Below are 72,089 nucleotides of genomic sequence, written 5' to 3' on the forward strand. Positions count from 1 at the left end.
GCCTCTTGTGTGTCCTGACTTGGGTTGCTTAACTCAAAATGGGTGTGGTACTTGAAGAAAGCTTTCTCAGATTTGTTTTGGGTGAGGTAAAGTGCTTTGGGACCTGTTCCTTGTTAGGCAAAAAAAAAAAAAAAAAAAAAAAATCCCTGCAATGTGTGCTGTCCAGTTCCCAGAAATGGAAACAAAGCTAAATTAACCCATACTGGTCCAGAGGTTGGTTCCTGGAGGTTATGTGAGCTCTGCTCTTCTTAACCACCACCACAAAAATCAAACTGAGATTTTTCTATTCTTTCCCAATGGTCCTAGAAGATAAACAGAGATGAAGCCAACGGTTTTAATAATATTTGGCCAGTAAAGCAGCCAATTTTAATTTTAGTGTACTGATAAAATGGTTGGACAGTTTAGAAAGCTATGGAAATACCAACCTCAAGTCAACTTCTGAGTTGTGACTTCAGACTAAACCCAACTCTCAGTCAAATCACTTAAGGTTGTCTAGTTTCCTTTGTAGCCTGGGAAAAATCACAGGTTTTGACCAATTGCCGTGCAAAACTATAAATCAGACTGTGGTCATTGAAAGTTAGACTCAGGTTCACCATATGGTTTGTAAACCTGGGGAATCACTGATGCGTTTTGAGTTTCTACTGAAATCTGAAACGTTAGCTGGTTTCACATGGTTTCATATTCCCTTGCAAATATTTCAAACTCCCCATTCTCTTAAAGCATAAATTCTTTCATTCATCCTAGAACGTATTAGGAGATCACAAAGGGAATTTAAGATTAAAAAGAAGAAAAAAGTAGAAACATACAGTTTTCACAACTGTGTATACAACCAGCTTAATGACCCGGACAAATGCATTTAATTAAGCGTTTGTGCGCACAATTACCCAGTTTGTGAGTGAAGTCTTTACAATTGCGTGTACTAACCGGATGTCAAATGTGCCTAGATCGTACATACCCCATCGTAAAACTGACCTTACTGAAATGTGGCCTTCAACTTAATCAATTATTTTATCTATTTCAAGGCATGTATAAAACGTCAGATATATTCAGTACATCAGCTTGGTGTAAAACTCAACAGCCAACCTGGGAGGTTAGGTTTTTGTTTTGCAAGATTGTCAGTTGTAACTTGCCCTAGGTATTTGGAAGCTGAGAGAGGTTTTCTTTTTTATAGCAAAGTATGGGAACTGTTTAAAAAAAATAACTGCATACTTTTTCCATTTTGGTGAGAAATAGTTAATGTTCCATAGTCTTTGATTTATTTATTAAAAGTATTTTACCAGGAAACACAACAGAGACAGGCCTTCTCATTTACAGTGAGACCCCAGAGAGCAGTAAATTTACATACACAAAGGACTAGCATCAACCCCTGAACCTTTAATGTTTATTTTGATAGCCCACCCTGCTGGTAAGGCCTTTTGTTAAGAAGCCAGGTACAACAAGGCAAGGATCCAAACAAACAACACTGGTAGCTTTGTTGACCAGGTCATATGATGTCCTGCCCTTGAACAGTACCCCTTGTCTTTTACCCTTTGCCCCTAGAAAATGAAGTTAGTTAGAGTCCCTGTGGCAGATTTAGCATTTCCTTTCAGTGTCTGCCAATCTATCAAAATTCAGCTACCGCTGTGAACCCATCAACTCAGTGCAAAAAAGAACAAGGCTTACCACGGACCCCCTCAAAGTAGCAATCATTTATCCCTTCCTGAACTTTAGCTGACCTTTGTAAGCATGCTAGAAGTTGAAGCATGTAGCACCTTGTCGCGTACGATCTAGGCTGTGGGTTTTTCTCTCTCCCCACACAGCCCCAAACCAAAGCTTTTATTTCATTTCATTAATAAAAGTGTTGCATTTAGGAATAACCACTTGAAGGAAAATAGTGTCTTCAACAAGAGGATGTAATTGCTTTAGCACCATGCAAAAGAATAGAAACAAATACAAATATTCTGCATTTACTGAGCCAGTTAGCATCACTTTGTAGAGGAAATAAACAAAACAAGTGGATTCCATTCACAAAGATTTATCGGAGGGAGGAGGGGAGATATTGTTCGCAGAACACAATGATGCATTTATATACAAATAATTGCAAAGTAAAATGAATCATATAGAACACTCAGCTCCAAAACTGAGAATACCACATAACTACAATATATTGGCTAAATATTGCAGTGGTTTTGTTTTATTTTTTAAAGCAGGAGGAAAATCTAGATTGCAGTAAGGGTTATACACAGTGTAACTCCCTCTGTAAATTTAAACTGACCTAAGGGACATAATTACATACATCTCATCATGAGACAATATACTTTTTATTTGTTTGAATTTTATTTGTATTGGTGAAACTGACCTGAAACTGACACAAGTTTATTAGAAAAAGGACTCTCAAAAACAGAGTGGGCTGGTCTTCTTACTTAAGATGGATGTGCCAACTTCTAGTATGATTAGAGAAATGGATAACTCACTAACATCTGTGCAAACTACAATAAAAAGGGATTTAGTGTTACCCCAAGGAAGGTAAAAGAGGCTGTCTGTCCATTAAACGCTTTATTACAGTGCCAGCAGCTTTTTTCTAACTCAGTTATTCCTGCACAGAGCTCAGCACTGTGACTGCCTGTCATCCTTACCAGACAGTGCTTGGGGCTTCGTAGTTTTTTTGTGCAAGGTAGATGACAATCAAATGACTCATTGAGCAGGGAAAGCGCCTGACCCCTAGTGAAGGATTAACTACGGAAAGTGAGTGTGATCATGTCACACCATTACTTAGAATTTTCACAGTCAATTTCTGAAAATATGAGATAACTCCTTAAAGAGACAGCTCTTTCGGGAAGCGCTATGAGCCAGCAGAAATTCCCTTCCAGTACAAAGGCAGACAGTGCCATCACGGAGACATCTGCTTAGCTGCTCACTGCAAACCAAACACTATTCTTCTCATGATAGCAGACAAGGTTAAGAGAGAGCAAGACAGAAATCAGACGGCTTAGACCATTCAGGTGGTCTAGGCACAAAGCAAAGCGATATGGGAAGACTATTAAATCCTATGTAGTGGCACACTCTCCATTTAGGTTAATACAAGGACTTTTAAAATATGAATGTTAAAAACTGTGCAAATATAGGTGGACATTTCATGTGATCCCTCTTTTATATTAACAGAAAAAACCTCTCAGCATATCACATGAAGGCAACTGTCCAGCAACTGCCCAACAAAACCATTGAAAACAGCAAATGTTTTACCACACTTGCAAACACATGAAGACTGTGTCACGTACGGGAATGCCTGTTCCTCCATGGCACAGCTGGACTACTGTAAGGAAATCTCAGGAAAAAACACAGAAATACTGTTGGGTTCACCAGCAGCATTAAGCCCCAGCTTGTTGTCTCTGTGAACCTATTATCACTTTCTCACATTAAAACCCCCTCGTGGTATAAGAAGAGAGGCTTGACCCATTAATCAGCAAATGAAGGGCCCATTTGCTCTGTTTTTACATAACACATTTTTTTCATGCACAGTTCTAAATGTGAGATTCATCAAGTTTCCACCAAAAAAAAAAAAAGTAATTCAGCCTAAGAACCTCAAAGCTTGGGCGTGCCAAAATGAGTTAACATCTGCTGCTGCCTGAATCTAATTGAAATGATTCATTATAAAATTTACGGATCTGCTTAATGATTTTGTATTTCTTTTTCAGAATCACCTTGTTCATTATCTCACCTTAGGTAAGCTAAATTCAGCAGAGCTGTAGTTTCCCTAACCAGCTGGAGTTTGTATACAACAGTTCCTAATAAAAGGAGGCTGATTTTTCCTTTGACATTGTGTTTGTGATTTTTTTTTTTTGGTGAATGTACTCCGTCAGAGAAAAGCTCCATTATCATCGAACAGAGACCCATTAGGGGCACCTTGGAAATTTGGACCCTTTTACTAGAATCGGGGCTTAAATAGCAGTTTAATTTATGGCAGTTTTCTGGCTGGTGGCATTTTTGCTTTCAGGTAAGGTCATCTCAATATATATCCCTTTAGAGAAAGCCAACACAAGAATCTTTTTATGCTTTTTTATTTTCAAGTAGCCAACTATTCAGCTGCTAAAATGTAAGTCACATACAGAATGTATGCACATTTGATTCTACACTTTTTTTTTAAAGGGAAGATCCTTTATATGTGTAAAAAAGAGAAAAGTGAAAGAAAAAAACGAATAAGCATGTGAATAATTAGATCAGAGATAGATGCCACCTTTTCTCAGTGTTGAAACTGTGAGGGGAAAAAAAGTGCTACCATATAATTGACATAATTGATCTATTTTTTTCCCTTTTTTGCTGCAGTAATTTTTTATGCATGCCATTGTTGCTGTTATTATCCAAGATGTGATCTTGTGTGGTTGATAATACTGACTAGATATGAATACTGGTAAGTACCAGCCAATCACAAATCTATAGTGTCTATTTCTGCATCACCAGGTGCTATCTCATGGGAAATATCCTCTTTTTTGGCAGGCACACAGCGCTCTGCATTATCTGTCATTTTCATTAGAGTCAAGCTACAGCTGAGCCAAAAAGACTTAGTTCTAGCATATGTGCTCAAAATGGCCAAGATGAGATTGTCCAAATTCACCCTTTCAGGATTGTATTAGAAAACAACTGGAGCTAAAGCTAAAAATTAGAGCTAGCAAAGTATCTGAATTACATTTGGGAAACTGCAAACACCATAAGCTCAAAAGATTTCCAGCTTATCACAGTCATCACCTCCAAAAGCTCCAAGGAGCCTAAGTCAGCAATTTCTATGTTTTTCAACACTTCTTTTGTGCAGACTAAATGTGATGATGTCAACAAAGAAGAACAAGGACATCACAAGAAGACAAAATCCTTCTGTTTTCCAGTGGCTCAGAAAACTACAGCAAGAAGCCACTGATTACATGCAAATGCCATATTTAATAGGTCAATGTTATTGTATTCTGAGTCAGCACTAATATATTAGTTGGGACTGTTGTTTATTAATAATTCTGTAGCTAAACTATATGAAATGGGACCATGAGCCTTTCTTCAATTACAATAAAATAGTAATACTGTATCCTCCATCTAATGAGGACAGGCTTAATTGGGATGGTTGCTTTATTAAGATACCTCCCAGGAAACTAATTTGGTATAATGTTAGTGAATAGCTGTGACTGCTGTTTAATTGGGATGGTACTAACAAAAACTCTGCTTAATGGGGATGCATTTGGTCAGTACCAAGGGGTTAAGTGATACTTAACTTGGTGTTAAATGGGTGTGAAATTCTGAGTTTTGTTCTTTTAATGAAGACATAGCTAACTAGGGGTCAGGCAGGTAAAACAGGGGGGAAAATGGAATTCTATAACTATCATTTTTGTCCTCTCATTTCATTGCAAGAACTTTAAAAATGGCGAGTGACTCCATGGTCATTCAGTTCCTTGGGTATAACCTCTTTTATCCATTTTCTGTTAAAATTTATTAGTATCTGACTTTTAATATGATATGTTTTCACTGAAAAAGATTTCACATGACTGATTTCATATGATTTCATCTTGCATTTAGGAAGCATTTCTAAGTGGTCACTTAGCCAAGGGCTATGAAGAAGCCTTTACTCCACTTAAATCTCTTAATTTCATGAGCTGAAGCACGAGCCTTCTGTTACTTCTATACAAAAGGATGAAGCTAGCAGGAATGCGCAAAATGAAAATCAAAAGCCATACCCGTGTCAGTTCTCCTGCAAGCCATCCATATGCATGAGAAAATGTATTTGTAGTAAAGTTCAATCTCCTGTAACAAGCAAATAGCTTACACAGACCTTCCTCCTGCATGTAAGTCTTTTACTCAAGGAACTAGGGAACCAGAAACAGTAACTTGATCTAAGTGATCAACACATATATAGGAAGTTACCAATAGCAGTACACCTACCAGCAGTTGTGGTACATATTAGCTAATAAAAGTTTTCTGTTAAGAAGTTTTGGTCTATGGAATGTAAACCCTTATTTATGAGCACTACACCACATCTAAAACATTTATCAACCAATATTGAATAGCAAACATCTGTAAAAATCAATCTCTTTTTGTGGCTCTTTTGCAAACCAAGGAAGAACTAAATTGTGCATAATAAGCACAAGAATGATCAGAAGATCTGCAGAACTGGCATAAAAAGATAAAAAGATATGCTATTACGGTACTACTGCATATCTTTGCCTACAACTAGAAGTCAAGGTTTATTGGTGACAGGAAGTGTACCTGTTGGCATTTAATAAAAATATTTACAAGAAATCAAGTTAAAGTCTATGTTTTAAAATCAAACTTGAAGTACGAGTCCAAAATGGATCTTTAGTGATTATTAAAATGTAATGTTGCTTTGAGTATTGTTTACTCCTACCAAGTATTAAATTACACTGTCTTGATCACTCTTCTTGTACATTCAGTCTATTTAGATCGCTGGGGGGGCGGGAATCACATGATGCTTTCTTAGGGCCAAAAGCCATCAAAATCAATGACAAAATACCTTTAAGCTCCTGAAGTTCAAATCAAGACCTTCACTGTAATCTACCTGCTAAATAAGAAAAATACAGAAACTGCCTTATATTTTGATTTAACTTATTGGCATATTAATAGAAACAAGATGAGAGAATCTCAAAACATTTGAGTGAAAGAACATACAAATAAACTTTCAAACTGTCTTTCAGCAAGCAAGTCTGAAGTTATTGAATATGTAAATTGCCTTATTAAAAAAAGAATTATGTCTTTTTCAGCAATCGGTTTAATTACACAGAAATCTTTCAATAGAGAAATCTAGTAGTTCTGCACAGGAAAAGTCTTTTAGAAAAGGGACTCAGGTGTGACATACAAAAACTGGAAAAACATTCATGAGTTGAGAAACTATTGAAATGCATAGGATTTATTAGCTGTTACAATGCTGCAATAAATTGACATCTTCACCAGTGTATGCTGACACCGTTCTATGGAGGCATCGCTGCTCTATGTTGCGTTTGGCATTTTTGCTATATCACTGATCTTCCATTCTCATAACTGGTACATTGAAAAAGAAGAGTTTTATGAAACATAGCTTTTGAAAGGAGGCGGAGATTCTGATGAGAAACACTCGTAAGCCATCCTGACAAGAACAATATAGGAAGTTTTTTCAACATTTCTGTTATGACTTTCTTAAAATAGTCATTTATATTTTACATTTCATTGCAGTAAGGTGAACCCAATTTTGACCAGGAAAATCATCATACAAAATTATACCTCAGGATAAGGACTGAGGCTTCTCTGGAACTTAAGGAGTACAACTTTGCCTTAAAAACATCTGTGCTTAGATCTTCTCCACGATTTTTTGTAGAAACTTTTGAAATTGAAGGGCCTTCTATTTGGCAACAGTGCTAAGATACAATGGCGAAGGACATGAAATCCTTCAGCAGGCCAGGTCAGATGATGCACAGGCTAATGATGATTCCTAGAGATGAGCTAACCTAATGTTTATATCATACAACAACTAAAGGATTAATGGTCAAATGACCATCAGGACTAATGCTCAGCTAGCTCAGCAGACGTCACTGATTGTAGTCCAAATGTGGCTTTGAGGGCACAAGGAAGATAATGGACCATACTTTGAGAAATCAATCTGTATTTTTCCTGTGGGGACAAACGAGGCTTTTGCTGCAGCAAATCTGGAATGCTAATGGAGGCTCAGAAAGGCCCTGGTAGAGGTAAAATACCGCCTTGATTTTGAATGAGGGAGAATATGATTTGTAATTGGCCTGGGTCTTTGAAATTTGCTTACGGTCATTGTCTGCTAAATACTTTTTTCCTAGCTTTGTTAGCCAGGATTCTCAGTGTCCTATGATCTGTGGCTGATGAAGGTAGTTAAGGGAAAACGTTAAAATGGCAATTTGAGTCTGAACAATTGCTGCAAAAATTAACGAAATACTAAAACACTATACAGTAAGATCTTTGCAAACTTCCCACATTAAACTGGGGATGTTAGCTACACTGCAACTTCAACTTTGAAGAGTTTTGTATCTTTGGGATATCATACTTTTATACCAAGTATCCCTCATATTTTTAAACAAAATATGCAAAATGAAACTACATATAAAGTCAAAATAATCAAGCAAAATTAACAGGCAATTTCTTTAAAGCTTATATTATATGTCAGCTAAATATCAAGTGTTGAATGTGACTGGGTTTTGCACAGTATGTAGAGAACCAATAACACCTTCTTTTTTTCCTTTGTTTTTAGTAGTGTCTGTAATCCCAAGAAAACCTACCAACAGCTAATGTAAAAAAAAAAGCACCCTGTAGACCTGTGTACTTGTCTCTACTTTGAAACAAAACAAATTCTCAGTTTTGTTAGGGTTAAGGATTGGTGGTCTCATTTGAGTCCACAGTGGACAGTCATCTGCATGACATGGCTGGTATGCCTTTTGGCACAATTCAGTGTGATTGACAGTATTTGCTCAGGAGAGGCCCAAGGCTGGATGATGAAGTAACTTCCATTATAGAATACAGACAAGGTCAGCTTCATGCAGAGAGTAGCAACAAGAAGTCCTGGTCCCCAAAGCCTTTGTCCTACTGGATGTACGCTTTTGTATTTTGCTGATACGCTTTAATGAAAAAAATGTTTTTCAGCTGTTAACTGCTATGTGCATGAAGGTTATCAAAACTGTGGAAAAAACTACATCCCATGTACAAGTTAAAAAACAACTGTGCTTATCTACTGCATCTAAAATAATCTAAGGCTGTCATAGATGTTTTTGCAATACTTTAGATAGAATGATTGATTTTAGAGAAGTTGTTTAGACTGTGCCTCTCAGGAAAGCTGACCGTAGAGCAGTAACTAAGAATAACAGTTGTGTTTTAAGAGTTATGCCCAGATTTGAGAGGCCCACCTGCAGAGCGTCTCGAAGTCCGCAAGCTTGCCTACAGAAATGGGATTGCTTAGAGCTGGAATGGAGCATTTGACATTGCTGTCTGAGCTGAATTTTTCTAATGAAAATCAGAGTTACAGTAAAGCAAACCCCACAGTAAAGCAAATCATTCAAACCCAATGAACTTACAAAATTCAGTATGAAGTTAGAGTTAATAGGAATGTTAATAGGAGCAATTCAAGTGTGAGAGACATACTTGTGCTACAGCCTGTTTTTTACTATCCAATAGTTCACGAGACAAAGACATTTAATAAACTGAAATTCAGCTTATGCAAGTGGGCAAGTAACACTTCTCAATCCTTGCTTTAACCTTAGTGCTTTGGTACCTTCGCTCCCCATGAGCCTATCCAAGACCAAAACCTCTGCTAAGATAAAGCAGCAGCCGACAGCCTGTAGGAAAGCTCATGGAAGAGAAGTCAGCTTTTGCAACATGCCCCTTAACGGAATTTTCTTCACGTTTTTCTTTAATAGAAAGTAAAGAGTTTGCTTCTCTTACTTGGAAAAACAAGGGCTAATGTATATGCAAAGATTGATACAAATCCAAACTCTGCTTCACGGACACATAAGCTTGGGGACTGCTCCTCCCCATCCCATGCCTTTTGCAATCTAACCCGGTTGACTGGAACTTTTTGAGTTATTAATTACAGTCTATTTTCTTCTTGGTCACTAGGGAACATTGACAATATTCCACACTGTGTATTAAGTAGTCCACCTAATCCCTTTCTTCCTTTCCCCCCCATATGTAAAGCCACCTCTCATTTGCATGCTGCCAGACAGTACAGCTTGCAGGGGTGAAAGCAAAATGTACAGTAGATAACGTATCAAATTTCTTTTAAATCACAGACAACAAAAAATCCCAAACTACCATAATTTAAGAAAGAATGCACCTTGCTGGAGCCTCATGATGCTACTGACAGATTATTCCCATTATATACATCTATTTACTTTGCTAATCAATTAAAACACTGAAGTTAACATATGCCATATTAAGTGGTGCATATGCTATGAAACAGTTTGTTAAAAAAAAAAAAGCAGAAATACTTTTTGTGAACTTCTGTTCCCATCTGATGTTTTAAAACAGTCTTGAAATATTATCATTTTCTAGCCCCAACACAAAAGCAATTCTCCCACCCTCTTCTGAAGCAGCTGAAGTTAATGAAGGAGACCTTAGGGGACAACAGAAGCAAATGAAAATACCCCCTCTTTGGCATGAGATTGGCCTTCAAGTCTTGCAGAAAGGTCTTAAAAATGTTTAGGGTTAAGTGAAAGACAAACGGGCTCAGAAATGAAACATCTTGTCTTTGGGCAATAAAATTTGGCTGAAAAAAATCACCTGATAACAGACTAATTTCTGCAGTTCCTATGTGACACTATTTCCAGCAAGACTGGACATCTAAGGAGAGGGCATTCCTAGGCTATCGTGCCTAGCATGCTAGCCCTATACCACTGGAGTGGCTTAGGATTGCTGTCACATAGATGAAAACAAGGGAAAAACAGATTTTTTTTTTTTTCCCCCTGCTTGAAAAGAAGTGGTAAAAAGGAAAAAAAGACATTAAAAGAACACTGGTTGTTAGGTTCAGACTTCCAGGCCTTCCCAGATGGGACTGACAAGTAAACTGAGTGTGAATGCACACTATCACTTGCCCATCAATCCTGAGCATCCAGAGAATGGGTGAACATGTACAAAATGTACCTTTCTTGGGGCTCCTTCCTGCCTCATTTAAAATATCCATACAGCAATCCTCCTGTTTCGTGGACTGGATTCTTCACCATTACCTGTTTAGTAAACAGCTACATGCTGGTCTTGGACTAGACCAGGGGTACTGAAAACTAAAAAATTAAAAAAGCATTTTGAGACTAAATGTTCTACTGTGGTTAAACAGCACTCCTGAAGTGCCCCAGGCTTCACACATCATTCTGATGAGGACATGTCATATTCTGATACTGACATGTCAAGCTTAGGAGGTTTAGACAGGTACAGTTAAATCACATCACAGCATTGAACTTCCATGTCTAAAATTTTTATCTTGCTTGTACAGCAAGTCAGGATAGCTGGCTTTACAAAGTTGACTGGCCACAAAAATAAAAGAGGGGGAGGGTGGCTTACTAGGTCAAACAAAAATAAATGGGGAGGAGGGAGGAGTGGAGAAGACCTATATTGCTTTCTACTCCCTATGTAGACTTGTGCACGACCAACAAAATGACTATGTGGAGAAAAAGAGAGGCAGCAGAAGTAGAATTAGCTGCTCTGAGGATTCAGCTGCTCGCCCGTTGCCAGCACACCCATTTCAATTTCGAGTTCCAGGCTGTCAGAGACCACTAGGCTCACAGGCTGTTCCTTTCATTGGTGGAGACAGTTCCCATGGCAGGATAAATCCAACTTCAAACCACCTATGGAGCGCATAGCCATGCTGACCAGATCAAATTTGAAGTTTTAGTGCACGGTAGGCACCAGCAGACTCAATTAAGGTGAGTTGCTAAGCTAAATTTGCCCTGCCACCCCTTGGCAGCAGAAAGTTCTCCCTCTCACAAATTTCCCCTGTCAAAAAGCAGCGCAAAAAGCCTTTCAAAGACCCTTGGATGCCAGGCAGGAGTAATCAGTGAGGAGAGCTGCAGGGGATTCATGCAGTGCTATTAGCTTCAGCAGTAAACCAAGACACCCAATAATAAAATCAGTTATTCTGCTGTGAGAAGTAGAGAGGAATGTATGTGATGCCCCTTCTTCCTTGTCCTCCTGAGGGAGAAGAAAGATCTATTTCCACCAGTAGTCCTCAAAATACCACTAGAAAGAAGAGCAAGCCAAGGCCTTGAGACAAGCATGGGGATGTTAGCTAAGGATGCATCTGGAATATGGTAGCAAGAATCACGCATCAGCACTGTCCAGATGAGCGCTTTACATCCTACTATGTAGCATATAATTTTGCGCTGATGGATTTTGCTCTAACCAGCAACAGCCCAGTGCAGTTAAAAACAGAACTGGATGCTCTGGCCAAGACTGATGTCAGATACTCCTGTATCTTTGTTTCCCATCTCCAGTGGACTCCTATTACAAAATCTGCTGGAAATATTTCCTGGCAGCATAAGGATCTGTAGTTATTGGGAAACAAGACATAGTCTACTGTGTTAGAGGGAAGTGCTAACAGTACTGGACTTCTTTTTCAAGAACTTTTAACCTAAACACTGACAACTGCTCCAAAAAGCTTGAAGAAACTCCAAGTGAATTAAAGCAATGCAGCTTGTAGAACAAGCTATTTGAAACAGCCAAAATTTCTTTCAATCTGCAAAAATTACGTATTGCTAATTCTTTAAATCAAGTCTTGGGCAATAATGCCTAGGTGTTTCTCAAACGGAGGGAACATTTAAGCAACAAAAACATACAATGCTGTTTTCTAAATCATAGGAATTTTCACCATTGGTGTAAGTGAGAGCAGAGTATAGACGCTACTGAGTTTTGGCGGTTGCGCTAGAAGAGGGTGGGAGCATCCCAACCACACAGGTCAGCTGATTCCTGTGATAGAAAACCACACCAGCCAAGAGCTCTCTAGCCCAAAATTTTATCAGTGGGAACTAACTCACTTCTTGGTTGAGGTTCTTTCTGGGAAGATTTTTCTATTTTTGCTGTTCAAAGGTTCCTCTGAACATGCATTCTTTAACCCCTAAATTTTTGGTCTCTGCCTCTGTATCACTTTCCCAGCTCTCCTTCCTAGAACCAACAGGAGTTCACCAAAGGTGCTGATGGCCGAGACTCCTCTCCACACAATTGTCCACCAGAGTAAATTAAATAACTGTTAATTAAGAATTCCTTTTCCAAATGTGCATCTTTGTGAAAGGGAAGTTGCGGGGGGGGGGGGGGGGGGGGGGGGAGGCGGAAATCACACTGTGGATTTAAACAAGTTTCTTGCAAGGTAAGAAAAATGTCACTTTAGAAGTTATGGTCATGATTCTAAAGTATTTTAGAAGAGGATGGCTGAACCTGAGCCTTCTTCCTTATGATTTATTTATTTCATATTCTCTTTTCAGCTATGGTTCCAAAAACAAGAGATTGTTAAACTCCACATAAAATGCAAACACACAAATATCTTTGCGCTAAAGAAATTTCCGATTCTTAAGATGTTTTTTTTTTTTGCTGGAATCATGCTCTCGAGTCAGGGCTGGACAGATGAAGATACAACTTCCCCATTCTTTCAGGGTTGGAGTCAAAGTCTTGGAAGCCAAAAGTCCTAGAGTCAAAGTCCTAGAACTTTCAATTGGACTGTTTCCCATTAATTTAAATCCCTTTGTCCTTTTAAACCAAAATTTAAACTCTATATATTTCAGGAACATGACACCTTCAGGGTGGCAAGATCCTTGGCTTAGGACTTCAGCAACTGTAATTCCTCTAAGGTTTACAGCTTTTACCAAAAGGTCATCACACTGAAACTCAACAACATGCTAATAAACCACAATGGAGAGTAACAAAGTTCTTGGTCTTATAACATAGCTTGCTTTTTTCTTTTTTTTCTTTTCTTTCTAAAGTTTCAGTCAAAACACATTTCGGTCCCAGCACCCAATTTCCTTAAAGAATTAAAAAAGGCAATTTTGTGGTTCAAGCCTCAGTCTCTGGTTGTTTGATGGCAATCAGAGGTCAACTCAATTTAAACTGCTTGATCATGTCATTTTACTTGACCATTTTTGCCTTAATTGCAGATCACATTGGCTGTAGCACAGTATTCTATAAATACTTGAACAATCTGTTCAATAGAGTGATAAAGCTAAGCAATTTAAAAAATAAGTTGAGCTATGTCACCTTCTTGTCAACTAAGCTACTAATTTGACTATATGTAGAACTTATATAATGAACTGCTATGCTGAGCACTGAGTAGAATTTCTAGTTATTTGCTTTCAGTGCTCATTAAGGTGAGAGATGACAGGACTGGCCACGTGTTCCTCTACAGCTGGATATCACCGAGCTTATAACTAACCTGGCTAGAACAGAATTAAAAACACTTATCAGCATTTAAGGAATGGAGTATTTCAGCAGTAGGTTAGTCCTGCTTGCCTAAGCCCTCATGTTTTACTGTTACTACTGTGGATGATAGTAGAGTTTTAATTATTACAACCATTTACATATATAGTTGCTAAAAATGCCTCCCTGTTCTCTTTAAGTCACCTCGCTGACCTCTCCTCACCCTTATCCTTACATTCCAGTTTTTGGCAGCCACTTCCACCTCCTACACTATGTCCTCATCGCAAAGGCTATTTTCGAAAGACCTGAACCATCTTCAGCTGCCCTTTCCCGTCTGCCACTCTCACTCATGAGCTGTCAGAGAGGAGGTTTTTCTTCAAAGGCTGAATTCCCCTTGGTGGTGCAAACGGACCACGAGGAAGCATGTTGCATCTCTGAATCCAAGAACCCTGGCAGCCAGTTTGCAACGGTTAGCAGGTGGCTGAAACCGCACTTTGCTAGCAATTCAGCCCTCTGCTTCAAAAACACCTTTCTTTTCTTAGGATCCCTTCCTGTAAACACCTGCTGTAGCAGGTAACTTCAGAAATAAAACCTTTCCCACTTGGGAAAATGCTGATTTAGACATCAGAGAAAGAAGAATATCACATTATGAAACTCACACACAGAAACATGTGATGTCAACTATTTTTCCAGAAGCATTCACTGGGCAGTTCATGGAAAACCATAATTTCACAATTCAAAGCAAATAAGTAGTTCCAGAACATTGTCTCCAGTAGATTTGTGTCTTGGAGTCTTAACTATGAAATCTATGGAGATGCAAGCTCCATCCAAGGCTTTTCCTCTTCTGGGATATTTAGAAGGGCTCCCCGCAGTGTAAATGCTCTGCTGTCTAATAAGTTATGAATACCATTCTCTCGGATGAGGACTATTAGACTCTTCCTCTACCTGTCTGATTGCCTGGAGTTCATAGGAAATGAATATCCTAAAAGCAGTATCCATCTGTTAATTTTTGAACCCCAGTTTCAAAGAAATTTATGCATGGGAGGGACCTACAAAACCAAATAGGCTGTGTGACTGCATATGTTTTGTTTCCATAGGAAACTAGGCTAAAAGATGACCAGTTTTAGTTTAGCTTGATTATACTGCAAAAAGAAAAGTCTTAATGGACAAATGTGTTACTTGATAGAAGTCATTGTACACTTTTGGAGACCTGTCCTTGTTGAGTTCTGTTTGCTCAAAGAAATGACAAGGCTTAAGTTTTGATATATACCTCTTCTTTAAGGCATGTTATTGCTGAGAGAATACTTATGAGCATTAAAAGGTACTTCTCACATGGATTTCAAATTATTATATTGGGACTGAGGAACCTTTTACCTGCTGAGAGCAAAACAGACCTTCCCAAAACATTTGGCAGGCCACACCAACACATATCCCAGTGCTAACCCGTACTAACATGAAAAGAGGAATATGACAATACAGGGCACAAGAAACAAAATCAGGGTCTGTAGCAAGCCTGAAGGCTTCAAGTTGCCCAACACAATGCTATTGAAAAAAAAGGATTAAATAACCTTCTCAAGCCTTGTTCTCACAGATTTTCCTCTTAAAGGATTCCCTATCACTAAATAACACCTTGCAAGCAGGAGTTTACATTGCAGGAGTCACAGTACACAGAAAGTATACAGGAGTCAAAGTATGCAGATTTATAATTCCTATTGAAATCTTACCATCTATAAAGTCAGTGCAAACTATGGACCAGGATACCTTTAAGAGTCTAAGCCTTTCTGCCTTCTGCTTCCTTAGTAATACAGGGCCAAAACTGTTACTGTGTAAGAATGAATATCTTCAGGATTTAGCTGTCTTCTTAGCACACTTTTAAAAGCTTGAAAAAAACATGCTAATACAAATAAGAGAACAACTTACTGGTTTGTGTTTAAGTTCTAAAAATGCAGACTTCTTCCTAAGACACAGACATGGATTTTTCTATTAGAGGCAGCTAGGAACTCCCCTTCGGTTTCTACCTTTCATTTTAAAAGACTCTTTTGCCCTTACATTTGAGAAATTCTTACGAACCTCTTGTTTCCATCCAGCTTTCAAAGTATGACATGAAGAAATTGCTGGAGCTAAGGAAGTTCTTCCACTATTTCTTCAGTACGGGGGGGAAAGAAATGGTTGCAGCTTACCCTTAACTCCTTTCCTCCCACAAATACAGTTTCCTTTCTGCTCTCAGACTGTCTGCTGGGTTTTCACAGAATTCCCAAGTACTGATTGAAAATGAACGTTTTAAAAGGCCGAGTCACCCTGCAGCCAACACAGCAGTAGTACACGCATGTCCTGCGGGGGAGCAAAGCCTTTATTTAATAGGACTTTCTCACATCCTCCACCTCTGTGTCACCACACAACAGAAGAGTTTCCTCCAGTGTTAGGATGCACGTGCAGCCAAGAGAGCATGAGCTTGCATACACAATCTGGTCTGGGTTCCCTGGCTCAGTGCATAGCTGCAACAGCCCACCCTTTCCGAGACAAGAACCTTTTCCTGCTGCCAGTAACTTAAAAAGTCATGTCATTCAAATAGTTTAAATCTGTCCTGAGGAATCAGAGTCAAATCACATGCCTGATGGGAGCTGTTAAGACTGCACAAAATAGATTTTTTTCATTTCCTTCATTTGAAAAAAAAAATTCCCAGGAAATTATGTTAAGACTATTGAGAGATTATGATTTATTTTATAAAAGTTAAGCATTACAAGATAGGGAATACTAAAATTAGGTGGTCCATATGACTTCAAATCTGCTTTCTACTTAAGTGTAGCGTAAACTGCCTTCAATTATATTATTACTTTTCTCCACACAAGCCCTGCATCATGCAGTGTATGGGGGGGGCACCGCAACTCGGGGAAAGAAGCAGCTATTCCAAGAATACCTTTTCAGCTCTCCATTTGGGTTTCTGCCTCTGATGCATTTGCTGCAAGGAATGCTGAATTGCTTTGACATCTATTACCAGAGTATATGCATGGCCCCAAATTACTAATGATGTCTCTCCACAGGGAGACGGACAATACTATTTTTCCCATTTTACAGGCAGCAGAGTCCCTGAGTAAGTCTGGGTCATAAGTTAAAGCCTCTTCTCTCCTGGTCACATGCTCCAGCTTCCAGATCCACATATGTAATTACTGCTTGGTTGCCTTTATCCACTACTGTAAGAGCTTAGGAAGTCTGCTATTCAGGCCTTATACATCCAATGTTGAGCAGCCGGATTTGTGATTGAATTTTCTCGTATATTACTTATTCTTATGTTTTAGCCATGTCTTTTCTCTTCTTGCAGTAACTAGCGTTATTGTTAACTTTCAACTGCTAGAGCTACTAAGGCAAGGAACTTGCAGATAATTACCTGATACTGTGCCTTATTTTGTTTCCAGAAAACAGTTCATCCTGTGCTCTGGAAGGAGAGGATGGGGGTACGGGGGGGGAAATCCCACAGAAAAAAAAAGTATTACATGATCAGGGAGCTAAAAAAAATGTGAAATCAGGTATGTACCAGCCAACACCAACAAAGTATGGCTTGAATGAGTAGCTTAAAATTACAGCATTTTCTAAAAGTCGAGTGTTAGCATGTGAAACTGCAATGGCCTGTTATGTGCTCAAAATCCTAAGGGTTCTTTCCTTAAAGCAGTTTTAAAGGTAAGCTGTTTACAGGAAAGCAGTGCAAAATAACATAATCTTATTGTTTCCTACACTCTTGTGACTTCCCTTGTTTCACTTTTTCAAAATGGCAATCCATCCTGCAGAAGATATTCTTTTTCTACCTTGGATCCTTTTCACATGACTTAAATTTCTATTACAGCTTCAACTCTGAATTTGCAAAGAAGGAAGGAAGAGGATGTGAAAGTTGCAGTAAGAGAAGCAATTTATGTACAACGAATATTAGCTTTTCTACACTGTCGCAGTGAGTGTGATAAGAAGTAGGCACCCATATACTGTATGCACAGAATAAAACCTTTCCTTAGCAAACAGAAACCGAAATGTTTGCCCAAAGGATCAAAGATTCACACTGCAAAAGACTAATATTAGAGGGCAAGATAACCAATTAGTGTTTCCAGGCCATGTGCAGAATTGAGTATTATATTTAACTCAGGTACAAATTTCATCCTTTGCCCTCTATAAACTACCACAGCGACACAGACTCTGTGAATATAGGAGAGGTGAGTAATTTCTAACAAGATCTATGTACGAAAGCATAGGTAAATTCATATACAATTCATCATCTAAGAATTTGTCATTAATATAGGAATCACGTTTCTATTCTAATGCCTTATCGTTTTTTGGTATGCTTAAATACAGCAAAGAGAAAGGCAAATTGTGAACCCTTAACAGTGATTTCTGACCACTCAGCCTGTCCTGTTTAAGTCAGAGAAACCCTTTGAAGAAGAAAGTACTAATCAAAGTCAGGTTTGGCTTTTGCAACTTGATCCTATACATAGTAAACTGGAAGGTGAGGTATCATAATGTTTTAAAATACCACTACAGATTCTTTCTATCCCTTCCAGGATTTCATCCTATCATCTCTGCTTGCTAAATACAGCCAATGATCGGCTATGTAATAAATATGGCAACATCTGGAAGCCTACAACATTCAGCACTGTTTAGTTAACATTTAAAAGTGTGGGCTGTGTAAAATTCAGGTGGAAGAGCACTGATCCATTACCAAGGATATCTGTATTAAGGAAATACAGAGGGCTATGTGGACACGGCCAACTTTCCAGCATTTCATTACTGTTGTTGTTATAACTGATAACTATAATTTCCTATTTAATTTCACTCTTCAGAGTACATCCATCCCGTTCTTTTGCCTTCTCATTCCTTTTTTTTTTCTTTTTTTTTTTCCTTTTTTCCTTTTCGCCTTTTCAGAAAAGGTAAGAAGGCCCACAGTTGCCCTAAAAAATGCATACCATCCCCTTTCTAATAATGCCCCTTACATTAGTACCAGTCAGTCAAGCTTTTCTAAAGCACTGAAGTAATTCTGCAATGCCCTTACTGCTGTGGAAACTGCTGAGCAAAACCCTCGCACAATGAGTCTCACCGGCATTCTTTAACCCTGTTGGTGATGATAAAGTCTCATAAATCTAGGTAAATCTTTAATTATACCTTAGGAGCACTCTGATATTATAACTATGAAGTAGCAATAAAGAATACGCTGACAATTAGCTCCAGTAAGTCTACACTTTATTGAATAGGAAGAATTGCTTCTAGGGTTAAACTAGAGTTGCATCACAGGTTCTTGTTGCTATTTTTGGGTTTCCTTCACTAACCCAAATTTTATGGGTTAGCATATATGCATAGAGCATATAACACCTGCATTTTTTCTTTTTTTTGGCAAGTATTTATCTCCTCTACCTTCTTCCTTTTCTGTGGAACATTTAGAGTTCTTGAAATTGGAAAGCTATTCTGGTTCTGGAAAAACTAAAGACGTAACTACATTTTTGCTGTGCATGGCTCTTTCCAGTACCAGTTCTTTTTCACCCTGTCTCTGGTTGAAAATTAGCAAAGGTAGACCTCTTACTGTGGCTTTGGGGTTCTAGTGATACTGGCAGAAAAAAATCAGACCATGTCTGACTGAAGGATATAGCTTTGCTTTTAAATGTCAGTGCTACATTTGCATTATTTTCTACTAGCGTATGCAAGTTATTTATATCTTAAACCAAAATATACATTTTAACTTGCGTGAATAATGCTGAAAGAATACTAAGTTCTTTTACTTTGCTAATTAAATCATCTTGAAAAATGGTCTAGGTAGTAAGTGACAGGATTAACAAGGGAACTTTGCAGGATTTTGATGTTTTCTTGATTAGATCAGGAGTATTTTATATAGAAGCAGTATTTGATGAAGTGGTTTTAGCAATGTGAATGAATGCACGACCCTAGTTTATCTCAGTATCTTCATAAAGAAGCCATCTTAGCTGTCAAGGAAGCCCAGCCAAGAGTGAAAATGACCTTAGCTCACAGCTAAGCAAAAGGTCAGCCGAAAAAGAATAGTGAGAAACATTCTTCTTAGTTCTGATCCTTTGGGTTAGCCAGTGTTATTCCCAACTAATGTAATGTATCGTACTGAACTTTAATAGGTCAATATTACAGGAATATTAGGTCTGAACCCCACAAAATTATTTTCACTTTTCCTTTTATTTCTTTTCTGCAAGAAAAAATGGCTTTCCTATTAATACAAGGAGCTTGCTGAAAAGATTATGTGAATGGGGACTATATTTTAAATAGATGCATGTCAAGATGAGAGACTTTTTTTTTAAAATAGTAAGAGAGATGGTCAAAATACTTCTATTGGCAACAGTCACGCAAATTCTCTTAGCCTTTTTCCAAATGCGATTCCTAAACCTTTCTATTTTTAACCTAGAAGAAATAATAAAACTGTCAAAATGTTTACATATAGTGCCTACCACCTGAGGTCTCAGACTGCTCTGTCAATATCCTATTAATTGCCTTATAAATTTTATAGAGCTGGAAAGTATAAAAATTCCCATTTTACAGATGGGGAAATGGGAATATTAAGAATTCATGCACTCAGTCACACAGGAACTAGCAAGAAGAGGGCTAGAATGAAGATCTCCAATTGCCCAACAGTAGAGCTCATTAGATAGAAGTCGAGCAAAGAAAAATATTGCATTTGTCCCTGTGATTTCAGTCTTCTAGATATGAAATAGTTTGGTACTAACACAATAGCAACACATTTCCATAGATTGCTCCAGGAGGACAGCAATTTGGAGCGAGTTACAGTAACTCTCTGGCCAAAAGCAACACAAACAGACTTTTACAAAAATAAATTGCAAAGTAACAAATGGTAACAAATATTTTTTTTCATTGAAATATTAAAAAGGAAGGCAAATAAAAGCCAGAGAGGATTATTAAAAAGCTACCCTATCTTCATAAAAATTCAGTGTTGGTAAATGCAATAGCCTGGACTTAGTTTGCATTTGTTATGTTAATCCTGGTCATACTTAAAATGGAAGATAGAGGGTATAAAGAGATCACATCCAAAGCACTCTCCTTGAGATTTTTAAAATGACAAAGAAAATCCAAGATCACTCACAGAGAAGGAACAGGGAAAGGTGATATCCACTGATTCCAACCTATCTCTGACAGATGTCATTCAGGCATTGAATTTGATTTGGTTTTATTTGTAAGGCTACATGTATCATTTATATTTTAGTAGATCTGTATGCTTCAAAGGCAGCAGGATTTATCCCGTACTCTGGTCAGGTTTCCTCCTGTTCACACTCTCACCATAGTCACCTCTTAGTCTGTGCATATACCTTGCACAGAATTCTATTCCAGTTATGCAAAAAACTTCAGTCTGGAAGAAACAAATATTGCAGTGTTGAGATCTCAAAGCACCTTGCAAAAATTCACAAAATAAGCCTTAGAAAACACTCTAGAAACTACTTTCTCCATACATATTTCCAAAGAGATTTTTTCATGTGGCTTCCACACTGAAAGAGTTTCTCTGGGAGAACATTCTTTTGGCAAAACTTGAAATCAGAATTTTGTGTTTTCAAAATAAGTTGCAGCAAAATAAATCATCCCAAAAGGTAAATCTTAAATGAAAAAAAGTCCTTCCTTTGTAAAATGGTTTATGCTTACTAAAAAACAAACCTCACACATTATTTATCTAAATAACTGGATACGCTATCAGTAACCAATATCCTGTCGGCTACAGTTCTTTAGAAACTTACTTCCTTACTTCCTGTATGATTTCACATTGGTTTTATTCCCTTCCTAACTATAGTTCTGGGAATAGTTTATTGATTATGACTCATTGCTTGAAATTACACACAGATTTGGAAATCCACCACTTTCTCCACTTTTGACAAGTGAATTCAAGCTCTATTAGAGTTTGAAAGAGCTCAAGGAACATGAAACTTCTGACACAGAAGCTACCTCCTGAAGCTTAACTGCCCATAAGTTACTCCAAAAATTCAGAGTTCAGTAGAACAGAAGTGTAAAGTAGTTTTGTTTGCTTCTTTTTAACTTACTATATTTTCTTTCAACAATGTTTGAGCTCACATGATTGGGTTCTTCACGCCGAGTCCTTTTTTTTTTTCCTTTTGCTATATTTACTAATATATCATTTTTCCCAGGGTGCTTTTGAACAGATTACATCCAGCTCCCTGCTGGATGAATTTCAGCTCTGTACATGCTCTTACAACACTCGGCACAAACACTGCTTGTGTGATCTAGCCTCTGGAAAGTTATTTTCTAACCAGAGTAGGAATAAATTGATGTCTACAATTTAGGATACTTTTTTTTAGGCTGCAATTTCAATCCAGCTAACAAGGCTCAGCTACAGTCCCTACTCTGCACATAGTTTCTGCTTGAACACAGATAGATTTGGGGTAGGGCAAAACTTCTTTGCAGAGTTTAGTGGGCTTGGTTTGGTTTTCCACTTCCCTCTGTCACAATACAGACTGCCTACATCTGATGGGAGGATAAAGGGTAGAAAACGCTGGTGTTATTGTAGGTATTAAACTCTCTCAAAAGTTTGATTGGTGTCCCCTGCTTACATTCCCAGGATTACTCCAAATCCCAGATCTTGTACCAGGAAAGAATTTCCCCAAGTGAGATAACAGGGAACTTGGGGCTAGCAGAAGTTACTCCTTTCTGTACTATGAGAGTTGATTTCTTCCATATGATTGTTTGCATTTTTTACCTACTAGTGCTTCATGAATTGCTTTCCTGTAATATTTCCACATTTCAGAACTGTGGCACTATTCTGCTAGTAAAGGCTTTATAATTATTTTAGAGGTGTGTTTATAATATAGATAGGTATTTATTTGTTGACAAGTGCTTTGTGTTCTATGGGGGTGAAGAGGTGCATGGAGGGGATGTTTCTTAGCCAACAAGGATGCTTATTTCTCTTCAGAGGCTGTCTTTGAGTCTTATTCCTGCTGGCAGAATCCCAGTTCCTCCCAGTTCAACATCTCTATGGACAGATCCAGAGGATTCGCACTAGCAGATCATCTGCCCCATCTCACTCTTCTCCTCGGCTTGTTACTGCCATCACCACATAAGTGCCTCTGCAGGCACCAGGAATCACTTATCATGCACTGATCCTCAACTAAAAGTGTGGAAAGCCTTCTCCAGGCTGCCAACAAAATAAATAGCTAATGCTCAAAGTTAAACATCAATTACAGTTGCAATAGGTAAGCTACAAGCACACTGGTGGAACAAAGCAAGCACGTTTTTTCTTTCCTGAACACTTACATTTTAGGAAGTTCAATACCTAAAGGTAGTCCATGTTTGCTGTTTGGAAGTGAAGCCACTATTCCTCTAATTCAGAGCCACATATTGACAGGTTGTCACCTTTCAACTGCTTTCCAATCCACCAGACCAGAGGTTTCAAAGAAAGCATTTTGTATGGGTGCTAAACACACATTCCTGGAGTTCCAAATAGATCTAGTGATCCAAAAGCACAGGTATTCCAGATTTTGGACAGCTAGTTGAAAGACTTGCCTATTTTTTACCCTGAACCTCTCAGATTTGTTCAGTGTCTGTGATTCAAATACAAGATCAAGATAGATTCACAAGAAAGAGCTATTAATGCGGTCTTAAAAAAGATTTTATCTATTATATTGAAAGTTAAAATTGAAAGTTAAATTAAAAGCAACAATGCCAATGATAAAAAAATATGTTGATAGAAATGTTAAATAGGACAATTTTACTGTAGGCAAGTGGTTTCCAATTTCAATTGAATTCCTAATTAAAGCCATGACTGCTATTTATTGTGCAATATGCTTATTTGGTGCTGCAGCATCTGCTGCTTGAAAGCAGCATTCACCCTCCTCTCCTGGGTTAATTTAAGTTCACCCGCCTCCCCTCAGTTCAGCACTGGCACTGGAGTCTCACAGAATGGGAATTCAGCACATTGCAGAGATTTAGTACCTATTCTAAAGCCCAAATCTTCATTAATAAACACATTCTAAATACTAAAAAGCTTGTTTAAAAGTGGCAAGGATTGCACGTAGAATATCAAGGTGTCCCTGTGCGTGCCATTCACTCCGATGTGCATAAGAAGTGTCCACAGTTTGAAGTCCTCTGTTAGGAGAATTGGATGGTTAAGGGGAGAAACCTCCCTTTGCAGCCCACAGTTCTCTCCCCACAAATGCAGCCACCCTGAAAATGAAAGGCAGGGCAAAGTGCTTCCTTTCTCCCCCTCTTTACTTCTTCAGCAGCCTCAGGCACAGTGATTTATCACCAGTGCGGTTTCTCTCCCAAGGAATCCTTCTGGAGCAGTACCACAAGATCCAAGCAGGGACGCGGGCTGCAAAGCTGGGTGCTCCACAGACACAGGGCAGGATCTTCTCTTTTCTCTGCATTTCTTTTGGAATTTAAATGAACAGACAGAAACAATTGTGGGCTAAAGCTGGGGTCAGCATGGGAGACCTATTTACCCACGGTCCCATACGGAGGGAGAAGGAGGCGGCCACAAAGGGGAAAGCATTGCACAGAGCCGCACAGCGGGCGCTCCCCTGCCAGCACAGCATCCTTACCCCTCATCGCACTGCTGCGATGGGCAGCTGCTGAAGACAACTCGGCAAAGGTGGCAGTTCCTCCAGGTAGAGCCTGCACACAAGACAGGCCCAGTGCCCACCTCAGAGTGGTGCCCCCAGGCTGACTGAGCACAGACACCCCTTCCTCCTCCTCAAAGAGCTGAGAAGGTCCTCTAAATCCATCTGAGCAGATACCTCTTTTCTGCTGTGGCAAGAAGCGTGCAAACATTTGTGCCAAAAAGTCAGGAGTTTTGCACTGTCCTCAGAGAAGTATAGCCAGTAGTGTCAGGCCTACAAGCCTGTGCTGAAGAAGATGGAGGACGAGGAGAGAAGTTTGATTAAAGTCACCCATGAAGATGCTGTATAGACAACAACTGGCAAGATAGACCCACTTTCTTCAGTGCAGGTAGAGGAGTTGAGAAAGCATCACAAAAATCAGAAGGCTGGAAATATGCCCACATATTTTCCAGATAAGCATCTAAAGCAAAAGTGTTCATCTGAACCAATCCACACATGCTTAAACTTCACAAGGTTCCAGTCATCCAGAAGAGAGTGCCAGCACTGAACTGTCAACTGGTTGGGGCCAGAGAACCAGGGCTGGGGGAGACTCTAGAAGTTACCAATCCTATTTTTCCTCCTCACGATCTTTCTCCAGGTGTTTCCATAGCAGCACACAGCCCAGCAGAGTTGAGATTTCAGCCTTTGTTACCTGTACAGCAACACACCCCATTTACCCTGCCAAGAAAGGCAGGGACAAGCTTTACGCTGTAACAGAGATACTGCTGAATCAAGACTCCTCCTGTACAGTCAATCCTTTGCATCTCTCTCAGGATGCTAATTCTGGTAGTGGATTTTTTGTTTATTTGTTGTTCCAAGACTTAGTAAAGCATCTAGTCCTTCACGTGACAGCCTGAAGGTCCATTTGGCTGCTCTGTCCAGGGCTGGCTGTATTAAGGCCAACCAGGAAACAGATCAAAAAACTGAAAACCTTTGCACAAAGAACATGCTATTGCCAAGGACTATAGAATATGACTGAAACATTAAAGAATTTTTGGTGACTGTTTGGGAGAGGGAGAGAATTATATGTTAAAACATAAGAATTCTCTTCCAGCATAGTTTAAATTGCTTCACAATACTGATTAAAATAACAGAACATTATAGCTTGCTTAACTAAACATTATATTTCTAAATCCATTTTCAATTGTTTTCCTTCAATTTAAACATTTTGAGCAATTTTATTGCTATTCATACCTGCTTGATTTTTTTTTTATTAGAAATTAAAATGCATATTTTTTTATCTAGGTTACAGAGTGCTGGTACATTTAACTCTTTCAGATCTGCAGACTGAGCACAGGAGAGCTATCAATGGCATAAATGCAATGCCTGTCCATTAGATTAAAATATTTATATTAAAAGACATTTTTTTGGCAATAATGGCAGCTTTGAGGAGAAATAAATTAATAAAAGGAGGTAGAAGGAAGGAAGGAAGGGGAAGAGACAGAGGGAGAAAGCTAGAATAAAGTAAAGCAAAGGGTATAAGTGACAGCTTCAAGATTAACATTCCATTTTCCTCATTCATATCCCTTCTTTACATTTTGGGGGCTTCTCTCCCTACGCCCATGTTGGCAGGAAAATCAAAGCAAAAAACCCAGAAGTTTTAAGAAACAAGAAAGTGAACCAATTGTGACTAAAGAAAAAGAAGTATCTTTTAGACTGTGAAATAACAGTAATACACTTCTGTAGCACGACAGGCACCTAGAGTTCTTCTCATATAGCGAGGTAATAATTATTAATACTGAGAGAGAGCCAGCCTTGTCTGGAGCCAAGCTGCACACCGTTTGAAAACCCCTCTTTTGGCTTAACGCCTCCCATATTTTCTTTTCCCCAGCCACCCATCATTCCTTCTCTGGAAGGCTTCTCCCTGATGGCATGAGTCCACACCACCACCTTCATGAAGTGGGAATCCCCCCAAGTACCTGGGTAAAGATGGTATAACTGGCCCCACCACATTTATACCTCAACATTTCTAATTTCCCTAAGTCAGCAGGAGACATTCAGAGACCACTAAGTGCTGGTAACCACATCAAAACATTAATTAACACAACTATATTCCCACACAAATAAAACATTAATATGGTAATTTCTAGCCTATAACCAGCTGGTATCTTTTCCCCAGCTATATAGATAGTAGGATTAACAGTGCAAAGCAAGTATTATAACAAAGTCAAATTAATATCACCTTTTCCCTGTTTTATAATTCAGAATCAAACAATAAATTATAGAAGTCCTTTAGAAACCATCCCTCATGAAATACTTCTCCTGGATCCATGCTCAAGGTCTAAATCCCTTTCCACCAAGTTCTCCTGGTTTCTACGTAATTCAAGGCTACTCAGTGACAGGATCTCAGCCTAGACGACTGTGACTGTCAAGTGGTCCTGCTCCACTTTCCACTCGCTGTCACTGACTTTCTATCTTCTCTCTCTAGCTTTTTCTCTTGTAACACTTTGAGATAAAACAGCCCGCATATTATTCAAAGGTAGTTGCTATGGATCTATTGTCATACAGACAAAGAACAGGAAGAGAAACACTGTTTGATCCAAGATAAAACCAAGCCAGAAGAGTTTTCTGCAGCAGTGGTACTTGGTTACTACTTCGAATTTTCTTTTTATTTTTTTTTTTTTTTTAATCTTCTCAGGCTCAAGCTACACTTGTCAAAAAACACATACGTATATTTCTCTTCACTCTGCAATAATTTTGGCATTGCCTTCAATGATAAATGCATTTCATGAACGTTAACACGTTATACATACGTAATTTGAAAGAACTATGGGGAAAACAAGCAGCAAAAATATGAGCAATGTCAGTTAATGAAAAGCTCACATTTTCAAACTAGTGTTTGGCTAATTAAAATTGAATTAAGTGACTACAACATTAACTATGTCAACTATTTAGCATAAAAAGTTGTTAAATATATCATATTGTATGTAGGAAGATCCTTGCAATCTTTAATTGTAAGAAATAGTCATGTACTATTTAATTGCACAACTTGGTAGGATATAAAATTCAGTTACATGAATTATATTTAGTAAAATATTTTAAAACATGTTGTTTTTAAGATTGTGGAATTTTATGGCTAGTGTAATAGAACTGAAGTACATTCTTAATTACATAATTATTTCCATTTTCAAAGTCCAGCTAACAGCTTAACTGGTCTTGTTTTTACAGTCTAAGGTAGAAAAAGACATCAAGTGCTTCGAATTCACTTACTAAGAAATGATTTTGAATTCTTACTTGAATCATTTTTCCACAAAATTTTGACCAAAGTTAATCCAGTATCAGATCATAGAGTCCTCCAATTATTCATGGAATGTGTGTTCCTCATGATCATACATATATAAAACATATACAGAAAACCTTTGGCAATACTTTAAGCTGATACTAACCTTATCATAATTAACATGTTTTTAAAAGACTAGAACAAAGCCTGACAAACCTGTCAGGCATTGGACAAATATGTCCAATGAGGATTTTTTTTTTTTTAAATACAATTATTGCCATTAAATTTCTGACATGGGGAAATCTGAATCCTTCTTTTTCCTTCATCCATAAAGAGACTGTCCTATTTCTTCATCTATCACAATGATCATCGTTTGTTTTCAAAATTAGATAAGTTTCACATCCTATTCACCTCCCAGCATATACAGGCAGTTATTAACTTTTCCAAGAAGTCCACGCTACCTGTTGCTATATATAAACACCATCACCAGTCAGGACAGGGATTAGAGAACCACCCAGAAAAAAATCAGGTAATACTCAACGTTCATTAAAGTAATTAATTTTAAAAGTGTTCTCCACCCTACTTATAGTATGACTCACCCATAGCCAGACTCCTGATGTTGCACACATGGTTGAAGGACAGAACCACAGCACAGATAACAGCGAGGAGAGCTCTAGCTGCCCTTTAAGGATCCCTGAGGCCCTCATCTCACCAGCATTTGTTTGCCTGGTTTCACACAATACCACCTGTCCTCCCTCATTATCAATCAGGAGTTTGCCTACCAACTTAAGGAGGAAGTAGCCTGACTAATGCAAGATGATGGAATAAGAAACATGCTTTCCACAGCCAGGACAATAAACACAATCTCTTAAATTAAATCTCTCTAAATTAGAAATTTCCAACTTTTTTCTTTTAATACAATCCTAAGTGGTAGCAAGAGCTGTCATTGCTAGCTCTACAGACACCACTTTGATGTAACTCATCTATCACTAACTCATTTGAAAGCCACATTTTATGAAGCCTTGAGCTAAACTGCAGCTCAATCGTGGGCACAGCCCAGAAAACGTATCAGTGATCGTAAGAAAGTGAATAAACAGCAGAGAAAAAACAGATGAAAGAAAGACTAAAGCTTCTCTTCAGTTATCTTTGTAAAGAAATTCACAAGCAAAAAGATGTCACGAGCCTCTGGCACTTGTGCCAATCATGCATCCAGCAGCACTTACCATTGCGGTGTAGGCAGACATGCTTAATGGATGCCCAAGGCCACGCCAAAGTACTGTATAATCACAGGCATCTTTCATGTATACCCAACTCCAGATCCATTTTTTGGATGTCCTTTTGTTAGCAGCACAGCCATTTAAATGGATACTCAAGGTTACACCAAAATATAGCATACATCTAATTATCAAAACCGTCGTGCACTGAGGCTGCAGCTCACCCATCCCGCTCTTCATCCCTCTGGGCAAGAAAACCTCAGACTCATTGCAATAGTCACACTTTTAGACTCAACCTCTCAGAGATTACCAAGTGAAGCACCTTAAATAGCACAATTAAAGAGCCAAAATACAGGGCTTAACTTCACTGTGTACAATTCACATGCAAGAAAGGAAATTAAAAAAATACAGAACAGGAAAGAAACTTAACTAGAAAGGAGAAGCACATATACAATCCTTACTTTAGCCCCAGCAGCTGTGTCACTAGGGGTCAGTTCATGGAGCCAGCAGACCCATCTGCATTCACTCAGTGCCTCCCTTAAATTGTCAAGCTCTCCTTCTTTCCTTAGAAAGATCTAGCCAGATCAGGTGATATTACTCAGGCAACTCCCATTGCTGTAATTCTGTATGACTTCCTTTTGCATTTGGGTTTTGGGGGTTTTTTGGCCTTAAAGTGTTTTTAATTGTCAGTGTCCCCCATCTCAATTTACCCTGATTGTCTTGTTAAAATCAAACAATACACATTGTTAGCAGACTAACACATGCTGTCCTGGATAGAGTCACACAAACAAAATTATTAACTATCAAAATCAAGTGGTCTTTCTACTACTTGTTGAATCCATTCTACCTTAATAAATCAAAGCTTGATTCCACATTTGAATTCAGTTTCCAAATTTCATAAGGAATATGGACATATGAAAGCTAATAATTACAAGGCCAATTGATACATTTTATTGCCAACCTTTGTAGACAGGGTGATCTTCTGGATGACAATTCTGTTTTTAAGTGCTGTTTTGTGATCATCTTGATTTACTTTACACTCATTCTTGCATTAATATTTATCATTTCTGATGAGAATTGATATAAACAAGTATAATCAAGATTATTTTAGCATCCTTATTACACAAATGCTTTTGGGTAATTTTATGAAACAGAAAAACATGGTTGTATATTTATTCAGAGCTACACAGGCCAGTCATCTTAGTAACAACCTTACTAGTTTTATAGCTACAGCTATAGTTACAGTTCAGCAGCAGTATCAACAAACTGGAGACAGTCCAGTGCACTAGAGACATGAGAGGAGAGGCTGGGGGTACTACATTTGTTTACCCTGGAGAAGGGGTGGTTTAGGGAGAATCTAATTGCTGTCTTATACTAGCTAAAGCAGGGTTATAGCAGAGATTCTTCTCAGAGATGGACAGCAAAAGAGCAAGAGGCAATGGTCACAAGGTGCAGCAGGGGAAATCCAAATGGGCTAAAAGGAAAAAAAATTTCACAGCAAGACTATTTACGCACTGGGACAGTTTGCCCAGAGAGACTCCAGAATCTCCATCCATGGAGATTTTCATTCTTTGTTTGCCCAGAGAGGCTGCAGAATCTCCATCCATGGAGACTTTCATTATTTGTCTGCATAAGGCAGACAAACCTTGAGCATCCTGCTCTAATTTTTGGTATAGTACTGCATGGAACAAGGGATTGGGCTTCCTGGCCCTATAGGTCCCTCCAACCAAAATTATCTGATTCCAGTGCACGTGTAAAACAAAGCAGGAAAGTACCTGCACGTCTTCTGCTTTGCATGTGATGAATCCAAGCAGCCACCACAGAGGCAACGTCTCCTAAAGCACTTCTTTTCCTGGACAAAACAGCTGCCAGTTTTAAATATGATACACAGGAGAAAATGCTTGAAAAAGGTAACAAAAAGATGGAGAAACTTGTTTAGGGATGGCCGTTGCCCTGCATATTTTAAGAAGCAAAATACCTCCAGAGTTTATGTCAGCCTGAAAGAGCTCTGCCTAGTTAAGAGAGAAGTTTAGGCTCTTTCCATGGCTCTTGGATGCAAAAACATGTTGGTGGCAAATGGCAGGAAAGGAACAGGACCTTTTTAATCCTGCTGTGTTTCTCTAGTGGAACACAAAAGGCAGGATTCTCTCTGTTTGCTTTAGCAATTATTTTACCTTGCATCAATAACAAAGAAACCCCTAGGTCATTCATCCCAAAATCTTAACAAATACAAGATAGTTACTTAAACTAAAAAAGCTTCCTCTGCTGACTTTTGAGCCAAAATGGCATTGTATAGTCTTAAGTCCTTACCTAAAAAACTTTTAGCATAGAAGTGTTTTTTATGAGGCAGATGACTTTATGGGTCATTCTTATGCTAATCTCACAAAACAGTTTTTGTTTTTTTTTTTGCTTCCTGGTAGAATAGCATGTCCTTTGGTCTTATCTTGCACTTTTTTTTCCTAGCTGTAATTTACGAGTAGATTGTCATTCAAGCACTGTCATGAACGTCTCTGTATATCCAGGTTGACTCCTGGCTCTCAAGCAGAAAGAAACAAACTGCAACATGGATCAAAGCAGGTACTTATGCTAAAAATCACCCTGCAATGGGAGCTAGGGACATTTAAGTTGTCAAGCGAAGACAGAAGATCCACATTAGGAGACCGCAACCCAAAATAACTAGACTCTCCCTTTACCTCTGAGGGTAATGGCATTAGAAACCCATATAGCACTTTACCAGTTAGCAGTCATTGCTCTCTCTGAAGATCTGTTCCTTTCACTTGAATTACTAGGAAGTTTGCAAGCCAGACCTTATATGGTAGAAATCTTTCCTAAAATTTGGATGAAGAAATGGTTGCAAAATGAATGGCAGCATTTAGAACTTCTTGTGTTCTCAGGGGGTTTTCTCCTCTCTTTCTGAAACTGAAATATAAGAGTTACTAGTGGAAGATAATCTACTTTCCCTTGTCAGACAAAGTTTATGAGTTATGTTTGTCACAAATGTTGATGAGAAGCCCTAGCACACAAAGATGATGAACAATTTTTTATTAAATCTTTGATATGAAAAGTTTGCAAATCCATTTACTGCCAGAAAAAAAGAAAAGATTCAGTTCTCTCATAGTATGAAAAAGTGCACACACAAGGAAAGTCACCTTCCATGACTTTTAGATGAATATTACAAGCCAGGAAAGGGGAAAAGGTCAGCAAGATGACTAAAGATGTTAGCAAGAGTTTAAGTATCAGTACTGCTTATTACCGCTCATCATTAGCATCAGTATTACTTACTACCAATCACAACTGGGAAGTCTGAGTTGCTATTGCAGAAGAATTTGTACAATTATATTCTATAGAATATGAAAGAAATAAGACTTCACCATCCCCTCTATGCCAAGGCTAGTGACATCTGAAGTATGGAAGCAGTAAAGCTGTGTCCAAGGCTGCAACAGTAGAAAATGGCGGCAGCAATGTATAGCTGGAAAAGTTGCACTCTCTCTTTCCTGCTATCAGCTTTGTCAACCACACTGTACTACTAGTTGACATGACTTCTTCTAGAGCAAGACAGATACCAATTTTTATAGATCATCACTTCTTTATACTCTGCGGGGTGGTCTCCTCTCCTGTGTCACTTCCATGATGTGAAGGTTGAGTGATATACCATAGTGAACAATGCCCTAGTCAGTCATGCTGAATGTATTTATGATGAGGACTCAAGAGATAGGTCTTCATGCTGCTTCTGGCATGGAGCACTATGGTTTGGTATTTCATTCTGATGGCATTGTCACTGCTGGGATTTCTGAGCTGCAAGGTGAGAAAAAGTCCTATTTGAAGTCCAATGTTTTGGGCTCAACTCCCCAGTCTTGACACTCAACCTCTGTAGAACATGGATTTGAATAAATTGGGTATGCTGCTTGTAAATTATATGATGCATTCTTCCTATGCAAGACTGGAGTAGCATTTACTTATTTTCATAAAGTAATTTCAGTTCCTTATATGAATAGCAGTCTCGTCATGTATAACCTGAAGATGCTGGTATTAATATAGTATTCTATTTTTAATTCTACACTGTACAACTAACAAGTAACTCTTAAGCATCTTTGTCATCTAATCCACATCTATTTCTTTTTTACTTCAGTATTTTCCCTTTGCATTTTCAGAATATATCTCCAGAAGAAGAAAGGGTGATGGAATCCTTAAACCAATTTCTGTGATTTGGGAGTGAATCACAAGGGTATGAAAACTGTAATTAGCTTTGCTAATGTGCCTGTAAATCAGGCAACCATACAACTGCAGTTAGGCTTTCTGAGATGTGAGGTTAGGTGCAAGGGAAATAATCTTAGTTTCTTCTAGTGATCACAGTCACTGAAGCACAGCCTGCTGAGGTGTTTAGTCCTCTCTGTTTTGCATTAGGATAATGACTTGGATTTTCTGATACTCTAATGATTGCTTTCATCAGTGTGACCCTCCCACCCTCAGCTATAGGAAAGGCTCTAGGAGACCAACAGCATTTTAATCACTGTGCCCTCCAGGGCAGGCAATAGCCAACTTTCATGTCCAAGTAGGAGATAGGATTTGTGGTCCAGGAAGCAGCTGTTTGGCTCCAAGATCTGACTAGGACTGAGTGACCTTGGAGCTTAGAGAGGCTTACAAAATGTACATATTGCCATATCTATCTCTGAATTTGACCTTCTGCGCGAGCTGATGAGGTTAGTGTTATCAGAAATTCCATATCATGACATAAGACATAGCTCCACTTTCAACACAGGCTTTTCAAGTATTGCCATATAGCTTAAGAGATATGACTTTATTGCCATTCAACTTTGTCTCCTATTAAGAACCAAAATTTTATAAGTCAAAGAGTCATGTCAAATAGTAGAGTAATATTTGAGATGTCTTTGAATAAGGCTCTCTGCATTCAAAACCACTTAAATATCTGCTTCTTTGTTACTCTTCCTGGAATATAGCCCAGATTTTTCTGAGCATTGCCCCTGAATTCCAGAGCCTATGCTGGAGAACAGGGAAGGCTGGCTGAGGAAACTGCAACCATTTCAGAGGAATCAGACACAACCTTGCCTTTTAAAGCAGTGCATCCTAATGTATTTAGACAACTGCCAGGTCAGTTGCGAGCCCACACAGTTTTGCGTTGTTTCCCAAAGAAGAAATTCAGTCTGAGATTTTTCTCTGAGGGACTGACTGCAACTCACTCAAGACCTGTCCGGAATCATTATATGCAAAGATAAAACAAAAACATTTGTCTAGCATTTACAAGAGAAAAATTGCAAGAGAACTTTGATATTAAAAAAACGCAAGTATTAGAAGGGAAAAAAATTAAGGTTATATCTATACTGGACTATAAACCCAAAGTAAGGTAGGAAACTCAAAATGCAAGGGAGGCTTTATAGGTAAGCTTTAGCACTTAACAGTGAGGGATGACTTCTTTGTAATGTTTGAAAACTGCACCTTATCCTCTCCTAGTTTATAACTCAGAATGATCTGTCCAGGAACATATCAACTAAAAAAAAAAAAAAACCAATTTAGCATTTTAACACATATCAGCCTTCCACTGGTTCAAAGGTTTTAATAGCAAAACTCTCAAAATTTTCCAGATAGTTACAGTTTGTTGCGGACTGTTCCGAGGTTATAGTCATTGAGGAATTTAGCAAAGGTTGTTCTATTTAATTGCATAACAGGCTATGGGAATGTCCACTCAGTTCCTAATTTTCATGGTACAGTCTTAATGATTGTAACGAGTGGAAGGGATAAGAAATCTTTGATTCATGAGGAACAGTTTTCACTGTAGAAGACTTGGCCACCAATACAAAGTCTGTGTAGCCACATGACCCCTTGGAAGGCAGCTTTGGCTCCATGGGATACTGCAGCAGAACAGATGATGGCTCTGAAGCAGGGATGTAGGAAGAAACACATCGGAAAAAGGTACTTTATGACTCTGGATGCAGTTCTGCAAAGATCTTACCTGGTGAACAAAACCTGAGACATTCCTACCCTAGTCATTGGCCCATGGTCCCACTTTGGCACTGCCGCTCACCCACCCTGCAGTCTTGCTTTAAAGAAATCCAAAAAGTCCAACTCCTCTCCACTGCCAGCAATGTCAAAAAGGCCTCAAAAGACGACTTGCCCAGCCCTGGTTTCGCTCTGTTATGTGCCATTGTCCCTTAGACTCCTTTGTCCCTAAATGACCCTTCTTCCTCCCCGCGTGCCGTCCCTCCTGCCTGCTTCTCCCCTCAAAGCTACCCTTAGTCTGTTATCTCCACATCCCGGCTCGCGCCTCCTTCTTCAGCGCATACTGTATCTCTCCGCCATGCAGTGATGCTACAAAGGGAGGGAGAAGTATAAAATTCAACTGATCATCAAAAATCAGTTCCAGTGGACAATAAAATGAATAGCTACATAATTACTGTATGACATCACTACAGGGCACAGTGAAGGTTGTTTACTTGCCTTATTTAGGTATTTCCCAACTCTAACATGTTTGCATTTCTTTTGGGTTTATTCACATCTATTGAATTTTGTGGGCTTGTAAAAGTTGGTTTAGGGATAATTACAACACCCTGGTTATTTCTTTTACCCCCAAGTTACTGAAATACACTCTCAACTTCAACTCTATTTTAACTCAATGTTTTCATTAGGGAATATACAGAGCTTCTTGTATTCCGGAACTGAATTCTGTTTAATTATATTAAATGCAAATTTCATTTGTAATTTCTTTACTTTAAAACTGAAAAATAGTCAATTAAGGATCCTATTATAAAAATTAGTGGCACTCATCTACAAATCTCAGCTTGATATTCCTGAAGTTGAATTCTGAAAAAAATATTTTGAGACACAAGATATGTTTCACTCACAGGCAGGTGACAGGAATCTGTTCCCAGGTGAAAAACTTTGTCAGAAGCAAGGACAGCTACACCTTCTCCCCGTATCATTTTTCTCTGTAACAAGTAATTTTCTGACTTGGGTACCAACTGAAGCTCTCAGATCCTACCTTTCAAGTACATTTGCCCACTAAAGAACAACAGAAAAGCCCAGCGTCCATGGAGACCTCCTGCTGCATCCTGGTTGGGAGTACCTGAGCTCCTGGAGGCCACCACAGCTCTGCTTGTCCTACTGAAAAGGCACCAGAAGAGGCAGTGGCATCATCATACCCCACATCCAAGATTTACAGCGTCATGTGAGCACTGAAGGTGGAAGGTAGGACAAGAGGGAAAGCACTGAGCTGTGCTGGCCATCAAACACAGATTGCTGGTTCTAAACAAGTGATAAGGCAAGAGGAAAAAACAGTTTTCCACAGCTGTGGAAATGCAAACCCAGCACCACCGAATCTGTATTAGAATTTCCAGCCACCAAGATGTGAAGCCCCTACAGAACCGATAGGCCAATCTTATTCTCTAATATTTGCTTTTGGACCTAAATTCCAGGAATACAAATTTCTTTGGAAATTAAAAAGTGAGGATTTCCCTTAAATCTTTTTAATGACGTCTGCATACAACTAGAATCTCACTTTTTTTCCCATCTAGATATTACATTAGTGGAAAGGTCTGTTAGATTATTGGGGTTTAGGGCTTTTTTTGGTCTTTTTTTTTTTTGTGGATTTTGGCTCCTTTAAAAGGGACAGCCTGCTATAACAGGTGCATTGCAGACAGGTGCTGCATAAGGTTCCCTACATAGCTCTGCCAATGCTTTTCAATCATGATCTACAACACCCCTGTTACTCCTGTGTGGGGCCTCCCCTCCGCTGCAATTGCCAAGGTTATGAATTATGCCATCGTGTATTGATTTGGACAAATGTCCACTACTGACTAGGTCGGCACCACTGAACTTGGTTCGTGGGTAACACAAGCCAAATCGTGGAAGGCTCAAGCTGAGCATTTAACCCACTATGCAGTCTTTCTCACAGTTTTTCTTTTTGATTCAGTCACACATTATGTACCCTGACTCCCATGTAGAAGATTTGTGGCAATTGCATGATGTATGAGGTGCCATTTGTAAAATATTGTTTAGTGTAAAACATGATGTTTTTTCTGTTGATTTACAAGTTGGATTTATAAATCTGCACTTCTCACAGTTTGAGTTATATATCTTGCCTCTGATTTATAAAACTCACCAGTAAATCTTTAGCAGAAAGTTTTGATTCAGAAATCATTATTTTAAACATTAGATTTAGCTAAAACATTCAACTGCTTTATAAGTCATGAAATGGATTTACATACCCCAATCTGGATTTACAAATTCTACAGCAGATTTACAAATCATGCTGAGAAATTCCTAAATAAAATGCTTTGATTTATAAATCTTCACTTTGCACTTAGGATACAAGTGACTGATTTATTACTCTGAAGCTATACAACAATGATTCAGTTTATAAAATCCTACTTTTACTTTAAGTTAAAGTTCTGATTTATAAATACTGATTAGGTTTACTGCAATATAGGCCACAAAAAGTAAAACTGTTTGGTGCAGGGCTGCTTTGCAAACAGCACCCTGCACACATAAAAGGCAAGACATTTCTGAGAGGTCATAGGTAACCAACTGATCAGAGGTAGCAGCAGGGCAAAGAAAGAAGAAAAATTGGGACGAAGAAACTCTTTATTTCTTGCTAATAAGCCCAAGGTTTCAAGATGGAACATCTTGACTACCCTGTCAAAATCATTTCTCAGTTCAAAAACCTTTCTCTAACCCCAGTCGCAACCCCCAGGGAAATAGTTTGAGTGCCTCCAACAACTCCAGGAGTTATGGGGACTTCTATTGAACATCATGAGGAGTTCCACTGAACACTGGAGGAATTTTGTTCCTCTCGAGTGAACTTAATGGTTTCCAGCTTTTAGGCTCTGATCAGATGTCCTTTATTTACACCATTCCAGCCCAGGTGTTTCCAAGTATTCAAAACTAAGTAGGAAAACAGCAAAGGGTAAGAGTGAAGAAGACCTCTGCGAATGCCTCCCTCTTTGATGTGCTTCAAAAACACCTACATGACCAACAGGGCATTTAAATATTTTAGATACTTGAGAAGCAGTTCATCATTAATACCCATCAAGGACTCAGAAGGAATACTGGGTACAGACAGAATTGTCAGATAGCATAAGCATAAAATGCAGTGGAATAGAAATTAAACAGTCCATTTTCAGTAAAAGCCAAATTCTCTGGAAATATTTTGGAAGTATTTTTTTAGAAATTACTAACAGAAGGTTTCATCCAAAGAGCAAAATTCAGAGTAATTATCTGGAACCCCCCTGAAGAAACCCAAGCATCCTGTGTGCCAACATTCAACCATCGTAGATGAAGCTCGCTTTCAGATCTCACTTCATAAATCTTGAGGAAATACGAGCAGGCTGGGGAACCCCATTGATCTGAAGGGGATTTTCTTTATCCAGGTAGCACTATTAGAGGGTACCAGCAACGCTGACTCTGGGAGAAGTTGTCTCTCTAATGCAACTGGAATGGTTCCATAATACAAGGCTGCTGGAGCACAGGGTTAGAAATCATGATTATTGATTTAATCCTTGTGTCTAACACTGAATCACCAAGACCTAAATCCTTCCAGACATTTGGGTTCCTAATTTCCAACGGAAGTTAGACATTTACTTAACTCTGAGGGTCTGACGACAAAGGTGTCTTTAGATTATCTCTTCTCTTCTTGTCCATGAGTTTCCACACCCCTGTACATCAGTCTGACAACAGCCATGTACTGCACCAGTGTGCTGGGAGCTGTTAAAGACAGGAATTTTGAGGCACTGTGGGACAAACACTGACCCTCTACTCTCCCTGCTCTCCCTCCCACTTCCTCAGACAAATATCCAAGATATGTAATGTACTTCTTCAGGAAATGTAAACACGATACATATGAACTGACGCTCTTTGTTAATCTTAAAATAGCATGTGAGAAACTAAGAGCATGTATTGTGTTCTCCTAGTGACTTATACGCTACCTACAGTATACTTGATTTTTAAAATTTGATGTTCAAAAGTTCAGTTTACCATTGTAAAATGGAGATTATATTTTTAAAGCACTCTAAAATCTATGGATGAAAATGGAATATAAGAAGGAAGTATTTTATTACAAAATTATGATTAAATTGTCAGTTTTCTGAAACTATTGCATTTGATTTTGCTGTCAGACTTTTGGAGTAGAAGAAATAGTTACACAAGATTGAAGCCCTCGAACTTAACAAATAAAATGAAGATCTGATCCAAAGCAAGAGAAGGGAATGACAATGCTTTAGTTTTCTTCAGCAAGCTCTACATCAGGCCTCTTCTTGCTGGTGCAGATAATACAGTTGGTACAAATTCCGGTAAGCTCAAGTGCAGGTGCAAAAATGATCATGCCTACATACACATAGATACTATACTCACTTCAGCTATAACCAAGTGAATGGCTCTAGTAGGGATGACCAAAAAAATTCACCTGTCATTTGTGAATGTGAATTATCAGTTACTGCAATTCCACAACTGCAGTGTAATGGACTGCAGCAGTCTGAAATTTGATTCCTGTATTTGCAGTAGGTTAAAATGCAGCAGAGGCATGTAAACGCTGCACCATACTAGATACACGCAGAGTATTTTTTTTTATTTACCTTTTGCAGAAGATTGTGGAGATGCCACATGAAAGAAGAATGGCATTATCGGTTTGCTGATGTAAGGATTGTGGAGCCCAGTCCCCAAGCTGTCCCACGCAGGAGGCACAGGCATCCACTCTGTGGAAGTCCCCACTGTCGTGCCAGCCGCAGGAGGCTGGCTGACCTACTGCTGCTAGTGGGATCCTCAGTAAGCTGAAGGTGTGTTTTGCCTGTGGGCTGTTTCTTTGAATTGCCAGAGCTCAGGAAACAAAACGGGGTGCTTTGACATGACTGTGAAAAGGAAAGGTGGCTCTGTACTTACATCTTAAAGAAAATGGTGCTCACGCATGTGCCTCAAAGTGCTTCTTGACATATGCAGATGGCCTCTTGCCCTCGGCCGCAGCAGTAAGTCCCATGCTTTCCTGCTCAGGCAGGCACCGGATAGCCACAGAGCCGGGTCTCAGCCCTTCCTCCAGCCTTGCTTGTTTCCCTGGCACAAGGCCCAACCCAGGAGGGCCACAGCCGCTTCTCCCAAGCAGGTACTCAGGTGCAAGGGGCTGACCGCTGTTCCTAATGCCCCTCATACCTCCCCTAACCCTGCTACACACCTGGGGAACAAAACCCTTCTTGTCTGCTGCAAGCCGCAATTTGCATCTGAGCCCAGTACACTCTGCAGTGCAGGGAGCCAGAGCACTTGTCTGGTGCTGTCGGAAAGCAGGGCCATGCCCTGCTTCCCACTCACCTTCCTGAGAGGCTCAGAGATGCGTTAGCACTTTGAAAGCATCTCAGGTGTTGGGACTCCACATCTTAGATCTCATTGTCAGAATGACATCAGCAAAACTCAGCATACGTTTTCCCTCAGCTAATGGCATTTCTTTCCTATTCACTGTTAAATCCTTTAAATAATAACCCATTATCTGCAGCTTTGATCAACTCACACAGATCTATTTAAAAGTTTACCCAGTAGGTACCTTGCTCTGATGTCTAAGGTACAACACACATCTGTATTTGGGATAACTACAGAATCTCAGCGCTATTAGGAGATGCTTTTAGGAAACAACCTCTCTTTGAATTAAAGCTCCTATTACTTGTGCTAGCTTAAGTAGGACTGACACTGCTGCAATCAGAGGATCAAACTACATCCTGATGCAACCTCACTGGTGGAATTGGCTTAGTGTGGTGCCATCGTTTGGTGTAAGTCGGAAGAAAATTAAGGCTATGCTTACATTTTTGAACTGTCCTTTAGTGCATTTGGAGATTGACAGGAGACATATGCATCCAATTATTGAAATAGTTCTCTTCTTGAAGAAGAAACTAAATTGTTTCACCAACATATCCACAAGAAAAAGAAAATAATCGAAGCAGGCCAGGCTGTTATGATCAAGCAGTACCCAACATCTAATATGATACCTCAAATGCAAGTCTTAATGGAGTGGTTCTCAAATGCATGGGATTGATTTTCTGCTTAATCCTGTGAGCCTACAGCTTTACGTGCACCCTACATCTGATCAAGCACGATACAAGCTCAGATATTTACATATGCACATTTTAAACATGTATTTACTATGGTGTTACCCCATCTGTATGCAGCTGCATGTAGACTCATGCAAGTAGAAGATGTCATCATATACAAACTAGGTACTTGCCAGAAAATACCATTCCGTAATTCGTGTTCCTGGCAGTTTCACACTAAGTTTGATCAACGATTAGCCAAGTTCCCAACCTCATAGTCAAAGGAAGTGCAAGCTGGAAAGGATTTAGCATTTTTGTTTTTGCAACGTACTTGTCCCAATATATGCAACGAACCAATAGGGAGTTCTTTTCATCCAGGTTTTATATCTATAGTTTCTCCAGTCAGATCCTGGAAGGACTTGGTAAGCCATCCCAGTGTGAGACTTTGTACTGAGGAGGTAAGTTTCTTGGGCAGATTTTGGATTCAGCAATTTCCAAGTGTTCTCTGTATTCTTAGATAATTCGTATTTCCTCATCACCCTTTCACAAAACTTTTGCCATTCTTTTAGGCATACATATTCACCTACCTCCTTAAATTCACTTGGAAACATTTGGAAAGTAACAGAAGAATATGCGGTTCTATTTTCACATTCCTGCATAGTTTAACAGCCATAGTTTAATTCCAGTGTATTTGGTTCCAATGTGGTGGTTTTGGTTCACAGCCCGATTGTACTTCAGCATAAACGCTTGACGTCACTGGGAACTCTGCCTCCTTACGGCATGGTTGAATGGCTTTCCCAGTTCAAAGCCAGATTCATACCTAGATTTGATTACTTGCATTTATTTTCCTGACAGGTAGCCTTTTGCTGTAATTACAGTAGTAAAATTTTTTACATCCATGCTAACCATTTTTAATGTTCTCAGCACAGAACTAAGAACATGCACATACTGAAAAAGCGAACTATATAGAGCAAAGGAGAGTTTTAATGCTGTTCTTCCTTTTCAGTCTTCAGTACAACTGACATCCATTCAGCCACAAATAAACAAAGCTTGTAAATTTACTGAATAAATCTCAGTATAGTGCAGCAGAGGTATTTTGGTGAAAATGGTTTTGTCACTGAGACGTACAGAAATTCTCCAGAATCACCACTTCTGTGTGGAGCACTCTGTGATAGTGAAAGATACTGGAGATTTTTATCTCAGCAGACGAGCTGAACACACATGTAGCCCACAGCCTGCCTACTCCAGTTTCCTATCATGTGTTTTTCAGTGCTTCCTCCATTCAGTGTTTAAAACTCCTAAGTGACAGGGCTTCCACTACTTCCCTCAGAAGAGTATTCTGCTGATTAATTACATCTCGCTATTAGGATCTTTTCCCCTGACATCCAGGCTGAAATTTCCATTTTTAATAACATTTTATTTTCATACTCCTACCGTCCTCTCTTCCTGGCCTTTCTTTCTTTGTGCTACCTTAAATAATCCTTCTCCATCCTTCAGGTCCAATTCTCAGCCTGTTAAAGCTGTTTTGTCTCTCAGCGGCAACACAAAGCAACCTAAAAGCCAGTTTAACAGCCAGCAGAGGATTTCCCAGAGGAGGAGAGTCCTCGGCTCTGGTGGAGGCATCCTACCAGCTATACACCAGCCTTTTCCCCACTCCGTAGTGCCAAAGAGCTGGCCGCTAATGCTATGCTGTATTTGTAGTGCCAAGCTGCTGTGGATCGCTAGGGTTTGGTCCATGCCAGGCTACGCTGCAGGATTGGGGTGCCTTTGAAATCTGCCTCCGATACTGCTTGTCATGCTTCCCCTCCCATACAGCAGAGCTGTTTCCGTTTTCCCCCAGGGCATTACCTTACATTTGTCCCAGCTGACATTCCTTTCCTTATTTCTTCAGCATGTTTCTGATCTCAGCTCCCTTTCTATTATTTCGCTATCCTCAGTGATATTTATAATGTCTCCAATTTAGTATCATCTGTGAATTTCATTAACTGGCTGTTTACTCTCCTCTTTCAGATCATTAACGAGGATGTTAAATAACACTGGACCTAACGCTATTGCCTGCATTACATTAGTAGGAAACTTCCCCACACTTGATACATTGCCTTTTATTGTTCCACTCTGTACAGCTCTCCAGCTAGGTGTTCAAGCCACATGCAGCATTTCTAGAAGCCGAAGTGAGTTAATTTCTCAGGTAAGACTTTGTAAACAAAGGTATCTGATGCCTCACCAGTGCATATCTAGCATTAGATATTATGAGAACTTTATTTCTAGGAAGAAATCAAGTTTTTTCAATGAAGTTTTTTCTGCTAAGAAATGTTCTGTATAAGCCACAGTGCTCATGATAGCAGCAATGGAGATACCAAAGCTGTTTCAGTGACTGCTACACTCTTGTTACAACATTTTTTCTCAGCATTAATGCTGCTTTATCTACAGTCATTGCATTTCTTTGCATTTGCAAAAAGACACTATTTAAAAAAGACAGACTTTGCATGGTTGTGTTTCAAGCCCGGAGTCTCCCACACTGCAATCAAGGGTAATGGCAACTACTCACAGGTGTACATATATCACATAAACAAGTGAAACATTGATTGTGAGGGGTGCAGTGACAGTCCTCTATCCATAGCATAATCTTCTCAAGAGATATTTAATCAGATGATTATTTACATCTTAAAGACCAAGGAAAGGGAAAATGTTAACATCGAATTATGGGGAGGAATGATAAAGAAGATGCTATGCATGAAGTGCTCATCACAGAACTGATGAATAATGGGTTTGCCTGAATATGCCTTAACACCACTAGCGCAATCTAAGCCCAGCCACTTGCATGATCTAAATCAGCAGAATCCACTGAAGCTAGTGGAGTTACAGCAGATCAAAACCCAGGAGACTGTGCCCTGACCTGTCTCTGAAGCTCTGAGCAATGTTTTTTCCTCATCTTAAGTCTTTTTACAATTTCCAAGTTAACTCATATTATACAACATTATAAAGCATGTTACAGAGAATATAGAGTCAAATGTCACCTTCAGAGGCTTGTTCTTTTGTATATAAAATTCTCCCAGTTTAAGCTGACTCTGGGCAGAGACATGACACTGAGCTGAAATTTATTCTACTAATACTGAAATGGAAGAAGGCTTGCAAAAGCCAATGAGGTTTCTAGTGGTACATAAAAACATGTGGAGAGCTTATGGCACAAATTATAGTTACATCCCTTACACTAAGCCTTTCTTTTAGTAAGTACACATTTCCTACTGTAAGAGCCAGCTTCTTTTCTTAGCTGTGTAGTTCAAGGAGTTTGCTGTGAGGTACTTAGATTGTGAAGGCAGACTCAGAACTGGGACTGTTAAGAGCTCTGATCAAAAAGAATAATCTAATGTTACAGGTGAAATTCTTCCCCTAATTCAAGACATTTCACTGAAGAATACAAAACATCTGGAATTCTTTAGTTTGGGAGCCACAGAAAGAATAACAACATGGAAAGCAGAACAGGTCTTGTGCTGTCTGCTGGATTGGTTCAAATACACAAACGCCCGTGTCACTTCCATCCGATACAGCTTCGACTCCAGAATGAACTATAGACTGCAGAGATGTTAAATTCATAAATGAAGTTTTGGAACAGACCACTGCTACTTTAAAGCCTGGGAAACTACTAAGTGCTTAAAGATGAGCGAGTGGTGCACATCAGCTATTACTCCTATTTTTATGATTGTTGTTATGGTTTTTTTTGACAACTGGTGCTGTTAAGTAGGACATGCCTGTAGGATTCGGAGCTCTGCTTTCTACACAAAAATTATTGCCATGAATCTAAAGCTTTGGGTCACTGTATTCAAATCATCCCCAACACCAAATATTGTAGACAAAACCACAGTAGACATGGTAAGATGTCTATCATTCACTTAAGTTAGTAGCTCACCAGAGCAGCTGCTTACCCACAATCTGCAGTATGCACATCCTTACTGTCCATTAGACTTGTAAATCAAATGCTGGAGTGGACTAGCTGGACAGGATTTACATAAAATCTCAATCAAATTCACGGCAGCACACCTTTCTCTTTGGTAATTAGATTCCGTGTCATTTTTGGTTTTCTGAACCCAATAACCCATTTCTTTACTTTATGGTATCTTAGCAATTTTCATTAGCAAGTGAATTTCTATGCATCACACTCAAAAAGCACCAGCTGCACCAGTAAAAATGTGCATCCATTCACTCAACAGTCAAAAAATCCAAACGCATATTAATACATCTATACTCGTTGAACTCTCAAGCACATCTAAATAGCTATCGCTTGTTCCTGATTTCCAATGCAATGTCCCACATAATGCTGATGAAAATACAATACAGTGGGTACAAAACTGGTTGAAAACCGTATCTAGAGAACAATTATCAATGGTTCACTATCAAAATGAAAAAGAGGCATCAAACAAGGGGTCTAGATCAGGTACTATTCAGCACTCTCATTAGTGACCCGAATGATAAAATAAAAAGCTAGGTTTATAAAACTCATTGAACAGATCAAACTAGAATGTACTCCAAGTATGTTGAGCTATAGGAAAAGCCAGACAAATTAAGAAAAGATCTGAAAATGTTTTGGGACTACAAAGAATGTTTAATGCCATACTCGGATGCATAAAAACACACATATACTGCAACACACAAATGAAGAAATGAAGTAATTCTTCTGCTCTATATATTGGGAAGACTCCAGGTGATACCAGTTTGAGGTACCTTTCTTCAACAAGGCTGTGATCCAAGCAAAGAAAATCTAGATGCAATGATAAATCAAGAAGCCATAACCTAGCAGGTTAATTAACCAGCATTATTAAGCCAGCAAAGGAAAGAGCAAGGTATGTTACATGTTAACCTGATAACAATTCGCAGTCACATTAAAGGCTGCAGAAAAGAGGAATGGATTCAAAGCTACCCTAAGCCACAATGAATAGAGTAAGAAATAACAGGTTTAAATTACAGGAAGGAAGAATCAGATTGGATATTAAGAGAGAACTGTTGTATGGCAAAAACAGTGAAGCACAGGAAGAGATTTCCTGGACGTATTGTGCAGTTTCCCAAAATGATGTTTTTAAACAAAAACGAGTCAAGCATCTGCCGGGAATGACATGGGAGTTCCTAGTTACAACACCCCAAGGCAAGAGGCTGGCCTTGATGCCTCCTAAGAGCCCTTCAAGTTCTTGTGACTAAATTTAAAATCTCAGCTTTAACGTTTTCTAGGGATGCCAGAAAATGTGAGAGCCCTTATTTTCAGTTGAAAAATATGCAGATTTCCAGTTCTTACTTCAAATCCAAGACAAAACATCAGGTTAAGATTTCTTATTCATGATTCCTGCTCCTGAGCTTTTTTGCAAAACAGCGTCATATGATGACAAACTTCCCTGTGTTGCAAGCTATTCCAACACCTCCTCATCTTCACTTCTTACTCCAATTGCTATATTTCTTTTGGTACGTCGGAGAAAGCTGTAGCACGTATTAATGCAGAATTGATGGTACCTCTCTGGCACACTAACTGACTGGATGGCTAATTGGCTATTACAGCTGTGGTTCACAACAATGTATCTTTACCTTATCTTAATGGTCTTTTTTAGATGCCCAATGATGGGAAATTGTAATTTAAAAATTTATTCATTTCCATACTTGCTGCCAAAGGATTCCTGATAGAAATTTGTTTTCCTTATCTCATATCAAGTTTGTAGATGAACTATAAACTTAGACTGCTAGACATTCCTGTACCATCAACTTTAATTTCAGTCTGGGCTGCTGAGGAGCTTTTTTCATTTATGAAGATGATACAAGGCTGTACCTTTTCCAATAACGCAACCATACCTTACTCCATTCTGTGTAGCCTCTCCTGTACAACATTTCTTGTAGGAATGGGAGATTAATTCCCTATCACAGTAAAAAGTTCTCTGGTCATTTTTTAGACTTAGTTCAACTAAAATTTGAAGTCTCCATGCAGTAAACTTCTTCATTTGATTCTCAGACTTCAGGGCACGGAGGCAATTTGATTCTCATCCTCCAGTCCAGAGGATTGATCCTTAAAGGCAAGGAATGATGGTTTAATCACACCGAAAGGATACAGCAATTAGAACTCAAACTAAATCTGGACTTGCAGCAAACACTGGTGGAAAAATTTGTGAGCTACATGTTCTCTATCTAGCATGTTCTCTCACTGTTAAGAGCTGTAACAAGACCAAAAGATGGTGACAACGGTAATGCAATGTTGATAACGCTGTTCCATTATACAGTTCTTTCATTTAGAGGGGTTCAAATGCACCATTATTAGCTTGTATAGGAATATTCTAACTATCGAAATAAAACCCAGTGAAAAGCAGCAATTTTCACCACTGCAGAACATTTGAGGGCAGGAAATTAAGTATACAAAATCTTATGTCAAGACAGTGGTGAGAAGAAAAGAAGGGTTGGATTAAAGATGGATGAACTCCATACTCAAAACCTCTCCTATTCATCCCCCTTTTTTATTTAAGCACAAAGAGACTTTGAGTCTTTCCCCCTCCATCCAGGGTGTTGTGAAACTTTAGGAAACCTCCCTGGGGCTGGAGAAAAGATGGATGTCCTCTGCTGATGGGTGAGTCTAAGGGCCAAGGTACAGAAGCCTCTAAAGGGAGATACAAGTTCAGCTCATTTGGCAGACACACTTCTCTCTCTCACTACTGCCTTAGTTTTTTTAGGTTGTATGGACTGGCAGAGAAAGGGTGCAAGTGTCTTGCCACAGCTTGAATCAGTTTTTTCCAGTGAAGATCCTGGAAGGGATCTGTCCTTGTTATCTACTAAAATGTTGACAATGTAAGAAGAAAATCTATTTTTATCATTATCATTAACTTCAAGGAATAACCACTATTAGCAGAAGGATGGCTTGGCTAAGAGGGAGCAGCCTGAGCCACAGCAACACTGCCTGGCCTCGGACTCCCACTCCTTCACTGAATTAGCTTTAAAAAAGAACATAACACTAGGGCAAGAACTGATGGCCATGAGTAACTCCAGGCGTGCAACTGAGAGCAAAACAAGGCTGCACAAACATGTATGGGAAAACCTGATCTAAACTGTCATTACTGAACACCCTCCCAATGCGGATAAGGTCCAGCTGTAGCTGTGAAGATGACATTCCTCTCTGGAGATGAGCCAAGCTGGGGGAGGATGTGTCCCACCACCCTTGCCATGACGTTTGACTTACTGCCAGCTATGGAGTAGAGGATTCATCATCTGTCAGTGACCTCCAAAATCAGTCAAAGTTTTCATTGCTCAGAAAGGAAAATCGTACAAAAAGTGAAACATCTGTTAGGAGAATAAGCTGCGTTTTATGGTGCTTGCTGTATGCAGCAACATGCCTGTAATCTCAGGCCATGTTTGCTATAACACACTGACTCACCACCTCTCTTCACCACACAGTTCTGATGCCTGAAGTCACCTTGACTGGAGCAAGTATTAAGTTTCTGTCAGTGGTGTTTTAAATGTTTGCATAGACAGTTATCAAGGCAAGTGTGAGCAGATCGTAGGTACAGCCAAAGCGGCCCCCCGCTCGGCTGTCCTTTGGAGCTCTGCTCGCTCAAGTTACGTACCCAGCAGTCACCGAGTCTTTCCTTACACATAGTCTGGAGCGTAAAGTCACAGTAGTATTCAAAAGGTTAAAGCAGAGTGAACTGTTAATTTTAATGCTTTCTCTAAGCTTCAGTTTTAATAAGCGAAAATGATGTTCTTATTTGCAGTAAAGTGGTGTTATAAAATTCTGTCTGTCAAGCTCATTTTAAAACCATGGAAATAAATGATCTGACAAAATCAGGCTATTAGACAAGTGAAGAAGAGTGATTTCCATAAAAGTAGAGGAGCTGTTCCTTAATTTCACACTTGGTAATCTTTTGGGTCGACTAAATTTTTAAATAAGTGATAAAATTATATTAGCGCAATTGCATTTCTATAGATTTTTTTGGTCATTGTACTCTTTTTCAATTCCTTTATTTTAACTCAAACCATTCCGCTGAAAGGTTACCTCTCGACTTATGTTACCTCATAACAGTTTCTGCTCACACAACAGAACTGTGGGTTCACAAATCCTCTATAAAAGTACCCAGAATGACCACACTGACCCTAAAGTATTCTAAAGTGGAAAGATCATCTTATTGCAGTCACGTACTGCTGAAATGCTGGCCCTGTACAGTGCATTTGAGTGTCTGCAGAAACAGATGTGTAGTAAGTCACTTCAAAGCAGTTTGGTTTCATATATGAACATTTTCTTTGGGAGCAGACTACAGTTTCCATTATCTACACCATGCATGTAAAAGCCAAACAAACAAGATGCTTTTTCATGTCCAGGTAAGTGTGGCAAGGATAGCCTTTATAGAAAAAGAAGTCACTGTTCACAATACCTAGCCAATGAAGATCAGACAGGCCTGTTTATCCAGCTCAAAGCAGACAGCTCGATGCTGAGAGATGTCACAAACTCGTTCTGGGGCTGGTGCCCCTCAAACACATTCCAGGCGACAGGAAGGACAACTGCTCATACGCGACTCTCCCCTTCACCCCAGAAATGAGGGAAGTTTCCACACCCACAACCTAAGGGAGAATTTCTATTGCCAGTTTTCTTAGCCTTGCCTGAGGAGAGAGGATCAAGGCTGTGGCTTTTCCTCACCTGAACCCAACCACCCATTTCGGGAGCACAGCTGGCTGCATACAGGAATTTGGAAAGACTTCTAGCACCACAACCTCTGCCATGGATTAATTTTTCCACCTCTGGAAATTTATGACAAGCTTTTTTCTGACAAATCAAATCACACATTTCAAGATTAAAGCTAATTCTCCTCCATTTAAATAACACTCTAATAATTATGTTGTAGTAGGGAGGTCAGTATAAAAAGATTTTGACCTTTTATGAGGTCAATGACTCTTCATCTCATCTTGCTCAGTTTCATTTGTTTGTTGAGAGAAGAGATCCAATACATTGATACACAGGTTGTGACATGCTGTTTGAACATTAGCTTACTCTAATTGGTCATGTCATCATGCATCATATTAACAATATACACAAAAGCACCCCGAAACAATTGTCTTATAGATCATCACATATCATAACAAAGCTTCTGGGACTGTTATCCAGCAGCATCCAATTGTGATGCACATTCTACTTGAGTTCTGGATCTAAACATCACTGTCATCTTAATAGCAAGCAATAGATTAATAACTTCCTGCTGGCTTGCAAAACCTACATGCATGTAAAAGATGGCAATACAAATTTATTGCCACTGAGCATGCTCAAAATAGAAAGCCTGTGGATGTGTATGTTTTTCAAACCAGCAGCTCTCAATTTTCCCAAGTATGGCAATTCCTTACCCCTAGTAATGCAGCTAATTGTATTGCAGTAAGTTGTTACAGGAAGTAGAACTAGAAGAATATCTTCATCTTTCAGCTGAATGAGACATATGTGACCTTGAAACGCAATATGAAAAATACACTAGCACCTTAGATTTATGTCATATAAATCACACAGAAAGCATTTTTTGCACAAACATTTTTACATCCTCTTTCCCCATGCTTTCATATATTTTAAGAGAAGTGCAAAATCAGGTTCATTCTACACACAGCAACCTAGCTATATTTCAGTCAAATTTCAGTGTAATTAGGATGCCCAAGCCTCCCAGGAAGTTTTGAGATTTTCAGCTAACAACTTTATCTTTTCCCCCCCACAAACATTTTTCCAGCTATTTGACAGTGAGAAATACGAGTGATTTAACTCCTGATGCAGTAGTCCAAACTCTGAGTAATTCCTTTTTTAAGAGGTTAAGTGCAGAGGCAGGTCTTACAATCAGAAATCCTCCCACCTATGGTTTTTGTAGCCCTGGAACATCATCAGTGTGACCCACAATCAACAAGAAAGTAAATATAATTCTCTTCCTTATACCCAACATGAGCCATTGTCATGTAAATGCCATAATCCCCAGCAGAGGCACTTCATAAGTGCGAAGTCCCACAAGTACGTAGAATTAGAGCATAAGCAGAGATCTTAAATAAATCTGAGAGACTTTCCCTCATTCCTATCCCAGAAGTTGTTCCAGGAGAGGTCCATGGGCAGCAGTTTACAGAACCTGAGCTCTATATTGCTGCAAAAAGACACTTTTGCTGATTCTGCTGGGTCTGCACTATTCCTTGAGTGAGTCAGCACTGACTGAATGCCACGGTATTTGTGCAGCTGGTAGTACCATTTTTCAGATAAGATGGAAAATGATGCAAATTTTAATAAACCATGCAGACAAAACTATTAACATTCCTACAGCCTGTTTCGCATATTATCTCAGTCTTTTAACTAAATTCCAGCTGATCTGCTCCACTCTGTGTGGCTGCAGACCCCTGGACTGGAAGCACAGCACAATGGCGCTCTGCACCTCTTAAGCACCAGCAACACATGCACTGGATCTGGGCGCCAGTGAAAAGGGCTCTGTGGAGCGGGAAGCTGTATAAATGTGGCCCCCCACCCCCCAAGCTTGCTACGCTCCATCTGTCAGAAAATAAGCTGTTTCTTTCCATCCCTACTATTTCTGCTTGTAGATACCTGTCCTTCTCCTCAGCACAAGCCCAAGGGCCTGGGACCACCATTTCAGAACGCTCAGCCAGAGCTTTCTGAACCAGAGCCAACAGCCCTTCTCCAGCAAGGGAGCTGCTCTATAAGGTAAGCTCACTGCCATCTCACTGCCATGGGGCAACCGCACAGCTTGGGGACGTTCCTGCCGAGGCATTACGCATAGTCACACATTGTGCCACCTTCCACCACGTGAAGGCACAGAGCGGCACAAACACAGTCACCAGTGCCACCCCAGAGCACGCCTTAAAGCCCTCAGCCACGGCACACGGAGGAGTCTGCCAGGGATACCGCAACCTGTGGAGTCCGAGAAACTTGTTGAGAGCTTTTTTAAGCCTAGGAAACAATAAAATTCCACTTACTAGAAACGAAGGAAACCTGTAGCAGTGCCAGCTGCTTGGCCTCAGCCTCACACGCTCCTTCCTGGATGTTAAATACAAATAAGCAAGCTCAGGACACTCCAGCAGTTCCACTCCACACAGGAGATGCACATTCAGCAGAAGTGAATACATGCTCTCATTTTTATTAAAAGGAAAGCTAATTTAAAGCGCTTTCAAATCTCGGACTTGGGAAGTGCGGTGCACGTGCCTAAAACAAAGCAGTGGGAATTGTGCTGAAGCCGGCAGATGTGCTCGCAGGCAGCCGGCCACCAGCCAGCCTTCAAGGAGGGCCTCGTGCCGCAGCGGGGACGCCTCGGGACCCTCTCACTACCGACGGGGCTCCTCAGCGCTGAGGCAGCGTGGGGACGATCAGCCCTGCCTCACAGCGGCCATGAGCCCTGCGGAGAACCCAGGCGCTACCAGGCCTCGGGCACACGACACGCTCCCTGGCTCCCCTCTACCTAGGGAGGGTCACACAGTCCCTCTCAGTTCATCCGCAACTTGCGGCCCCCGTCTGTAGCCGTACGGCAGGAAAAGAAACCTACCTAAGGAACAAGAACGACATACAACAGATAATTTACCTCAGGTTTTTGGAGAGAGGGAAGGAGGAAAAAAAAAAAGGAAGCTGGCAGGTGTGAAGCCTTCTGCAGCATCAAGTCACTGGCAGCCCTCAGGCCTGCCCACAGCGGGCCTGAATGCCCACTGCACAACGTATGAAAAGTACTTGGAAAGAAAAGGACACAGAAGTTATTCTTTCAGTATTAAATCACTGTGGTTGATCCAAACATCACAGAAACGTCCAAACCAAGCTTTTCAGCTGCTCCCATAGACTTCACGTGAGACCCTGCTCCAACATTAACTTCAAAATTGCACCATTTAGAAGACACAGAAAGTCTGATATTGATTTATTTGAACAGGTAGAGTTCTGGTTATTTAAACAAACAAGGCTGCAATACAGTCAATGTAAATCTACCCAGAAACTGATGCACTGCATCACAGCCAGTTTATTGCTTGGAACATCTTGCCATGAGCACAATGCAGAGAGGCTTTGCTTTGGGGCTGTTTGTCAAGCAAGTTAGAGTTTCACGTCTCGGGCACAAACAGCCTGCGCTGCCCACGAGATCACCTCACCCTCCCGAAGCCTGGAGGGGGGCACTCATTCCCCCCATCCTTGATTCACTGAGCACCTCCTGGTCCTGCTGGAAGACTCATCTCTTCTCGTGGTGACTGGAAGGACTGGCTGAACTAGGGTGTTTTTATTGACAGAGCATAAGATTAGAGGAAAAGTTATAACAATCAACAGGTGTATTATAAAATTGAAAGACAAATAATCCCCACCAACAGTTCCCACAACAAAACTTCAAAGTGGCAGAGGCATCATCTTTCAAAGCCATCAAGACACTCCTGAAAAGATGTTTATAATGAACATAAATTGTTCTCAGACATTTTCTCCTGGTAATAACAAAGTTCTTATCGTTGTATTCTGTTAACAAATAGTTTTTATTACATCAAATAAAGGTGTGAATCCACATCAGATTTGACTATTAACACATGATTAACAGCAACACCAGCATGGGCTAGAAGTATGTAGTCTATTTGCTTTTCAGATGTAGTCATCTTTTATATGAATCTCATATAAGAATCTACTGGGAGATCTTTAACAAACAGGACTAAATCCTGTCGAATTCCCCAGCCATATACTATGAACACAGAGCAGTGTAGCTGTTAATAAGGGTATTCATCACGAGACAGCCTATTTTTGGCATTGTATATGACAGTCTCAGTAACTTACAATTGTCCCTTGAATGTGAACTTATCATTTAATTACACTCTGAGAGACTGCTTTCCCATATCACCCGGCAAGTTAGTTAACCACACAGCAATTCTCCAGCTAATCCAAGTGTGATTGGATCAGTCTAAGGTGCACAACATATCTTTCAATTCCTGGGAACCCCCTATGGAGCAGTCTGTTTATTTCCACCTCTGTTTTTTTCTTGGATTTGAATATGCACTGTCAAATGCTCCAAGATTTTGAACAGATAAATAAGTTGCCTAAAGAAAGAGGAATTTTGATTCATCATAAAATACCCAATGTTAAGCCAAATGGACATATAGAAAGCCTCAGAAAAAGTACCAATAAAACCTTGGAAAGAAAAACAGATCAGTCGTTGGCAGAGGTTTTATTTATTCATAATCACTGTATCTTAATAAAAACAACAGGTGTCACGGGATAATTTTCTCATATTTAGTATGTATTAAGAACATACACATTTAGGAGAAGATGTGGGGTACAAAAGGCTTTTTTTGCTATAGGAAGCATATGCTTATGTTAAAACATATAATAATTGTTTGAGATCTTATAGTGCCCCCAAGTTCCATTAAATGCATATTTCTTTGTTCCTATTGTATGCTTCATGCAATGTTGACAGATAGCCACAGTGCTCTACCTTGCTGCAATTCAGTTTCATGGGGATATGAAGCAGCTGTATCCCGAGGGACATGGTCAATCTGAAATGACACCTGACTTTTATAACATCATAGTATATCCCCTATAAATAGTTATTATTGTTATTGTTCTCCTTACCTGGGAAGACACGCACAAAAAGCATTGCTTCCTGCAAGAGGCTCTCAATCTTTTGCAAACAAAAGCAAGGAAGGGGGGGTTGGGGGGAAGGGGTGTTGTCTCATCTCTCCCATTCTGCTTCTTAACTGCCAGAACTAACCCACCGCACAAGCCTTAAACATCGACACAAGCAGGTGCCCCAGTCACCTGTGGGTTTGGTCTGTACCAATAAAAGTCAGTATGTATTGCCTATGCAGTACATATTACATTCCCTTAGAGAGGCATTAAAATGCCAGCTACATTTAAACAAGTGAATGTCTGGCCCCTAATAAAACCCACATAATTTAATACTAATGAGTCTACCAATTATGACCTAGTCTCTGAACTTCCTTTCTGGGAAAAATCATTGGGAAGGTAGTTCAATGCCAACTCTAGCAATTACATTACTGCTCCAACATAGAGAGCCCCAGCTTCACTTCTGGTCATTGCATTAACCGAATTGGGGTGTAGAGGGGAAGGGCGAGATGCAATTGCCTCCCTGTGACAATGAACGGAATCTAAACAAGCTTGCTGATCCTCAGACCAATCAACTGCTTTCACATCTTAATCAGAATATACTGCTGACTTTAACGGTAGCAGGAAAAAGTAGGAGACTGCTTTGTAAGAGGTAACTACTGCTAAATAACTTAATAGTGCTGTTGCTGTATAAGGTTTCCCACTTGAGAAGTGCCACAAACCCCATGGTCACCAGTGTTTCTTCCAGTATCTATAGGAATCCTCTTTGAGATACATATAGCATGACTGCAACACCTACAGACTGCAAGATGGAGGACTTTCTGCCTGGGTGCAGGCATGTTATTTTCTCTGTTTGTGGTAAAACTCAGGATTAGGTGGAAACAAGGTCTCCCTACCCAAGCAAGAAACTACCACTCGGCAGCAAGAGGAAGCAGGCAGCCAGATTTACAGAGCAGTTCAATATGGCACCGCCTACAATAATTTTCTTTCTGCTGCCTGCAGCAAGGTTGCCAGCTTAGGGCTCTCATCCTCACTCATGCGCTAGAAGACTGCATCCATTCATCATCTATCCAGAACTGAATTCAGTGCTTAACATATGTGTAATTAATAGGCTCAGCTATGACAATAAGCTCCATTTTGAGCTGACTGTTGAACCACACAGAAACTTTGGCTGGTGGAGAACAGACCCATCTGCCTTCTACACTTGGACCTGCTGCAGTCCCATGTAGCGTTCAGCACATGTACAATTAGACTTTGTACCTTTGCCTGTCCCCAGCCACGACCACCACACTCTGCTTCTGGTATGGACTCCCTCTGGAAGCCCTGCAGGGCCTTCTGGCAGGCAACGCAGTATACCTTTAATTCATGGTGTACCTTTAATTTCTGTGACATGCTGAGATAATACAGTGAGGAGTTCTTTAGAAATGCTATAAATAGCTTAAATAAATAGATATTCTCAGTGGTGGGTCCTCAGCTCCGGAACTGACTCTTGCCAGAAATCCATCAGAGCCTGAATCTGGCAAGCTCTCGTAGGAGATGCGAGACACATCTTTTTACATTCCAGCTCACTAAACGCAAGTGCCTGGCTAGTTCTGTGAAAAGGGAAGAAAAAAAAAAATGCCTGGAACACAAGGGGTCACTCCCTGTGCCAGCTCAAAAGTTGCCTGCCATGAGTTCACCGCATACTAGCTGAAATGGCACATAGATACTACAGTGCTAGTGCCTCATAAACACGTACAGTAACTAAAGCTAATTTCTACAAGAAACAACTTTGTGATCCTTTGAGACAAAGGGGTCGCTGTGGAGGTATGATATTATCTTTGTTATTGCTAAACAATGTTGCATACACTACTGCTGCCAAACGTGTTAACTCCTCACCTCATCCCTCGATGGGCTATGACTGCATCTTTAAAAAAAGATTGCTCTGGAAAGGTATGCATTTGATAGGCAAACAAAAAAGCCTCAAAATCACTTTAGGGCATTGGAGAAGTGGCTTCTATTCCCGGCCTCTGAAGTCAAATAACTGTCACAACTTTGTCTAAACTAAGCAATGCCTAGGGTTTCAAGGTATTTAATTACATAATAAGTAAATTATAGAAACACAGAGAATAAGTGGAAATGCCTCACATTCAGAGTCAGACATTTTGTCTCAGAAAGTCTGGCATCCTTAGCTCACTTAAGCAGACAATCAAAATGAAGTCAAAATTAGTGTTGTTACATTATCTTTTTATAGCAGTTATCTGAAAGTGCACAAATGCCAGCCCATTAATGTGCTGTCACTCAGCAACACCACCTATTTTGTCCTTTAAGGAAATAGTTTGTATGCATTTTTGAACATCAAAAGCACAGACATTCACTGTTTTAAACTTTATACTGTGCGACTATTTCCAGTCTCTCCTGCCAAGATGTTAACATTGATAGTTTAATGTGGCTATGTATATGTATTATTTATTGCATGAAGCACATATTAATTTTTTTTTATTTTGGTCACAGAGTATTTGTTTAAAAAAAGGCAGAGTTTTACCTTCTTGCTTGTTACAATTCTCTCACCTCTTGTCTTTCTAATCATGCTGCAAGTCTGTCAAGAAAAGCTCCCAAAATAAATTTAACATTGTAATTATTACAAATAAGTCACACTGGCATTTGTGTAGGAAGACACCCCCTTCCCTGCGTGCTTCTACCACGGTGGCAAACTTATTTCAAAAATTCTGATGAAACGCTTTGTAAATTTTGTTATTCTGTGATGATAATAAATCATTATAGCCTTAAACACTTCTCTAGCTTGGAGCCTCAGTCACAAATTATCTTGTCATTCTGACCAAAACATTCTCCAAAAAAGCTTGACAAGTGCTAAAACCCAGAACATGAAACCATGTGTTGTTGTGAAAGCAAGATTCAGAAATGTCAATTAATTAGATTAAGAGGCTACTTTTAGCTTTACTTGTGTTGCCAAATAACCCTTAAAATATGCATAGCAGTGGAAGTCTACCTCAGCAATACAGTACTTCTGTGCAAAATAAAGACAATGGATCTGGCTAATAGAGGGAATTATTGTATCTGTCATTCAGACAAGGAGAACGATCTAGAAGAAAATGTCTTGCTTCCCTTTCCACTGTATGGATTCACAAGCAAGATAAATTCTGCCACTTACAAGTTTAGGCACATTCCCCACCCCCCCACCCCCCGAAATCTGATTCAGATTAGAAAATAAAAGTCAAATCACTATTATACATCTCCATAAGTAAAACGTATTTCTAACATCACTCTCTCTGCAGCTGTCTCCCCCCCTCCCATAAACTATCATCCTGTAAAGTGAACTTCAAAAATGCAAATAGAAGAAAAAAGTGGTGCAATTAAATACATTTTTATTCAACTTTCTCATAGCTACCCTTAAAATTTTTATCTTTAAATAATCCATATCCTCAATTTTATTTACGCTATAAACTGTTCCTATATTTTAATGGTATGTTTGCTTTAAAAGGGGTTGTTGGCTTTAATAGCTCGGTTATTATCTTTGTAAACTAACATTCCACATTCCTCCTAACTAAATCCCAGCAAATCGTCTCTGCTTGTATTTGGAACATACATTCCACCACTGAAAATAAAATTTAAGCCAAATAAATGTTCTGTTCAAATTAATATACATAAAATGAATAGCTAAACATAGATCAATTTTGATGGATTTAACAGTAGGTTTGTCAGTGGCAGGAGGGTCATGATATGTAATACACCCAAGAGAATGGAACTAAATTTAATTTCCTGTAACCCCTATTATTTTGTGTTACAATGTTTAATGCTAGAACACTGTATCTCTTTAGAAAAAAATAACTGCTTGTGTTTTTATAAAACATATCTAGGAAAGTATGAAGACATATCACTAGTGATATGGATCAGTATAAAGGTTAGTACACACATAGGTGTGTAAATAGGTAAGCAAAATAGGAAGGACCCCGACAGTGGCAGATCTGCAGCTGAAGGAAGTCTGTAAGGCTCAGGTTCTGCCCCAGAACAAGACCAATTTACACCACCAGACAACCTTGGCTGAATCTTAGGAACAATAACTTGCAAGAAGGTCGCATCTCATTCCATTTTTCACTGAAATACATCAAAATATATTTTCTCATCTTTGCCCTTCCATCCTGTCCTTTCAAAGGACCTTATCTCTGGCCAAGCCATCATTTCTCAGATAAGATGGTTGTGGGCACAGCACAAGACCCAAAGTTACAGTACATAAAATCAAATATGGTATATAGTGGCATCAGTCCTTGAGCAATAACCAATCTCTGAATGACATTTAGTAACTCGAATAATGAGTTTTGGCCTTTAGCTGTAATTTTAATTCTTCAGCTTAAAAAAAAAAAAAGAAAAAAGAAAAAAAAAAATCATTATTTCAATGGTTTCATTTTCCCCTGTTAACTGGTCCACTGTTAGCCATGTTACAAGCAATGGTTTCTGGCTGTTAACCACATTCTTCCCTTGCCAGAGCCTGTACAGACCAACAGTCTTCTCCGTGGCCTGGACTTACTCTGCTAAGCAAGTCTTTCTCCTTCCCCATTCCTTGGCCTTTCCCTTCCTCACAGGGCACCTACATGGTCTTTTGGCTCCTCACTTGGCCTGTGATTAAAAGGCGACTGTATGTGACCATTTCTTGAAGCTGTTCAATAAATGTTTGGGTCTAGCCTCTGCACGCTGGGAAGTGGGACTCTGCAGAGGGTATCCTATGCAGGCTCTTTACTGAAGCGGGAAGGAGACGAGGAAGAGAGATGGAATATTTAAGGATATAAAAAACCCTACACATTTTAAAAAAACAAAAACAAAACAAAAAAAACCCCACAAAAGACCAAGACAGTCCTCCTAATTTTTAGACACACCACAAACTATTCTTAAGTTCTCTGGCCAAGGCTTGTTAAAAGCAGAACATCCTAAATGTTGTAAAAATTTGTATGAGAAGCAGATGGAGGTATTTCCTTACAGAACGAGCCTTAAGTCAAGTGTAACAACTGGAGTATATTGCCTACCAAGGATCAAGGCAAAAATTCACAGTGTTAGAGGCACCCTGCGTGCAAAGGCGTTAGGTGCCGTATCTGCAATACGCCCTGCCACTGGCCGAGCTGCCTGAGCAGCAGTCGTGCCTCACCTGGTCTGCAGCCGCTCTCCAGCAGGGCAGGGACCTCCCATGGGTCCTGTGTCCCATATGGCCATTATCTGCAGATCTGCCCAGGACTTCTCAGGCAGCCTTAGGCAGTTGTTTTGGTACTTAAATCCTGCTCTCAATGGCTGTGCTTGGAGAAGCCCTATGAAACAGTGAAGCCTGGCTGAAAATAGAGCAGTGAGGACTAAATTAAACTAAAATTTAGTAACAGGGTCCAAATGTTAACATGCTGTCTTTATTTCAAACTTATTAACATTCCTGAGTCTCTGAAACACTGTATTTCTGATACATGGGATTGTGCTGCTCTAATAGGCTTCCCTGAGGAGTACCTAGGACTCCAGCTGTACTGCAGGATATGTTGTACTACATATTATAGGGTTAAATGGTGCTGTCTGTTATCTGCACAATGTGCGTATTACGAGTGTAAATGAGGGAGCTCATTTGAGAAACCTGAAGTCTGCACTGAAAGGGTTTGTACTATTTGTACTTTTTTCCAGTTGCAAGCGACTTAGTCATATGATTGATATAGAAAACTTAACACCTCTGCCAGCAAAAAAATGAAGCTGTGTCTAAAGTAACTCTACCTACCAGTGTTAGAGAAGTGCAACCTCACCTGAGCACAGAAGGCAGTCACAGCATAAAATGGCAAAATGCAAGGCCGTTCACCGCCTGTCAAAGACGGTTAGCAAAGGCAACAATGAGGCTAAGCCATGTAGGTCCCTCCTTCTGCTAAAAGACAGAAAGCTAGTATTTATTCCTAAGCAGCATGAGAAAAGCCTAATGAACTGAACTGTTGACAGAAGTGACATGAAAGCTCCATCAAAATAATTAAAATGAAAATAGTAATTACCAATATATGGCCGGAAAGTGGACGCAACTTTGCAGAAAAGAAATGTACTCTCTGCAATAGTCATGCGTACCTGAGATGTTCAAATAGGATTGTAGGTTACAGGAGCCCTCAAAGTTCAACTTCTGGTTATTCTGCAGCACAAGTAGGTCAAGAACACCCACGTTAGTTCATCACGAGGTGCAGTGATGGTGACTGCACTTCTCCTCTCGAGCTGCTCCATGCTGAACTTGTAGGTGAGTTGTGTTCCCCTTGATAATCTAATGTCCATGTCCCTTGCTGCAAGTTGAACTGATTACTTTTGTCCTGCCCTTGGTAGACACGTAGAACATTTGATCAGCACCCATTTTATACCAGTCTTTAGCTATGTTTAAAAAAAGTTGTTATCATGTCCCTACTCAGATTCCTTGTTTCTAGACTAAACAAATCCAATTCTTTTAACTTTTCCTCATAGGTCATGTTTGCAAAACCTCTAATCATTCTTGTTGATCTCCTCTGGATTCTTTCCAATTTGCCTCCATCTTTCTTAATGTCACCAACTTCAGCAGAAGTTTTGCAGCTTGGAGAATTGTTTCTTGCTGCAGAAGTCACCTGACACCCTGACCTTTAGCTCAACAATGAGAAATAGCGTACAAGCTTCCTTAAAGAAAATGGTATTACATATATACTGTCATGTATACTTAGTGTCATGCCACCTGCTTGCCACATCAACCGACTACTTTGCCTTAACAGCAACAAAGCAACAACAAACAATAAAAAAAGTTTCTTTTGTGAGCTGTTGTATAGACAATCTTATTGTATAACTTAAAAATACAAAAAAGCACAGCTGAGCTGTTTTAAAATTCTATTAGAAACTCATTTTTTCTCTCCACATCTCAAAAACAGTAAAGCAATTTCCAGAAAACAGAACACACCAACAGAAAACTGTGGGGAAAAAAGCTGTGTACTCACTGTTAAGTAGATGTTAGCCAAAGTTACAGGGGAGTGAGTAAAATAGCCTATAATTAAAAGAAAAAGAATAGTGCATCAAGCCTTTATCTCAGGCTGAACATTAAAATGAGTGTAAGACTTCTTTGATAGGTCTGTGAGTCATACTTCTCACAGGTAACAAGTCAGAGGACTTACCTTCTTCACTGAAGACTACAAAGTCCAACAAGCAGCACTTCCCATGAGAGCAACCAGCAGGAAAATCCAGAGGCTGGTAACATTAGGCACATTACCCGCCCACCACCCAGGAGTCAGTGATGTTCTCCAAACCACCTCTCAGCTCCTATTTAACTCAGTAAGCATCTAAATTTCTGCCAGCTGGAGAGTGCCGAGCTCCCTGGCTGTTGATGACCTGCAGCTGAGATGTGGTGGGCTGAGCTCTGGAGCTCCCCAGCAGGCAGAGGTGCTTGTGCGGGGCTGGTCCAAATAGTGCTGGGGGACACCCACTACCTGGGTTCAGACAGAAAACGTGCCAAGAGCCAGGGAGCAGCTCAGCCCGCTGGAAAGCCTTCTCTAGAATAGAGCAAAGTGTGAATGGAAGGGAGAGCTCTGGCTGCTGGGCTGCAAGCTGGGATGCTGTGGTCTCCAGCTGCAGGAGAGGGCTTGCAGCTGGGATGCTGAACAGATGGCAGGCAGCACCTATCTGGGCTCCGTTAGCCAAGAGTGGTAACACAGATGCTTCAGCAACCCTCCAGAGTATTTCATTTCTAGGTACTTGGTTACGTTGCTGCGTGTCTGACCAGCTTCAAAAAATCCCCACTTGGCCACCAGAGCTTCCCTGCTATTTGTAGGGCAGCCTGGGTGCCCAGCAGAGCGTTTCTGTCCAGGGGACAGCCCTGTAGAGCAGAGGGGACAGGTGGGTCAGAAACCTCAGGAGTCTGGTGCTGGGTGTCCCTGATGGGTTTGTGGCATTTATCATCCCCCATACAACAACCTCTTAGAAGAGAGGTCTGAACGGGTTTGCAAGAGAACACAGCAAATGGCCTCCAGCAAGGCTTTCGCAGGAGGGCGAGGAGGAAACCGGGATTGCAGAGCACACTGCGTACGAAGAGAGGAGTGTGCCAAGCTCCGGGCTGCGTCCAGCAGAAGAGGGGTTAAAGCAGCTTTCAGAGTGCAGGAACAAGGCTAAGAGGGAGTATTACATGTGCCAAGAGTGTTTCTATGGGATCAGAACTGTTTACAATATAATGTGCCTGCACCTGTGGGTTGGTGTGGTTTTGCCTGCTGTTCAGTGCTTCCTGAGAAGCTGCTAATATACCATAGCTGATGAGACCGCTGTTTTGATCTCTCCCTCCTTGGAATCTCTTCTAGTGCCTTTAATAAAAGCCCTATTAAGGAAGTACAAGTGGGTGCTTTGTGCTTCTTCAATACCTAATTTATATTTTTAACATTAAATACTCAAACACATGCTCTGAATTTGTGCTTTTTCTTAATCTGATAGTTTCGTGCTGGAGACTTACCTACATTTTGTATCATGTATTTCCTTTTTTTCTTTTGTTTTTTGGGTGTTCTCGCACCCTGCCCAAATCTTATGTTGAAATTAAGAGGCACACTTAAGCCCTGTCATTCAAATTATTGATGATAAGTAGTCTGTCTGGGGGTGATGGTTGTATTAAAACACTTACCACATAAAAAAGAAGCATACGGCATTTACAAAATCTGGGCCAATGAAGAAGGAAAGAGTCATGTTCACTCCCAAAACAGGAGCAAACATCTCCTGAGGGTTACACATGGATTAAGTTCAGGGGAGCTGGAGAATCTCATATATTTTGAAATCATGGGGGGTACAAAATCAGCATAAGTTACAGCTGCCCTTAGGTGCTTTCTTTTGAGTGGTCAGTGCCACGCTCACTCAGCAGAGCACATTGATCTCACTGACTTTGGCAGAGCTATAGAGGGTCTGTTTGCATGAACCATTGCTGAACAATTTATCTGATGTATTAATCATCTCTTAGATAAGAGTATCCGGACTGTAGATTTTTCTTGTACCTCAATTTCCCTCCCGTGGTCTTTTTTGTTGTTGTTGTTGGGTTTTCACATGGAATTTTAAAATTGCCTTTTTTTTTTTTTTATGCTTAGGATCCCAGTGTCCATTTTGAAGCACTGTGAAGTACAGGCAACCCCGCAGGAGCGCTCTGTCGTCTTCAGAGGCGACGGAGAGGTGCTAGTCTCTACTTCCCCTTTCTGACAGCGGCTGGTTTGGAAATGGATTTGTCTTCACGGTGGTGAATAAAAACCAAGACCCTATTTTTCTTTCATCTTCCAAATGCACATGTAAGAGCCAAAGAGTGAACATTTTATTAGCGATTGGAAGAATTATTTATATATATATAAAATATATATATATTTTTAATATATATATATATATAAAAAATATAATTTATAGGGTTGTGGCTATTTTACCCACATCTAGTAATCCCCCTGGGAGACTCTCTCTGTGCTGCTAGTATGGTAACCCAGGTAAGTTTATGGCGTGCTGAGGGCAGTGTCCCAGCCACCTTGAAGATGAGGCTTCCCTGCCGTGCAGAGGGCAAGCCCTGCTTCTGTCTGCCGGGCTGTGCCCTCCGGGGAGCCGCCTCTCCCCGTACCGCACAGCCACAGCCTTCAGCAGAGACTTTCTCGGTCCCGGCCGCCTCCCTCCCCACAGCGAGTACGAATCGTTGCTGGTCTGTTTTCCCCAAACTATCCCCAATACCTGGAGAGCACTGAAATACATTTTGCAGAATTTCTCCATCTGCTCTGCCCTTCTCTGCAGCTCCGCGACATTGCATGCTCAACTTCCCGGCACAGTGAATGGGAATTAATGCGGAGAAGTCCACGGCTGGCCCTGACCGGCTGGCCCCTGCCCTCCAGTGTTAATCTGCTGCTGTTCTTCCTATTTGCCCTGTGCAACACAGCATCAGAGATGGAGATGCACACTGTAACCCCTGGCTAAGCCATTTCTTGCTTCCCAATTACTGGTGTACCCCAATAATTACTTTTTTAAAGTGGTGTTTTAACTCCAGTAATTTCCAGAGACATTTAATAGGAGGAGTCCATTCTTCTGGACTCCTCTAAACACAATCCTGTGATGGATTCATGTTTTATCGCAAGCCAGAGCGCGCACAGAAAATTTTCAGCTGTTCAGAGGTACAAAAAGCCGTAATCTTAGCCTGGAACAATTGTACTGAACTGAAGCACTACTCCTCTTTTCTAGATCTACTTTTAAGATCCCTGTCAAAACAGCCCTTCAAACACATTTGATTGGGTTGGGGCTCATCACGCTGTCACCAACTCACTTTTCATTAGGCTGTTGCTCTCTGTTAGCCTAGCCAAGCAGAAGAACTCAAACACATGCACAAATTAAATCGACATCCAAACTCCACCAATATACAAAGCAATTTAAATGATATTCATTAGAGCGATGACAAGTCCTGATGAGGCTTTCAGGAGCAGAGTCCTTCAGCTTCTGCCGACTCGGTTTCATGGTCATTGAGGCGTAACTGCAGTGACTGTACCTCCAGTTTAGAAAAAAAAAAAAGCCGAGAATATGACTCTGCTTCCTGACACACCTACCTCATTCTCCCTCTCGCACAGGTTTACATCTGAGCACAGGCTTCAGGCTTTTCTTACAGTTCCTCACAGGCTCTATCACACACACGCTTTAGCAAATCCCCTTCCTTTCCCCACCACCTACAAATGCGCCAATTAAAAAGAATTCCATTTTCAAGTAATTTCATTTCACTTGGCTAGAAAGGTCACTAACTCACAATTATGATGGCTATAAACATGTCCCCCGTTTCCTACCATGCAAGAATGAATGTGATACGTTGAAGCTTAATAAAGAAGTATTTTTCATTGTTAATTTATACTAAAGTTTAAAAGTTACCCTCTCTCCATTTATATTTCTGATGTTAAAAAAAAAAAAAAAAAAGATGGACACTATCTTCTCCACAGGGAGTGGAATGGGGCTGACAGGTCTAATATAGGCTTTTCCACAGTGCCAAATCATTTGAAATTCATTTCCCTTGCGACCAAAGTCCTTAATTCAGGCATCAAGAGGTACGAAATCAGAAAATTAGCTTGCTATTTGGTTACAAAGTCCACTACGCCATTTGCACAGTTTAAGTGTATTGGGGAAGAAATGCACATCCTCACCCCAATGCGACACTAGGAGAACCCAGCGGGTGACGTGAGGGGCACATAATCTTTTAGCTTAGGTAGGGAAGACATCGCTCTTAGCTGTGAAGAGCTCCAGCCCCCGCCCCAGCCCCTGGCTGGGAAACGGGGCCACGACTGGCACTGCCATTTGCTACCTCTTTTTGCTTGCTCTACGACAACATTTTTATTTCTTGAAACAGGCTACGAATTTTAAAACCATGATATACAGAAAATGCCTTGTTCTATTATTACTCAAAAATTTGTTTTTGGCATAGCTGCCTTAGGTTGTAATTTTTAATTTTACTTTTTAAACACTCCTACAATGAAAGATAGGCATGTAAGTAAGATTTGCAGTTGCATATTTTCATTTCAATAAAGGTTATATATATGAACTTGGTGAGTGGTCTGGACATACCCAGCTATCCCAAAAAGTCTATCTGATTTTAATTCTCTTAAAATATTATTTAACCAGAAGTGCATTTCAAGCTATAAATAAGGCAAAGTGAACCAAGCAACAGCTGCTGAGGAAGTTAATGTGTCCCACATATATGTCGTAATATACTGCTGAAAAACAAACAAACAAACAAACAAAACACTCCCCTAACACATCAGCTGGATACTAAGTATAAAGGAAGATTGGTTTTACAGGTAAAAAATGGATTTATGTAACACCACCACTGTATTTATGTACGTACTAGATAATGAATACAACACGAGTGACGTATTAGTAAAAATTAGTCATCTTTTGCATGCTGAACATTTAGTTAAAATTACTGCCCCAAACCAAGGCCTGAAAACAGATTGTAACCTCACTGGCTATTCCAATGCTTTCAGACATATATAATGATGCGTTGATACATAATTCTGCTCCCTTCCGTAAATGACCCCGATTCTTTCTTTCTTCACTGGTAAAAAATTGACTTCTTGTGCAAATACTCTTCAATGAGGGCTGTAGCACCATAGTCTTAAACATATAAAAGCTTTTCATTATTATAGGATAATTACTGAAAACTCAACAAAATTCACTGCTACCACACCCTGAACAACAGAGCCGCTTTCATATTCCGAGATGGCAGTACGATAATTATTTCCTGTTCTCTCATTTACCTACAGCAGGTCAACCAAGGGCTGGAAGGCACATCTTGGCACAAAGTCCCAGGAGAAGAGAATTTACTGGTTTTTTTTGCTGGAGATTGTATGTATTTACTAGCAACACCCAAGGGAGTTACACATTTGTATTTCCACTGCTAAAACGGTAACTGTCCAGTCAAGTACTAAGAGCTATTTCATCCTTTGCTAAGAGGACAATCCAGTGACTTTTTAAAAGTTGAGTAATCTTGAAACTTTTTTTCCTTCTTTACTTGATAAATTCTTGTTTTATGACCATTCCCTGTATTTCAGCTCTGTGGAGCAGTGTGGGTAACAGACTTCCTAGCAAAGCTCCGACATATCCTTGTAACAAAAAGTTACCCAAACAAAGCAGGCAAAAATAATTGTAATAATTTGATATTTTTCTACAAAATATATAAGGCTCTCTGGAGGCGTGTTTTAAAATACAAAATTTATTCATTAAATTTAGCTTTATTACCAGTCGTCTCTGTTCCACTTGCAATGCAGTTACTTCTTTTTCTGTTGCAGCTGAAATAAGAACTTGCAAAATTAAAGGTTCTTCCCTTCAATACATGCCAGTATTTTTTTAAATCTCAAAGTATAGCCAAATTTTTTGCTGTCATAAAATGCAGAGTCATATCTGTGTCTAGTTTTATATAGCACGATACATAGCCATATTAAAATGCAACAGATAATTCCCACATTGATAACACTAATCTGCCTTGGTTTGGATAAAAAATTGCACATAATGTTTACCACAAAAGCAACTGCATAATTAAAACAATATACTTTTGATTTTAATACAAAAATAAAATATAATGAAGATTCTAGAAAAATTTTGGTTTCAGAAACAGTTCCTTACAGTAGCTTAGAAGTCATATTTCAGTTAATTATAGATTTCTTACTCACTAAAACTTAAAGATACATTCACCGATTTTTTTTTTGCTAAATGTTGACTCCAGTGAACAGCTCTCTAAGATCTGGCATATTGATTTCTTGTTGTGAAGTGAGCTGTTCAAGCTCCATTTAAGATTTTCATCTTGCATGTAGCCCTGAGCACATCATAGCACCATAAATTAGTTAAATTGCACATTTATCACAAATGTTATTTTAAGATACTGCGTAAATGTGATGGCTGGAAGATATACAGTATGCTGCAACAAGCCACTACTTGGGTGGGGTTAGACCAGGGTCACCTTTATACACCTGTGATTTAAAGCTCTTCCCACCCCATCACAATTTCATTTTTAAACTCTTTCTTGAGGCATTTTGTTTTCTCTCTCACTTGATCTGCATATTTCTAAACAAAATATCAAATGCAAAGCAAAAGTCAGAATGCGGATGCATATTTTAAAATCCTGCATCCATACCTTCATGTTTGTCTAATAGGAAAAAAATTATCTTAACATAGCTAGGTTGGTGATTTGGTTAGCACTAATAGTTACCATGCCAATATACATATCAGTGTATGGATGAAAAGAACATTATTCTAGTTCATTGATTCTCTAAATTCTTTATAATGTGAAATCACATTGGTATGCCAGTCCTGGAGGTTCTGAAATGCAAGCTGAACTTTATTTTAATAAATTTGGGATATGCAGATCCTGACTAGCCATTCATTTGCAAAGTTTCAAGCGTATTTAAAAAATGTATTAAAAAGTCATTTCTGGTGCACGGAACAGATATGGTTGCTCCCTGAATTTTTACCCGGTACGTCTCCTCACTGCACGTTCAGACCTAGGTAAGCCAGGCCCAGGAACTGACTTTTACCAGATTAGGTGCAGTTGCATCAGTGGTATTTGGTGTCTGCAATCATCGACCCCTTGTCTGTATTTTAAGAATAAGTAGAAGGAACACTGCCAAAGGCTCTGTAGTCTCTTGCTTTTACTCCCTCCCGTGTCCCAGATTGCGTACAGAGCTTTTAGCATTACTATTGTAAGTCAATAGTGCATCTTAAAAATACATTGATTGACAATATATGCAATAATCTGCCAGTCTCCTTATGTGTGAATTTCTGGTTTGCAACCAAATACTATATTTAAGCTGTTACAATTTTCAAAGGAGGAATTCTCTGCTGTAGAGGTAAAAAGTTGGGCTGCATTTAGACTGAGAACATCTATTTGCAAAAAATGTGGACCGCACCCGGGAGGCTTCATGAAAGGCTTCAGCTGGCCAGGTTGCCTCTCCTAACTAAGTGAGGGGGACTCCTGGGATGGTATAGTCAACCAGTAAAATGGCATGCTGCAATTTTATTGCTGGAATTTGAGCTGAGGCCATAAACATTGACACACAAATGACCTTAAAATCAGACACAACTGTGAGCCAAAGGAGGAGGAAAAAACCCAGAGCCCTAATCATTAATCCCATTCACTAGGTCTGCTTAGCGGTATTCGCTATAGAATGAACAGAACACTCCGATACATTTTTGAAGACATGGTAACTGGCCTTTACAATTACAGAGAAAGATGGAACGAAAGACAGAAAGAAAGAAAGAAAGGCAGAAAGAAAGAAAGACTGACAGAAAGGAAGAACCAAAGATTTAATTAGTTGCTTACTGGAAGACAGCGGATTTTTTAAAAAAAGAAAGGAAACTGTACATTTGACATTCGGATGCTAGTTATTACTTCAGACATGATTCTTAAGTGCTGTAATGGTGGTTTTGGTTCCCATGTAACCATCTCCAGACTCTGAGTTCACCTGACTGGCAAAAGACATTATTTACATGCATAGGTGCTTCGGAGATGCAAATTGTTTTCAATGGTTTTGATGGGATGACCTGTCAACACCAGTAACAGTCTGTCATTATCATATAAATGCTCCTGCTTGTTTGCGTTTGTTTGGCATGTGTTTATTCGTCTTCTCTTCCCCTCCCTATCTGCTGTGAACGCTGTACAACAGCAGGTAGGGCCGTAAGAGGACTTGCTTCAAAATCACCAAGTTTAAGTCATCGGTCTCAGGGTCCTACTCCTGTCATTTGAAAACGCTGGGTAGATGGAAAGGGATTCTCTTTCCGGCCGTGCAATACCCACCGGAGCAACTTGCAGACTCTGCTCAATACATGCAGGGGGAACGCGTGCGAGTAGCAGTATCTGCCTGGGTCTGAATACACAGCACACAAAACACCTATTTGCTCTGCCACACGTCGCTTATAAACCCCGTCTTCACAGTCAGCCTTACCTGATGTCTAAAAAGGAGTTATAACGCTCATTTATCTTTTCTGGGGGAAAAAAATTCTGTTAATGCAGCCTTTGAATAAGTGCCACCCTGCTCTTTAAATGCTAAAGTTCACTAAAACTCCAGTGATTTATGTGCAGCTTTTGACTGCCAGCACCTGGCAGATGAAGAAACCTACTCAAGCTTCAGTCATAAACAGATAGCATACAATTTAATTTTAATGTGCTCGTTAGTCGTAGCACATTTCAGACATAATTGTGAACGCAACACAAAATTATAGCAAAAAGACAATTTTAATGCTGCTGTAGAAAAAAAGGTTATATGAAGAGTCATATAATGGTGCTTCATTGTCAACAACAAAACAGGGCACAGAGTGCATTACAGTGTCTGTGCTGTTTACATGCCAATATTTTATACATAGATTCTCATATGGTGTCAGCTGTCAGTTACTTCTGCAAATTAACTGCCAAAAATGGAGACGAACAGAATCACTTAGTGTGCTGGTAACCACGGGTTACCTTTCATATGCCTAAAGATAAAGCTGCAGTATGGAATCTTGGGAGAATAATTAGGCAGAACAAAACAGAAAGTTACCAATTGAAATAAAAAGGCATTCTACAATAGGAAATAACAACCAAGAGTGCTTATAAATAAGTAAAAGAGGTTATATCACAGAATGCCTCATAACTTTTAAGCAAAGTATTACAGTACAAACATTTTAAAGGCTTTATCAATGTTTAGGAAATACAGTACGAGTTTTTCAAATAGATTTAACCCTTTGAGCACTGAGTTTATTTTGAATTTTCTCTTTTTATTTTTTTTTTTTTTTACTAATAAATACCTTTAAAAGTCATGTTGTGCAAAACAGTTAGAATGCATGCCAGGAATGCAGTCCGTGGCTTCTGTTTCTTCAGACGGTTTAAGGAAAAAAAAAAAAACAAAACAAACAAATGATAGCAACACTAATAAATATGTATAATTTAAACATGAACCTCTATTAATATAGATGTACTGTATAGCAAAACAAAACAAAACATACTTTGCTTTAAGAATAATGTTTCTGAATACTTTATAAATGCTATCTGTGGTATCTTTCATCATATAATTTACAATGTTTGGATGTTAAAAGAAAAACCGTTAGATCTAAAAAATGAAATATACACTATATATAGGTAGAGTTTATACCTGGGGCTTATCAGGTACAAAACCCACTGTTGCTAAAAATGCTGAAGAGAAAGAAAATGGCATTAACCACAATCACATTTTCCATAAGAGATTTTGAAATCTATACAATATATACATCTATGTTTCAATGTGAAAATTATATTTTTAAATTTCAAGGTGTGAGACACCTCTGCATAAATGGAGGTTCATATTAGTAATCGGAACTAAGCTGGTAAGGGTTTAAAAAAACCATATCCATACATTTTTACCAAATTAATGCAAAAGTGCTTCAAAGTACTCAGAGGGCTAAAGATTATAGGGTGAGAAATACCAGCACACTTAGGTCACATGAAAAAAGTGCACCAGAATTAGTTATAAATGCTTAATTAAACTGTCTGTTAATGCATGCAGCTTGATGCATCAGAGGGATGCACAGCAACTAAATCCAATTTACACAAAGTTCCAAACACTTACCACTGCATTTTAACCTTCATATTTTACCAGTAACAACAGCTGATTATGCACCTCTATTTAAACACTGTACAGTTATACAAAACAGTTCAGCCCAGAGCGACTCTGGAGTTAAAATAAGAACATGTGCCAAGAACTAAACAGTAGCTTTAAGGCGTCTTTGACAGTTTTCCTCAAAGCAAATTACAGTTATTTTAATCAAAAGCAAATGCTACTGCTTCTCTAACTCCGAAACATACAGAAGATGATCCTCTGGTGACTTCCCATGTGTTTTACTAAGATGAAGTTTAACAGCATGCTTGCTTGCAAAAGTCCTGTTACAAAGTTTGCACTGATAAGAAGTTCCGATATCTTCCTCTGGAGAGGACGTCACCAGCTTTTCAGACGGTGACTTTGCTTGTGCTATCTGATTGTTAATCTGTTCACTGGACAGTTTGGACAAGTCTCTTAACCTGAAACCCAGATGCGATTCAAGATGACTGATATAAGTTGAAGGAGTTCTGATCTGTGAAGCACAGTCGTTACAAAAGAACACTGGGTGCCCAGTGTCCAAATTTTTAAGGAACTTAGTTCCCCCCGTCCTTCGGAG

General features: G+C 39.6%; 1 protein-coding gene across 1 annotated transcript in view; it reads right to left on the bottom strand.

Annotated features, from left to right (window-relative positions):
- Positions 1 to 70,139: 70,139 nt before the first annotated feature.
- TSHZ3 (teashirt zinc finger homeobox 3) overlaps positions 70,140 to 72,089 on the bottom strand; it is a 4,614-nt gene continuing 2,664 nt past the window's right edge. Inside the window, exon 1 of the mRNA XM_075160722.1 lies at positions 70,140 to 72,089. This exon is cut by the window's right edge and continues 2,664 nt beyond it. Within this exon, the coding sequence (XP_075016823.1) occupies positions 71,712 to 72,089 (378 nt within the window). The 3' untranslated portion in view covers positions 70,140 to 71,711.

The sequence above is a fragment of the Calonectris borealis genome, chromosome 12, assembly GCF_964195595.1.
Source record: "Calonectris borealis chromosome 12, bCalBor7.hap1.2, whole genome shotgun sequence".
Lineage (NCBI taxonomy): Eukaryota > Metazoa > Chordata > Aves > Procellariiformes > Procellariidae > Calonectris > Calonectris borealis.